General features: G+C 42.6%; 1 protein-coding gene across 1 annotated transcript; it reads left to right on the forward strand.

Annotated features, from left to right (window-relative positions):
• Positions 1 to 10,440: 10,440 nt before the first annotated feature.
• On the forward strand, positions 10,441 to 59,110 carry ivns1abpa (influenza virus NS1A binding protein a). Its single transcript, XM_084309283.1, has 15 exons — positions 10,441 to 10,691; positions 28,914 to 29,227; positions 29,886 to 30,021; positions 34,576 to 34,745; positions 34,860 to 34,935; positions 35,258 to 35,431; positions 39,659 to 39,784; positions 44,621 to 44,728; positions 47,021 to 47,162; positions 50,017 to 50,244; positions 51,648 to 51,769; positions 51,873 to 51,999; positions 52,847 to 52,978; positions 55,917 to 56,090; positions 58,717 to 59,110. Exons 3-15 carry the CDS (start codon positions 29,911 to 29,913, stop codon positions 58,995 to 58,997), a joined length of 1,971 nt encoding a protein of 656 aa, XP_084165409.1. The 5' UTR covers positions 10,441 to 10,691; positions 28,914 to 29,227; positions 29,886 to 29,910; the 3' UTR covers positions 58,998 to 59,110.
• The last annotated feature ends 12,979 nt before the right edge of the window (positions 59,111 to 72,089 follow it).

Here is a 72,089-nt window from a genome sequence, read left to right on the forward strand (position 1 = left end):
CCGTCTTCTCTTTAAGTTTAACATTACATAAGGTTCAGTAAAATACTCATTTTTAATTACAACATTTTTTCTAAGTTTAGGTTTTTTCCATATCTCCACCTTCCACTTATCCTGATGGATTGTTGATAATTTTGTTTTAATTATGTGAACCTTACACTGCAGATTGTTCATAAAAATCATACTTAAGTCAGTAGAAGAAAAAATCATGGACATCTCTCTTGACCAGGGATGACCGTGTGCTCTGTCCCAGTTAAAAATCTTTTTTGTCACCCTGTCATTTGGCAGCTGGACCAGGCGGTTCCATAACCTCACCATTTCACGTTTTTGCTTGACCAAGCAAGAGGCCCACCCCATGTCCCCTTCTATAGCCCCTTTTGGTGTGTATTTATGGACTCCTAAAAAGTATCTTATGGCCCGGTTCTGGATAGCATTACATTCAGGTGCATCATCAAAACCCCATACTCCAGCAGCATAAAATAAAACAGAACCCACCATTGAATCAAATAATTGTGTAAATGTTGAAAACCCAAGGTCAGTGCACACTTTCATTTTACTCAACACACCCCCTAGCGCCCTTCCTGCTGACTCAGACATTATTTTCCTTCCTTCTATGAAGCTCATGTACTCATTAAAGGTGAAACCAAGATATTTATAAGAATGTGTGTAAATCAGGGGCGTTGGTCCAAATTGAAACTTATGGCTACTTACTCTGCTGTTCATGTTTTTTCCTGAAGTGCATAATCTGTGTTTTTTCACTGTTAATCGCAAGTCTCCATTTATTTATCCTTTATTTATCCAGGAATGTCCCATTGAGATACAAGATCTCTTCTTCCAGGGAGTCCTGACCAACACAGCACACAACAAGTTTCAACATAAAACAGGGCATTAAACAAAAAACATACAATTCAAATATAAATACAGAGGGTCATTTGTGCAGTGGCAAGGAGCATAATCACATCAACAATAGCATCAGGTAAAACAGTTACATGTTTCATAAAGGGCTAATCGTAGCATACCTTTAAAAGCATTCACAGTAGGAAGTGCCTGTAGACAAAGTTTCACTTGCAGCGTATTCCATAAAAAGGGAGCATAGTGGGAGAATGCAGCTTTACCAAGCTCTGACTGCATCAAAGGAACATTTAACAGCATCCCATTTGCTGCTCGTCTGGTATTAAAAAAGCAAGTATAAAAGGACAGAAGTCTGGAGATATATAAGGGCAGCTTACCTAGCAATGACTTAAGGATAAAAATCAACATGTGTGATTGTCTTCTTTGGTACAGAGAGGACCATCCTAATGACTGATACAAAGTGCAGTGGTGGGTGCGAGAGCCTGCACCTGTTACAAAACGTATGGCAGTATGGTACGCAGAATCCAGCTTTTTAAGCAGGGAGGAAGGAGCATGCATATAGATTACATCGCCATAGTCTAATACAGGCAGAAAGGAACTCTGCACAATTCTCTTCCTGGCTTCAGACGGGAAACATTTCTTTAACCGGAAGAAAAAGCCCAGTTTAGGTCTAAGTTTTCTCAGTAGGTTCCCAATATGAACATCAAAGGCCATCTTTTCATCAATCCATATGCCCAGATATTTATAGGATGCTACTTTGTCAAGGCATGTCCCTTCCAGTGTCAGAATCGGGGGGACAGCTGTATTAGCTCGAGAGCGAGAGAAGGTCATGTACTTGGTCTTTTTTGCATTAAGGACCAGTCTTAGCCTTAGCAAGGAGTGTTGTAGTGTATTAAAATCATCCTGTAGAAGCTCTATGGCCTGAGTTAAAGAGGAAGCCACTGTGTAAACAACTGTATCATCGGCGTATAAATGAAAACGTGCTGGGTTTATCCCATTTCCTAGTTCATTTATAAAGATGGAAAATAAGACAGGGGCCAAAATAGAACCTTGTGGAACACCTTTGTTTACAGTAAGAGCAGCTGAGGTATAATCTTCTACTGAAACACACTGAGTTCTTTCAGATATAGTTTTTAAACCAGCTCAAAGCCATTTTACCAAGACCTATGCAGCCAAGCCTTTGCAGTAGCAATGCATGATCCACAGAATCAAAAGCTTTAGACAGATCAACAAACAATGCTGCACCAAGAACAATGCTGCACCAAGAACTCATAATATTCAACATGTTTTGTAAATTTGCTTCATTTTCTGCAAACAGAACAATATCATCAGCGTACAATAAAATACTTAGGATTATATTATCTATTGGAATACCAAGATTGGCTTGCTTCATTTCTTGCGCCAGGTCATTAACATAAAGGGCGAATAAAGTATGAGAAAGCACATCTCCCTGTTTTACACCGAATGGGGTGGGGAACCAGCCGGTCCTAACATCATTCAGCTGCAGACAGGCAAATGGGGCCTTATACAGGCTTTTGATAGCCTTATAAAATAGACCATCGATACCAGAACAAATTAATTTATAATCCAACAGCTCTCTATTAATCCAGTCAAAGGCTTTTTTAAAGTCAACAAAACAAACAAATGTATTCTTGCCCTCGTCCAATCTGGCTCTCACCACCGATGATAAAACAAAAACATGATCAATACAAGCTCTTAGCCCTAAACCCATTCTGCTCATCCACCAACATTTCATTATATTCTAAGTATATTTATTTAAATCTATTATTAAGAACACTTGAGTATAATTTATAAACTGTACTGATCAAACTAATACCTCTGTAATTTAGTGGGACTCTAGGGTCAGATTTAGCAGATTTGGGGATGGGCTTAATAATGGACTTGTTCCATATCGAGGGGATGGCGACGGTGTGAAAACAAGTTTGATATAAACAGTGTAATACATTCAGCAGATAGGGAGTTTTAAGGACCTCGTTAGACAACTCCTCAATACCCATGGCTTTCTTCAGTTTCGCTCTGTCCACTACACTCTGTACCTCGTCTAACGTAATGTCACTATTTAATAATTCACAACCTGTAGGGCTATTGCTCATCCCAAGTTCGGCCTCACATTTTAACTTACATATTTCTATCAGGAAACCATCATCAAATAAAGGGTGACTACTACAAGCATATAGGCTACTACAAGCATATAGGCTACTATAATCGGTTTTCCCACGTTTTCAGAATCTGCTCAGTTTCAAAACATGATTCACCGTTGTCCAATACAATCTCCATTGGGACTGTCTGGTTGTTTTTGGGGCCTAGTTTATTTCTTTCTTTCCAAAATTGCTGGGGATTACTGACCTGTAGTTGTTCTATATGGAGAGCTTGTCCTCTCTTGAAACGTCGTTTGAAAAATCTGAGTTTCTTATCAAATTTGGTTTGACAAGCTTTAAATTCATTCAGTAAGTCTCTTCTCACACTCTGTTCCTTGATGAGAGGTCAGTGGTGAGAGGTGAGAGGTCAGTGGTGACAGGTCAGTGATGAGGGGTCAGTGATGAAATGTGAGAGGTCAGTGATGAGGGGTCAGTGGTGAAAGGTCAGTGATGAGGGGTCAGTGGTGAAAGGTGAGCGGTCAGTGATGAGGGGTCAGTGGTGAAAGGTCAGTGATGAGGGGTCAGTGGTGAAATGTGACAGGTCAGTGATGAGGGGTCAGTGGTGAAAGGTGAGCGGTCAGTGATGAGGGGTCAGTGGTGAAAGGTCAGTGATGAGGGGTCAGTGGTGAAAGGTGAGCGGTCAGTGATGAGGGGTCAGTGGTGAAAGGTGAGCGGTCAGTGATGAGGGGTCAGTGGTGAAAGGTCAGTGGTGAAAGGTGAGCGGTCAGTGATGAGGGGTCAGTGGTGAAAGGTGAGCGGTCAGTGATGAGGTCAGTGGTGAAAGGTGAGCGGTCAGTGATGAGGTCAGTGGTGAAAGGTCAGTGGTGAAAGGTGAGCGGTCAGTGATGAGGTCAGTGGTGAAAGGTCAGTGGTGAAAGGTGAGCGGTCAGTGATGAGAGGTCAGTGATGAGGTCAGTGGTGAAAGGTCAGTGATGAGAGGTCAGTGATGAGGTCAGTGGTGAAAGGTCAGTGATGAGAGGTCAGTGATGAGGTCAGTGGTGAAAGGTCAGTGATGAGGTCAGTGGTGAGAGGTCAGTGGTGAGGTCAGTGATGAGAGGTCAGTGATGAGGTCAGTGGTGAGAGGTCAGTGGTGAAAGGTCAGTGATGAGGTCAGTGGTGAAAGGTCAGTGATGAGGGGTCAGTGATGAGGTCAGTGATGAGAGGTCAGTGGTGAAAGGTCAGTGATGAGGTCAGTGGTGAAAGGTCAGTGATGAGAGGTCAGTGGTGAAAGGTCAGTGATGAGGTCAGTGGTGAAAGGTCAGTGATGAGAGGTCAGTGGTGAAAGGTCAGTGGTGAAAGGTCAGTGATGAGAGGTCAGTGGTGAAAGGTGAGAGGTCAGTGTTGAGAGGTCAGTCATGAGGGGTGAGAGGTCAGTGGTGAGACCCAGAATTGTAAGCTAGGCTGGTGGTTCGTATCCGCTTCCATTAATTTATGCTGAGCTAGGCTAGCTCGCAGCAGGATAGCTTTGAACACACAGAGAGGAAATTGGTATCCATCTTCTTGTCTGACAGTTGCGCATTTCCCATAATGTTGGCATGTTCCTTTAAGCACTGGCGTTTCAGTCTAGCGCGTCACCATCATGTTAGCCAGAGAGTAGTGGAGTAGAAAGTGAAGTATAAATACCTTGATTTTTTTTTTACTTAGGTACAGTACTTGAGTACAAGTATTTAATTACTTCCCCCCCCCCCCCCCCCCCCCCCTCTCTGGCCTAGACCCATTAAGTTGGTAAGGTTACATCAGCACACAGACCGTTTTGTCTTTTGACCAAGCCGCTTTGCGCCGCCGGGAACAACACAGCACTGTGTCTGTGTAGTAGGATTGCATTTAAAGGGATATTTCGCTTTAGTAGAACTTAAAATCACTTAAAAATCTGCAGTCGTACCTCTCATCTGAAGTCATCTACAAGTAAGTTAGCTACCACTGGTGTCCCTGTTGTCTGCTGTCAACACCACCGTTCCTCCCAGGTGCCAGGCTCCTCGTTTACTTTCATTCTTTTTGAGGACCAAGTCTAAATATTTTTGCCACTAATGTTGCCGTTTCCAAATTCAAAGTAGGTATAGGAACTATTTCTCACTCGAGGTGTAGTTTGACCAACTCAACTTCTCACAGAATGTTCATAATCTTTCTTCCAGCAAGGCAGCGGGTAACCATGGTAACTACTCCCCAAATATTATGTGCAAGGCAAAGATACACACACTCAAACCTACAACAAATTGACCGGATCTGCTTTTATTTAAAAAAAAAAACACACATCAAATGCTAAAGCAAACATGTGCATTTGACTTCAGAATTGTCTGTTTTAAGGCGGCTGGGTGGCGCAGCGGACATTGCGCTTGTCACCAACGCAAGAGACACCGGGTTCGAATCCGGCTGTCGGTGTTGCCTCCGGCTTGGGCCGGCCGTCATACTAACTCAATTGGCAGAGTTAGCGGGTGGGAAGTCGAAGGGTGGTAGTCTGGTCATTGTGAACAGCGACTCCTACAGGTCGGTTGGGGCGCCTGCACAGCAAAGTCAGGAAAATGGCGGGGGCAGTGTGAGCCTCCTACACGTTACTCTTCGCCAAATGAGAGTCCGCGCTGGCAGGTGAAAAGATGTGACAGGCTGCCTCCACATGTATCGGAGGGGACATGTGATGCAAGGCTTCTATCCTCCCTACAACCGGCCAGTGGGGGGCATATGCGAGCAACGATCAGGACAGGGGAGGGAGAATTGGCACGAGAGGTAAATTGGGATGGGGAGGGGGAAAAAATCACAGAAAAAGGAGGAGAAAAAGTAGATAAAAAAAAGAATCGCCTGTTTTATTGAAGCCTGCACAGCTTTAGTTTGTTTGCAATTCACAAGTATGATTGATATTTAGACACAGGCCCCAAAATGAATGAAAGTGAATAGTGGAACCGCAGTGGTGGTCATAATAGAGGTAAGACTGCTGAAACTCGACAAGTGAAATTCCCCTTTAAAACCCTTTCACTGCCGCACTACCAAAACGGTTAACCCTTTCACTGTGACAATACACAGAAGGTTAACCCTTTCACTGCCACGCGACAGCCGGTTAACCCTTTCACTGCCACACTACAGAAGGTTAACCCTTTACTATCACACTACCGACGGTTACCCGGTACAGTAAATGTCCTAACCCAATAATACACGAGACCCTCTTCTTGGGACCAAGTAAGGTTTTGTCGATAATCCAATGTACAGTTACTCTTTTTGTATCACAAACAGTACTGTATTTGCACATCTGGTATGTCATAAATGTATAGATGTAGCAGTACTGTCTATCTGTATGTCGTGTATGTCATATGATGAATTGAAAATGGGGGACCCTTAAACAAGACAAACGTCTTTCTCTGGTCTGCATCCCCTTAACGATAGTAGAGTTGATTACATCCAGGCTCACATGCGCACTAGACAAGGTACAATGCTGGCTAAACAGCACCTGTCTCCTACTTAATGCGAAAAAGACTGTGTGCATGTTCTTTAGCAAGCGTCCAGAAACCATAAAGCGGTCCAATGTGTTCCTGAGGAAGGAGGGAAGGAAGGAAGAACTAGAACTTGTTTCCCACTTCAAATTCCTTGGGGTCATCTTGGACTCAAACCTGACACACATAAAGAAAGTGAGGAACACCATCAACTTCAACATTTCCAACTTCAAACAAATACGGCCCTCCCTAACACTTGAAGCCGCAAAGACATACCTACACTGTATGGTCTTCTCTCACATTGAATATTGCCTTCTAAACTGGTCATTTACTGGGGCCACAGCCATGAAACCCATAGAACAACTTTACAACAGAGCATTGAAGGTATATGACAGGAAACAGTACTCATACCACCACTGTAAAATCCTGGATAAGCATCAAATTTTAAATTTTGAAAACCTCAGACGTTATAAAAGTTCCTGCTTTGTATATAAATGCCTGCACAGATTAGCCCCTCCCCCTCTCAAGGAGTTTATCCACGAGAAAAGGAACACTGGATTAGCCACTAGATCAAACACCAGAGGGGATTGTGAGGTCCATTTTAGAAAGACCGCCTTCAGCAAAAATTGTCTATCGATAAAGGGAAGTGGAACATGGAACAGCCTTCCGGTCCCCTTAAGGGAATGTCCCACCCTGTCCACCTTTAAGGGCCAACTCAGGAAATGGCTGTTAGACAGCCAAATATGCACTCATTAGGGATGTTAGTGATGTTGTACTGACTGAATGTCATGTTAGTGTGGTCATGTCAGTGATGTCAGTTTTTATGAATGAACGTTGTATGGTCCGTTTTGTGTCCTTATCATGCTGTGATGTTATGCATACACATGTAAATGATGTTCATTAATTTGCATTGTCCTTAATAAACAAATCTTAAAAATCTTAATCTTAACAATTGTGTGTATTGAGCCGTACTGTATTGTACCCATTCTGCAATCTGTTAAATAAAGTTTTCATTCATTCATTCATTCATTCATTCATTCACCCTGATGTTTTGATTGATTGATTGAAAACTTTATTAACAGATTGCAGAATGGGTACAATACAGTACAGCTCAATACACACAATTGTTAAGGGGATGCAGACCAGAGAAAGACTTTCGTCTTGTTTACATCAGGGTCCCCCATTTTCAATTCATCAGGACATATATGACATACATGACATACAGATAGTCAGTACTGCTACATCTATACATTTATGACATACCAGATTTGCAAATACAGTACTGTTTGTGATACAGAAGGAGTCAAGAAAAGGGAGTATATACATTTGACGTAGAAACTGTACATTGGAGGAGGTTGGGTGGGGGGGGTTGGGTACATTGGGATATTGACAACCATACTGGGTAATTTACATTGGAGGTGGTTGGGGGGGGGGGGCACACTGTATAAACAAGTAAAACTGTACATTGAGGGGGGGGGGGGGGGAGACACTGTACAAACAAACAAAATTGTACATTGGACTATTGACAAAACCATACTAGGTAAATGACTGTACATTGGAGGGGGTTGGGTTAGGATATTTACAGGGGCCAGTGTTGAATTGCAGTCTCCCGTAGGTGTCCCTTGAGAGAGGTTTTGAAAGTGGGTAGTGATCCACATTCCTTTACAGCTTTGGGTAGGGCGTTCCACATTGATGTGGCATAATTGCGAAACGTGTTTAGTCCCTTATTTGAGCCGAATCTGGGTTTAACATGATTTGTGGAGCTCCCTCTGGTGTTGTGATCGTGGTATTCACTAACCTTTGGGAAGTATTTTGACATGTACATGGGTACCTTGGTCGTGTAGTGTATCTTGTAGACCAGGCCCATTGCAAGTTGCTGTACTCTGTCGTCTACTCTAAGCCATCCTAGGTTGTCAAAGTGGGCAGGGGTGAGGTGGGTTCTAGGAGTAAGGTCAAGCAGTAGTCTGACCAGTTTGTTTTGAGATGTTTGTAATTTTGTTTTTACCGCCTTTGAGGTGCTTTGGTACCATGAGGTGCAAGCATAGTCGTAGTACCCCTGAATGAGTGCTCCTGCCAGAGTCTTCAGGGTATTCTTGTTTACCAGAGAGGATATCCGGTACAAGAATCGAGTTCGTTGGTTGACTTTTTTTATTACATTGGATGCCATTTTGTCACAGGAGAGATTAGCCTCTAGGATGGAACCCAGGTAGGTAATTTCATCTTTCCTTGTGACAATATTGTCACCCACTGTAACTGAGAAGCCGTCGGTCTTGCTGAGTTTGTTATTTGAACCGAAGAGAATGGACTCTGTTTTGCCCATGTGTAATGATAGTTTGTTATCAGCGAGCCATATGCAGATTCTGCCTAGTTCCGAGCTGAGGATTTTTTCAACCTGTAACTTGTTCTTGTCAGAGACCAGCAGGGCTGAGTCGTCCGCAAACAGGAACGAGTTGCAGTCACAAGCTGACGACATGTCATTTGCATAAATTAGGAACAGTAGCGGTCCTAGTATGCTTCCTTGTGGAACACCACAGCTCACTGTGAGGGGGGGGATAGGGTACCGTTTACCTCCACCATCTGTTCCCTCCCCTCAAGGTAGGATTGCATCCAGCTCACTGATAGACTATCAAAACCAATTGCTTTTAGCTTGTCAATCAGAATGGAGTGATTGACCGTGTCAAAGGCCTTTTGTAGGTCCAGCATGACCATGCCGCAGTATTTGCCCGCGTCCACCTCTTGTTTGATGTGGTCATTCAAATAGAGAAGGCATGTGTCAGTGGAGTGGGATGTTCTGAAGCCAGATTGGAATTCGTAGATTAGATTTTTTTCCGCTAGGTACTTTTCGACCTGTTCGTAGACTATTTTTTCCATGACTTTCGAGATGGAGGTGAGAATAGAAACAGGGCGGTAGTTGCCTGGGTCTAATTTGCTGCCCTTTTTGTGCAGAGGGGTCACCCTCGCAATTTTGAAGTCCTTGGGGACGTGTCCCTGTTTTATGGAGAGGTTTATTATGTGTGTGATGATTGGGGTGATGGCGGCTGCTGAGTCTCTGAGGAATTTGGAGGGGATGTTGTCATGGCCAGTGGCCTTGTTAGGTTGGAGGGCGCTCAGTTTATTGAGTACCTCATCTGTTGTTACCATTTCCAGCTTGAAGTCGTCCTTGCGGACCCCTAGGTTTTTGTAAGCTACTATGTGTTCTACCCCATAAAGCCCTGAGTGGGAGGGTAGTTTGTTTACCAGTGTTGTGGCTATGTTTGTGAAGAAAATGTTTAAGTAATTGGCTACATCCAGCTTGTCTGTGATGAGCGTGTTGTCCGTTTTTATGTTTATGTTTGAGAATCTGGTTTTAAGTTTTTTACTGCATCCTAGTTGATTATTGAGTAATTTCCAAAGTTCACGTGGTTTGTTTTTGTTTTCCTCAGTTTTGTCATTGATGAAATTCTTTTTTGCAGTTTTGATCATGGAGTTTACGTCGTTTCTTAGTCTGTTTCTTTCTAGTTTGAGTTCAGTCACGTGGGCTTGGAGTTCACTGCTCGTGCTTTTAGTAAGCTTTGACTGACTTTTACGAAACTCAGAGCATTTTTTGTCTCTGGTTTTCATAGCGGCCAGTATTTCGGAGTGCATCCACGGCTCAGCGCGATTTTTTACCCTGGTGGTTCTTAGGGGGGCCATGTCGTTTAGTATTGTTGAGAATTTGGTTTTGAAACCAAGCCATGTTTCTTCAACCAGTGTAAACAAGACGAAAGTCTTTCTCTGGTCTGCATCCCCTTAACAATTGTGTGTATTGAGCCGTACTGTATTGTACCCATTCTGCAATCTGTTAATAAAGTTTTCAATCAATCAATCAATCAATCAATCAATCAGTGTGTGATAGTAAAGGGTTAACCTTCGGTAGTGTGGCAGTGAAAGGGTTAAGCGCGGCCCCCTCCCCCTCCACGACGTAACCGGTGACGCACCGCTCCAGCTCCTCATTGAAAGCTCTTCTCTCTCCTCCTCCTCCTGCCAGACAGTCAGTCACAGTCACTGCAAGCAAGTCCAGTCCGGAGTGGGGGAAAGCAAGAAAGAAAGACACGCGTTTCTCAGAGAAAGAAGAGAGAGGAAGAAGAAGAGAGGAAGAGGGACCCGTTAACCGTATCGATCCGTGCCAACAACAGTGTCGTCGTGTGTGTCCACTGCGTCGCATTTTTTGCCGTGCCCCGCCACCACCAAAAACCAACTGAATCGCATTAAAATGTCTAATATCGTCTGTTGTAAAACGCCTCAGGTACGTAAGATGCTTTTATAAAACATATAATATATATATTTATATATATATAAGGGGGAAAGTGATTGAGATGATGGTGGAGAAGAGGCGGTCATCATTATGTATTTCACAGCAGGCAACAACGGGCTGCCCAGGCTTGACCTTCGTGGTGTCTGACTGCATTGTTGTTTGGTATAATATATATTCGAGGCATGTTCCAGTGTAAACGCCTCTTGTGTTACTACATGCTATATACAGTCAGGAGGACATGGATGCGAAGAGAAGAGCTAGAAGAAAGGTCTAGATTCTAGAAGAAGTGCTGCTGGTGGCGCGCAATGTCACCCGCCGGATTAACCCTTTCACTGCCACCAGTGCCACACGAGTCACACGACAGAAGGTTAAAGGAAAGCTCCCAACATTTTGGGAAATTAGCTTATTTGCCATTTACCCTGGAGTTAGACAAGAAGATGCATACCTTTTTTTCTTCTTCTCTGTGCATGCAGTAGGAGTAGGAAGACACGCACCGTTAGCCTAGCTTAGCGTCAGTCACTGGAAGTAGGTTCCTCCATTAGCCTAGTTCCAAACGTCTTCCTACTCCTACTGCATGCACGGAGAAGAAAAAGGTATGCATCTTCTTGTCTAACTCCAGGGTAGATGGCAAATTTCCCAAAATGTTGGGAGTTTTCCTTTTAACATGGATGCTGATGGTGGACAAACTCCAACATTACAGTGACACTAACGCTAGCTAGGCTAGCTACTGATTATATCATTTGAATAACTCGACCAAGCTGCACTTGCGTGGTCTGTGTGGGTTTATAGCTTCTACTCCTTCTTTTCTCGCCAAATGCGCCGCAAGGTCATAATTGTTGGGCTTTTTTTGGATATAACGCGTGAAGTGCAGACAAGTCCCCGTGTTTTAGCTTAACAGGCTAACTCCCTGCTACTATGTCCTCCTGCGTATTCATACTGTTGCTTATTCCCTGCGTGGTTCTTCTTTGTTTCTCTGTTCATTTGTTTTGCTCATGTGTGTCACGGCGTCGTTGGGTTCTTCTTGAAAAGCGCTTTATACATAAACATTATTACTAGTAGCTTCCTGAATCCTGATGTAGCGCGCGCCCCCTCTTTCAGGACGCGGGCAGTTTGCGCCAACAGGCTACTAGCTCCATGTAGCGGCACCAGTTCTTTCCGTTTCAGCTCAGCGTGCTGCCGCGGCATGGCGGCGTACTAGTCGAGCCATTGTCTGGTGTAGAAGTCAGGTTTTAATCACAGGCGAAAGTATTCAGGCAGCCGGTTCTCGTCCCCGTGGCTTTAGTTTCTACCGCTAGAGACTGTACCGTCCGTCGGCTGGAGGCCGAGCTGCTTGTAACGACGGGGACCGTCTTCGTGGAGGCGCCTCCATTACTTAATTTACATTGAGTCATTTATTTTTAGATGGACGCTTTTATCCAAAGCGACTCTGTTCCACGTTCTGTACGTCGACAGGTGAATGAATGAATACAAATTTTATTTAACAGATTGCAGAATGGATACAATACAGTACGGCTCAATACATACAATTGTTAATGGGATGCAGACCTGAGAAAGACGTTTGTCTTGTTTCCATCAGGGTCCCCCATTTTCAATTCATATAGGTCGGCAGGATACAGGTCCAACTCTTGAGTGCATAGTAGTAGTAAAGACGGACGGGTTATTATTTAGGACTATTATTTATTAAGATAATAGAAGACGGTATTTTTTTTTTTTTTTTTTTGGGGGATATTGATTAAAGAAGTGTCAGGTTTTCGGCTGTCCTCCTCCTACTGGTGGGAAGTTGGTTCCACCCTCCTCTCCTCCACCAGGCGTGGTGCCCTCCTCAGTCTGGGTGGGTTGTTGGCACAGCCTGGCATTTAGGGACACGCTGTCCTTTTGCAGCTGTGTGTGTTTGGTACATTGAATCAACCGTGCGACAACAAATACGGCGTATTGAAATAATATGACTCTCCAATTATGCATTGTTTTGCACATCTGCGCAGTCCGCGGCATTATCGATCGTGCGTTGTATTGATTGTCTAGAGTTGGAGGAGGAGGATGGGGGGGAGCGTTTGGCCTAGATACAATGTTGACATGGCACGGTGGTGGTTTTTTTAGGCGAGGGTGTAAATTGTAATTGTATCTCACCGCAGACTTGCCGTTCAACGACACCCGGCTTAACTGTTAAACCACGGGCGGCATTTGACCCACTGTCGGGTTTACACGCTGGGAAATCCGGCTGCCAAGGACCATGCGTTATCCTCAAATGCCCCTTGTTCCCCGGATAATAAATACCTGGTTATTACTGAACCTGGAAAAGGACCCTGCTTGGTCAAAATGCGTCTCGGTTGTTGTCTAATATAAAAGTACAATGGCCGTATTGTATGTAGTGCCTTTACAAAACGGGGCCATCTTATCGCATTTCCAGTTAACTCATAGGAATGTAATATCCGCTTTTGTAGGCGCTTTTATTTCTTTGGTATTACTGTCTGACCATAACTGCTCATTGGTTGCATAGTGATGTTTTTTTCTTCTTTCAAAATGCCGCCAATTTATCAGTTCAACGGTCCCTTTTCACCATAAATAATAGACTAGTTAACATAATGCGGGAGTTCTAGACAAGACAAAGATGGATAAGTTCACATGCTGTAATACTAGGATCAGTTTTTTTGGGGGGGTCACGGTTTATGTGTTTAAGACACTCAACCCTGATTTTTATTTTATTATTTCTAGTGAATGTTGTTTGTCATCTCCCAGCTCTGTGACCACATCCCTGTTGGGGAAAAAAAAGAGCTTCACGTGTCCATACATCTTCCCACCACTAGGGGGGTCCTGGCTGCTCTTGATTGTCCAGCGTGTACCCAGCACCTTTTGTACTTGACCATTCAAATGGAAATGTACAGTTGGAGAACATTCAAAACTCCTCTGTGACAAAGTACTAGTGAACGGCCTCTCGCTCGTCCTTTCTCTCTTTTGTCCCTCCCCCCTCTTCTCCTCCTCCATTCCCCTCTTTCTATGTTGCCTGATTGGAGGTCCATCTGTCTGCGATCCACACACCTCGACATCTCTGACTTTCTGTCGAGGCTACATCTCGATACACATGTGTGGTCAGTTGTGTTTCATCACCGGCTCAATCTGGCTCCTCGTTCCTTCCTCATTCTCGTCGTGGCTTCCGCCGCTTGTCCCGTGACCACGCTACAGTGTGATTTGGCGGTGCTTAGTTAGTTATGCACCAAGTGTACTACTACCAAAGCAGGCTTAAGTCTGAGCCTCCCGCCTCCACTGCTGTTTGATGTACAACTCTGTGTTAAGGCCTCTGCATGCTACAGCAAATTCAAAGCAACTTCGACACAACATCGACAAAGCAACGGTGTTGCAGACACTCTACCTTTATGCTTCTGCAAAATCAACGCGCAGCCTATGTAACATTGTACCCCGTATGTAGCTAGGTTCCCTAGATAGATGACGCTTCCCTTCTCAACCAACCCATTGATAAAAGCAGAAAAATAAGTATAATTTTTACTTCCGGGCGGGGGGTTTCAAAATAAAAGAGCGAGTCTAAAAGCACCGTAAATACGTTTATTTTTTACAATATCTAACGTTACACGAACCTAAACTAATCTAAAGTTAGTTTAGGTTCGTGTTAACTTTGGATAATGTACAAAATAAACGTATTTCCGGTGATTTTAGACGTCGCTCTTTTATTTTGAAAACCCCCGACCGGAAGTGTTATAGTGTCTGTTGCTAGCAGCTTGACTTTCTGTGCTTTTCGAGCTAACGTTACCGTAACATCATTAGTTTCCAATGGAGAGGACCTCGGCTCACATGCAGCTCAAACTACCTATTGGAATAAATTACTTGATTGATGTTTAACTTGTCCCTGTGTGTGTCCAGTCATTTCGACTAGCAAACGTTGTATTTAACGTTACCTCATTGTATTTACTTGGTTAGCTAATGTAGCTAATGTGGATAGCATTTTGAATAGACCCAATGCTAGCTGGCTGGCTACATCTTTATTTACTAAATTATGGAGGCTTTTTAATCGTCAAGGTAAGAGGATTTGTCATGATCAACTGAAGGCGTATGCTATGGAACAATATGTGCTTTGGTTTTCAGAAAAAGGCGAGCTATGTGACGCTGATTATTTAGCGTCAACGCTGGCTTCAACAATGGAGGATATTATTCTCTGCGGGACTAATATTATTCTATGACAGCCCCGCCCCCATTCGCTAACCAACCAATCACTGCTACGCAATATCAACGCAACGGTTGTTCAGATTAGATTCTGGGGACATGTACGCAACGTCCAAGCAACACAGTCTACAAGACCCTCTAAAACAACCGCGCTGAAATCGCGCCGATGTTGTGTTGCAGTTGCTTTGAAGTTGCTGTAGCATGTAGAGGCCTTTAGACAGGAGTGTTGTTTCCACAGAGCTATTCTCTTTCCCGGCCGTGGGACTAATTCACAATCTGAAAAGGAAAGGAAACATCTGTTTTTTTTAATTGGTCAGCTATTTAAGAGCAGACAGACAAGGATTTGGATGTGCAATCATTGTGTGCACACTTTCTCCAGTTGCCATAGATACAACTCAATCTGTGTGTTTATTGAATGTGATTGTGCATTCTGATCCTGTTAAGCGATTGAGTTGTCTAAATAGGCTCTTTTTAAATGCAGACTTTACTCTCAACAACGCCCCTCTATCCTCAGGCTGTGATGGTATGTATCCACCATCTATTGGAGAATCCACTTCGGGATAGAGCTGTCCCCGAAGCCTGTTTTTGTGATTCTAACATTCGCCATTTTTTTTAACTAGTTCGAACCATGGTTTTTAATCGTGCGGAAATTTGCTCCTACATACTTTCTGGTTCAGTACAGTCTAGTCTTGACTTTAGGCACATAGTGCGCATATAAGGCAGCACATATTGCTGCGGTTATTAAGAGTAGTACCTTACTGGTCACGGGAGGCTTCAATAACTTAGATGGTAATCCATTTGTTGAAACAACATATTTTTGGCCGACGGCTCCTGCTATCTTAACGTTAGCCAGCTAAAGGGCTGCGCTCGGCATAGCTTAATTAACGTGCATAACATACCTGTGTAGGGCTGGGCGATATGGCCTAAATATGATATCACGATATTTTCTGACCTTTCGGCGATACACGATACGCATCACAATGTTTTTCTTTTTTTCCCCAAACAATTCATTATGAGGCTTACCAAGACAGTATTTGAGTTTGCAAGCTAACATTAAAGACAAAATAAAATACCCATGCATTTAGCATTTTTATATTATATATTAGATTTAGATTATTGGATTATTAGATTATATATTGCATATATTTAGCAATGAGATATTATATAATTTAGATATGAAATATGATGAATCGAAAATGGGGGACCCTGATGTAAACAAGACGAAAGTCTTTCGCTGGTCTGCATCCCCTTAACAATTGTATGTATTGAGCTGTACTGTACCCATTCTGCAATATGTTAATAAAGTTTTAAATCAATCAATCAATCAATCAATAAATAGGATTTTAGCATTTTTATGAAACTACTGTATATTTGTATGTCTCTAAATGTTTTGATGAATTGAAAATGGAGGACCCTTATGTAAAAAAGCCGAAAGTCTTTTTCTGGTCTTCATCCTCCAGTCAGTCCACTGTTGTTGTATTGAGCTGTACTGTATTGTACCCATTCTGCAATCGTTAATAACGTTCATTCGTTCAATCATTCAGCCGGCAAAAGAATAATTTTGATTGACAGTCGAGTCTGCCAATTACGTCACACTGCTTGTACCCGCCCTGCTGTTCTTAGCACCAATCGGCAAGCAGCGCTATTATTTTTTTACTTCCTGAATGCCCTCCTTGATTTTAACGAGAGCTCAGCTCAACGACAACAACAGCTCACCGCAGCCGACGAGTGATTACTAGCGCACCGCAGCATGACAACGAGGCATAATGATTTTACTGCAACAAATGTTATAATAAAAGCCTTTCCATACATCTGTCTGATTGAAAACTTTATTAACAGACCGCAGAATGGGCACGCACAACTCGGCACGGACTGAGATATGAACAGTAACGCTTGCTATCTATGTCGTCATTGGACGTTGCTATGTTTGGGTAAATACGCTGATGTGTAACTATATAACGTGTAACTATATAATGTTGATGCCACAAAACGAATGCCTTTGTTAATCATACGTACTAACTTTGATGCAGTAGTGTGTGTGTGGGAGCGGCGTTGTTCAAAAGTTTGAACGGGGTGGACCAGATTGACGCGACACAATCCTCTTGGGCAAAACATCACGATATCCACGATACGTTAAAAAAGTGTATCGTTAATGAACTGTACCCGATATTTATATAATATCGTCGCCCAGCCCTATACCTGTGTAACGTTAAGTAACTTGTGGTCCGCTGGGAAAGTTCAGCATCACTGCATACACTTGGTTTAATCCAAACGTGACGTCCAGTCGGAAAAGTTGTATTATGAAATGAGACGAGTGAGTCACTCAACTCGCTCTTTTTTGCATGCTTGATTCATTTCCTGATAATGTATGATGGTGAGGTGACTCCTCCTCATCGACTAGACTGTGTTGTTGTGTCTGTGTCCGCACGTGACTTTCGAATTATTGTAAACGCAACATGGTACTGTGATATTCTGATTCATTTTCGTGTCAAATAAATAAAAAATGAAATTTTTATAAAAAAAAGCGGAGGTTCGAACCCATTAATTAAAGGGACATGTACTATAAATGTCATTTTTCAGTCTCTAGCATTGTATTATAGTAATAGAGTTAGTATCAATGTGTTTTAGTCTCTAAATACCATATTGGCGGATTGCTCTGATTCAGCTCAGATAATTTCCTGCTCCAGTAAATTAGTCCATCCTGATTTGAAGGCCTGAGTCACGTCATTCAGGCTCTGGGTAGAAGACAGTGATGTGATTGGCTCTGTGGTTGTAGCTAATGCCCGCCCACTTCCTCATACTGCAAGGCAGATTGAAACCCGACACCTCTGCATACTCTGGAGGGAGAGAGAGAGAGGGAGGGAGCACTTGGGGAGGGAACAGGAATTGTGTAAAGTTGCCCAAATAGTGCTAGGAATAGCAGTACATGTCCCCTTTAAGATTTAAATGCCAACGCAACGAACGAAGGTCGGAACGTTCGGGCTCAGCCCTACTTCGAGATTATTTAATTTATTTTCCAACCCCTGTTTTCTGACGAATTAATGAATATATATATATACAGGCAGTCAGCCGGCGTGCCTCTCCCATCTATCCACACGTCCGCCACCATGCTGCTGATGCAGTTAAAAGTCAAACCTACAGGGTTATTGAATTTACGTTCAACTCCTGACCCTGTTCTCACAGTCACTGCTGTCTGAGGAGCAGCTGTCTGTTAAATGAACTGTCTTGCGTGCCGTTCTCTGCTCTAGACCCCATCTTCAAAGGTTAAGTGTGTTGGGAGAGGAGTGGGAGGGGAGGTTAGTAGTCTCAGGCTCTCAGCCACCTATAGGCACAGATAAATCTCCCAAATTAATAATTGTGCCCGTTTCCCCCCAAATGCATAATCATCTTGCCCGTTATCTTGGAAATTAGTTTTCAGTTCCCAATCTCCTCTTCTTGGAAATCTATCTTTATTTTTTTTACGAGATCTAACTTTGTTCTCGAATTCACCTTGAACGGGGCCAAGTGATTCCACGGAACGCCGATAACGGTGTCAAGAATGTCTTATCAGTTACGGAGGATTATTACTTAATCAGAACCGGAGATTAATTAGGCAACGTAAGAGTTGGGAAGGAATCGAGCTAGATGGGAGGAGGGAAGAAGGAGGTGCTCTGGTGGAGATCATTGGGGTCGGGGGGTAACTTGGCTGGAGAGGCAGGGGGGGAGGAGAGGGGGAGAGAGAGAGAGGGGGGGGGGGGGGGGGGGGTTGGAGTAGAGCAACGCAGACGCCCTGGAGGAGGGGTCTGTCAGCCGAGCGCTCGTTAGGAGCCCCCCCACGCCAGATGTTGCGTAACACGCTTAAAGAAACTGGGTCAATTTCCCCACATTTCCACGTGCGCAGGGTGGGTTGCAGCTCATCTCCGTGCCCGCTCTGACTGCCTGTACATCCTGTACCCTCCTGCCGTACAATGAGAGCCTTTCTTCTCCCAGTGGCGCACTCGTGCATGCCCATGTAGAACGCCCCCACACACACTTCTCCCGATCCACACTTGGCGCTCTGTCTGCTGTTCTCACACCTGTGGCCAAAACAACTACACGCCGCGTAGTCATTGAACATGCATGTACACACACGCGTGCAGCGCTTTGGAGGCGGGAGAGACGCTCCCAACTTTGAATGTTCTTTCTTTTCCCTCACTTGTACTTGGCGTCTCCCCCCGCCTCTCTCTCTCTCTCTCTCTCTCTCTCTGGAGTCATGTGGCAATGCTGTTCTTTTCCACAGCGAATGCAATGAATTTTTCATCGTTCCTCTTTTTATTCATTCTCCTCCTCCCCCTGGTATCCACCCCTTACTCTGAACATTTTGTCCTCTGTGGTGTTGTTGTTGTTGTGTAAAGAGTTTCATCTGATGAAAGGGTTTCATTCAGTGAAACGGAATCTCGGACAGAGGGATCTAATTTATGATCATCTACAGTTTAAAAAACAAATGGCACAGACAAAGTGGGTACTTTCAGTTTAGGAGAGGGTGCAAAGGCGTGTCTTGGTAGTTAGTGATCTGCTTTTTGCAGGTGTCCTGCGGGAGTGATTTATTGTATCAGGGTCGCCTGGCGTTCCCCCCCCCCCCCCCACGTCACTGTGCTTGACCGGAAGCGGGGGCAGTCGAGGTTAGGTGTCGGGTCGATGCGTGCCGCTCGCGGTATAAAGTTGTTCCTTTTTTCAGAAGAGTCTCCTGTAGGGTTTTAAATTAGAAATTCGAATGTTGTTGTTTTGAGCCGGCTGGCACACACGCTTTTCAGAACGTTTTTTTTTTAACGGCTGAAGGCAAGATGTCCCCGGGGGAATGCAGTACAGCGCGATCTTTCACATGTGGCCTTGTGGTTCAGAAGAATGTGTGTGTGCTCCTTTCCTCCCATGCCGTCCCACTTGTTGATTGTCGAGAGAGAGAGAGAGGACGTCTGTCATTATTTCCAACGGCAGACAAAAGGACCGACTGTCCGGCTTCTCTCCTCCTCTCTGGAGTCAGTCTACACTGTCTAGAGGATGACCGACAGCTCCCATTACCACACGCTTACTTACTATCACCTGTACAAGCTGTGACTGGGACCGAAACAAGCCCCAGATTAAGGTCACCCCCGCTGCTCTAGAGACCCTCCCACCATCGATCATGGTTCATTTCCTCTCTGTCCCTGCCTAGTGCTTACCTTATGTAACTGGGCCAGGGTTGTCAAGCCTGTTAAAAGCAGCTTTGTGTGTGTCTCCTTCCACCACCAGTCCACCTGCTGTAGTCCCAGCTACTTAGGATTAGCTAGTAGGCAGGGCTCACTGGTTCCAGCCGGCCATACCGGACCAGGCTCTGCATACTATGCAGTAGTTGGCATTATATATATATGCAGGCCCACCTTTTCCGCTTGGCATACTCTACCACAGACATATACTCTATATGAATATCTGTCTTCAAAGTTTGTTGGTTTGTTGATTTAATCAACAAATCTGACATGTTTTAGTTTCACTTTATATATTTCATTTTATTTTGTTATAATGCAGAAGGGCCTCATTTTAATTTATTTATATATTGGTGCTTACCAGATATGTGCTCATTAGCATTTTTTTATTCAGCATGTGAGGAGGAAAAAAACATGAAAATCAACTAAGGTCGCTTTCACATAGAGTTTTGGAGGACTCGGTGCGGTTCTGGGGGTGAAGTTGCAACATTGTTGCATTCTTCATTTGGTTCACCTGCTTTCACACAGGTTTCTGTGAGGCGGACCGAGACCTTCTGAACAATGTCACGCGGTCGAAAAGGGCGCTTGTCTATTGGACAGTGGAAATGTGTGTGTGGCTGCGATCCTGTGTGTGCGCGCGTGTGTGTCCGTGTGTGTACTGCGGAGCCCAGATCAGCGGAGCCGAGTTTTGACATGGCATTGATCCATTGTTCTATTGAAGCACATTACCACCATCCTCTCGCTAAACAACTTGTAGACCACGGTGTTTTTATGAGTGCCCACAAGTAGCTGTTTTAATAATATAATAAGACGCGCGCCTCGGTAATAATAATAAGCTGCGTTTTTTTCTTCCTTCTTCCCAAGATGCACAGACATAGATAGATAGATAGATAGAGAGATTAGATGCAGTGTGCTTGTTTTGCAGTGAGTGCTGCGAGCAGTGGTAATAATAATCACTTCCTATATTTGGTTCGCGTTTGGTCCGCTGAAGCCGAACCGAGACCTACGTTTTCAGGCGGACCAGAGTTCGCCTGCTTGGTCCGCGGACCGAGTTCGACGCGCATTCACACAGACCCGAAAAACCGGACTATCGAATTCTGGTCCGAAAGTCCGGACCAAACAGCCCCTGTGTGAAAGCGACCTAAGTCTTTGTCGACTAAGAACCAAAAGGGATACAGGCAGCCCTGGTGATGTCTGAGCATAGTCGGCAGCGGTGCCGTCGCTTCCTGCCCCGACCACATATTTTCCTGGGCCATATATTGTACATCGCTCGCCCTATTAACCAAATGGCCGCTTTGACGTATGGTATGAGAAATAATAAAACGCAAAAGCACTGTCGGCAGTTGGTATGTAACGCCGACTCCATCAGCCCTTATTGTCAGCAGTTGGTATGTAACGTTGTGTAAAGCCTACTCCATCAGCCCCTTATTGTCGGCAGTTAGTATGTAACGTTGTGTAAAGCCGACTCCATCAGCCCCTTATTGTCAGCAGTTGGTATGTAACGTTGTGTAAAGCCGACTCCATCAGCCCCTTATTGTCAGCAGTTGGTATGTAACGTTGTGTAAAGCCGACTCCATCAGCCCCTTATTGTCAGCAGTTGGTATGTAACGTTGTGTAAAGCCGACTCCATCAGCCCCTTATTGTCAGCAGTTAGTATGTAACGTTAGGGCTGGGCGATATGGCCTAAATATGATATCACGATATTTTCTGACCTTTCGGCGATACACGATACGCATCACGATGTTTTTCTTTTTTTCCCCAAAATTCATTATGAGGCTTACCAAGACAGTATTTGAGTTTGCAAGCTAACATTAAAGACAAAATAAAATACCCATGCATTTAGCATTTTTATATTATATATTAGATTTAGATTATTGGATTATTAGATTATATATTGCATATATTTAGCAATGAGATATTATATGATTTAGATATGAAATATGATGAATTGAAAATGGGGGACCCTGATGTAAACAAGACGAAAGTCTTTCTCTGGTCTGCATCCTCCAGTCCGCTGTTGACTGTTGTTGTATTGAGCTGTACTGTATTGTTTGTACCCCTGCTGCAATCTTTTAATAACGTTCTCATTCATTCAGTCGGCAAACAGAATCATTTTGATTGACAGTCGCGTCTGCCAATTACGTCACATCGCTTGCACCCGCCCTGCTGTTCTTAGCACCAATCGGAAAGCGCGTATTAATTTTTTACTTCCGCCGTTGGAGAGCTCAATGACAATAACAATGGCAGCTCGCCGCGGCCGACGTTTAGCTTTTAGCTCCGCAGAAGGACTAAACGACTGGAGGCATAATGATTTTATTGCAACGGATGTTATAATAAAAGCCTTTCCATACATCTGTCTGATTGAAAACTTTATTAACAGACCGCAGAATGGGCACAACTGAGTCAGCACGGGCTGAGATATGAACGAGCTTGCTATATCTAGGTCGACCTCGGTCGGCACTATGTAAATACGCTGATGTTATTGAAAGTGTAACTATATAGAGACCTCTGAACAGGTCCTGCATTATTATTATTATAACGTTAATGCCACAAAACGAATGCCTTTGTTATCATAAGTAGTCACTTTTGATGCAGTAGTGTGTGTGTGGGGCGGCGCTGTTCAAAAGTGTCAACGTGTGGACCAGATTGACGCGACACAAGCCTCTTGGGCAAAACATCACGATATCCACGATACGTTTAAAAAGTGTATCGTTAATGAACTGTACCCGATATTTATATAATATCGTCATATCGCCCAGCCCTATGTAACGTTGTGTAAAGCCGACTCCATCAGCCCCTTATTGTCAGTGACAGGCTGCTGCGGCGCTGAGTGATGTCTTTCAATAGTAACGACATGTTTCACCAGGCGTTTATAGAATATACTTCAAGTCAAAGTGTTCCTTTGTTAATCCTCTCGGGGAAATTCTGGTCAGTCGGTCTGCGCCGCGGTAATCTTAGTTGACACACTGTCGGGTGGTGAGGTCACTGAACACTAGGGGTGTAAAGGTACATGTATCCGTACCGAACCGTTTGTGTGTTAACCACTAACTACCGCCCACTGGGGGCTGTTTTTTTCACAATCTAATATAATTGTTATAATTGATTAATTCATTAAAGCATTGGGCGCCACCCTTCTCAACTGCCATGACACGGGTTCGCACAAGGTCCTTGAAAGTGCTTAAAGTGCTTGATTTTTGACAAAAGGCCTGGAATTCCTTAAACGGCCCATTTAACAAGGTGCTTAAAAAGTCCTTTGAAGTTTAAATCAACCATTGAAAGTTGTTCATCCATGATACAAATTTTCAAGAAATTACACTTTTCCATTAAAAAAAGAGTAACTAATTGTCGGAAATTGATTTTAAGCCATACCTTCACATTTGTACCTGTGAATCAATACCGGTACCCAACGGTACCTTTTTTGTACTTTAGTCTCTAAAAATTTAATCTACCTACCTCAGTTGTAAAAAAAAAAGAAAAAAAAAAATTAAAAAATCCAAACTTCAAATAACCACACTTTCTACCGTTTTCGGCTTGCCATTGCTTTGTTGAATAAAGTCAAATCCTAGGTAAGCGTATATTGTGAATGTTTTTTACAGTACCGAAATGTGGCACCGACGGATCTCACGTGAATCGATACTCTGTAGTACCGGCGTGATTCGGTAGGTACCTTAATACCTAATTCGGTACCCATCCCTAATAAATATTGGATCAGATTTCGGCATTTAAAAGAAAAATAGTGCTTGGAAAAGTACTTTAAGTCATTGGATTTCATTTAGCAATGTCTGTGGGAACCCTGCATTACACCACTCTCTCTGTACCTAGCGTTTTTAGGAGTGCTAATTTACGAAGACCCACTCTGTCTAGATAACCTTGTGTGCTCTTTTTTATATACACGTACACTTAGTTTGTAGTACCACCGAGATTGTATGCAAGATGTGTAGTCAAACGTGATCCATTGAGCAACGGGTGGCTTTATTATTGGCACGATACTCTGCTACAGGAAATACAGGCTTTGTCACTAATGAGCACTGGTGCCATAACCTCTGCTGGGTGTTGTCGTGCACACATGCATACTCTGCTGCTTAATTGTCTTTCTGTGTGTGACGGTATCTGGAGTGACATTGCGTACTGACTAGTGTAATAAAACTCATAGCTCTTAAACTTTGATTAATTCATATTTTTAATCCTATGTTAGATCACTGGTGCTGGCCATATATATCCCTAAATAAGAATTGTGTGTGTATACCTTGTAAAGAAAATCTTGTAGATTTGTATACATGTTTTTCATATGGGCATGGGTAGGCCTTCCCGCATGGTCTTTTGATGCAGTTCCAGGCTTCAGCAGGCAGCTGTTGTCTCGCTCTCTCTCCTCCCCTCTTTCCTTCCCTCACCATGTGGCCAGAGTGATAAAACTGTTGGAATTTCAGTGATTCATTAGCAGGGGGTCACCAGTCTGTGTGACCCCCCCCCATGGCCTAGCTTGCCTTGGGAAATTGTCAGCCTATTGAGAGGCTGGTTGACTTTGAGTGATCTGGCGTGCTAACACAGCGTTTAGCTGTGGCCTTGTTTCACTCTTTGTGTGAGAATGTCAAAGATCACCTGTAGTGTTTGAAATGTAGTGGGTGTAATTGTGTGTGCTAGCTTGTGTTGCTTGAGGCTAAGTGGGTATAGTTACCCGTTTAATTCCACCTATTGGGTATCAGGCAGGTCTGGGTCTCGAAATTCAATACAATACTATGCAATGGAACAAAACCGACATCAACACAATTTGCCACCGAGCGGAGAGTTTAGTCTCACAAAAAGATCGCTGATTTGTTAAACTTGTTAGCTTAGGTGCTAATGTGCTAGCGTTTTAGCATGGCTATCGTACATAGCGTGATCAATATAACTCGCTATTGATTGTTTCTACTAACGGTAATGCTAGTAGAATAGACACAACGTGAGGTAATCACCATCCATTTTAAACCGGTTATTACCTAATGCTAACGTTAGCAGAGAGACGTGAGAGGTAACGTTAAAGCTTGTTGTTAGCCTAATGCTAACGTTAACATTAGCTGATAGACACGAGAGCCTAGGTAACATTAAAGCTTGTAGAATAGACTCAATGAGAGGTAACGTTAGCGTTAGCAGAATAGACACGAGAGTTTGGTTAATGTTGTTATTGATTGAAAACTGTTTTACTCTGGCTTGCTCCAAGCCCCCACGGACATAGCTATGCTGGAGCTCTCATGCTGTACACCAGCGGCCCCGCCTCCCCACACGGAGACCAACTGAGTACTTAGTACCTGCAGTGGAAAAGGAACGAAGTACCAGGTACCTAAAGCGAGTAGGGTAGAGTCGAGTAGGTACCATGCAGTGGAAAAGAGGCATAATACAGCAATGGATTATGGGTAAATGCAACGTTAAAGCAGTGCCAATGTAAGACTGACTTTACATTAAACTAATGACAATAATATAGTATAAAGTAGGGTATTATTTGGACTAAAGAATGGTGTTGTCTCACCCTACTCGCATGTTGAGGGAGAGCACCATATATTATACACTGAGAAACCACGGCTGAGAGTGAGCTCTCCGGGAACAACCCCACTTTGCCCGACAGTTTTTCAGCAACAGTCTTCCGGTCTGACTTCCTGTGCTAATGTTCTAATCTACACTGATGCCACCTGTCGTCACGGAGGGGTATTGCAGCCATTTTGTATAAATAAATAAAAAACTGGAAAAATACGTGAAAATGGCGGGAGAGAAGGTTGAAATACATGAGAATCCCGGGAAAAACGGGAGGGTTAACACGACAGGTATGGAACCAATCCAAAATGTAACGAAGCCTCTGAGTGGCTCATACAGCTGCACATCAAATCCCAGATATCTGTATTGGTGGGCGATTCTTGCTCAAATGTGAATCACGATTTTTCTCTAAGAATTGAGATCACGATTCTCTCACGATTCTTATTTTTTTCAATAAAATCATTTAAAAAGTAAAAATATTTTTTTCATAACTTAGAAATGAGATTGCATAGGTCTATGACAGCGGTTCCCAAACTTTTTTGACCGTGCACCCCCTATCACCTCCCGACCTAGCTGACGCACCCCCCAATGGGTTTCTGTTAGACATTTTTTTTGCTGGTCTCCGTGCACAGATTACATTTTTTATTTTATCTCTTCCCACTGCGACTATGGATAGGGAATTTCTTTATTTAATTAAAATGTTCACGACAACATGGATGCATGTACTCTGCCAGCATGTTTAATATCCATAATACTAAAGGTTTCACTAAGATTTTTCTGAAATTTTATTGTAAAAAAAAAAAAAAATCATTTACCATTAGCCTTTTCATGTCACGCACCACCTAGAGGGCACTCGCGCACCACAGTTTGGGAACCACTAGTCTATGAGATCGTGATTTATTTTTTTCGATTAATTGCCCAGCCCTAATTGCCATTGATACCCAGCCCTAATCGGCACACAAGTTAATAGTTAATAATGGTGGGTGGGGCTTAGAGGAAATAATTGGGGGTACAAGAAAGTACAACCGTGTGTAATGCCACATTACCCTCAATGTGGAAAAAACATTCAAATCTCCTGTGACTTGTGGTGCACGATATATCCGTCAATATGGTCCTTTTTTTACACATCGGTATCAGGCTGATATCGTTTATTTTTTAATTTAGACATGTTTTGGTCTTGTTTAAAAAAAAATTATCCACTTTTTTCATTTTCTATTTTTCTCCCATCCCAATTTCATATCGCCAATTATTTTCCCTTCAATTCTCCCCTCCTATCTTGAACGTTGCTAGACTAAGCCTGTCGCATCTTTTCACCAGACAGCACGGTCTCTCAGTGGCGAGGAGTAACGCGTGGGAGGCTCACGCTGCCCCCGATACTTCCTGACTGCTGTACAGGCGTCACCCAACCGACCTGTAGGGGGCGCTGTCCACAACGTCCAATCCCCACCCATCAACTTTCCACCTGCTACCTCTGCCAATTGAGATAGTATGACGACTGGCCCAAGCCGCAGGCAATGCTGACTCCGGGAGTCGAGACCGCAGCCTCTTGCATTGGTGATGAGCGCAATCTCCGCTACGCCACCCAGCCGCCAAATATCAGTAATTTCTGAAAATAAATTACAAAAGTAAAAAAATTTAATGTGTTTTGGAAAATAGCTCTTTATTGGATTATCATTATGTTTTCTATACAGAGATATCGACATCGGTAAATATTGGTATCGGCCAGAACAGCAATATTAATATCGGTATCTGCCACAATTTTCACATCGGTGCATCACACAACCTGTGACAATTTGTTCTCCTCGTGCCTCGTCCTTTTAGAGGCGTTCCCTCAACCACTGCTGCTTAGTAAGCCACGCCCACCATGCACTCTCCCTCCCTCCCATCCAATGGCAATCGACCAATAAACCCGTCCGTCCGTCCGTCCGTCCGTCCTACCATGTTAGTTGGGAGATGCGAGCTGCAGATGGGGGTGGAGCCAGCATGCGAGTCATGTCCTAACAGTTTGAGATCCAGAGGGGCTCGTCCCGTGGGGGCGGAGCGGTGGGGGATTAGGCCATCCCGTCTGGGACTGCCGGGGCAGGTCTGGAGCCCTGGAGGACCAGAGGAGGGGCTCTGGGACACCTAGCCAGCCAGTGAGCTAGCAACAGTACAATTCACCATGAATAATACAGGGTCTTAAAGTCACAGTGAATACTTACTATATATTGTTCTAGATCCACTGCCTCCGCTCCTATAGTCGGGGAGGATGGTTGAACGTGACCACCAGGCCCAGGCTCTACACGCTGAAGAAGTTCCGTTTATTTGGATCCCCATTAGTCGATGCAAAGGGCACCTGCGGTCCGACTTAGAAACAAAACATACAAACAAACAACATATACAAAGTATAAGTTCAAGGAAAACCAAACAAGTCCAGATAAATAGAAACGAGTAATAATTCTATTCAGATGGAACTAGATGGATGTGAACATAAGCACACAAATAATGAAGTAATTGCAAATTCCCACAAAGCAAAACTAGGCACCTAATGAAAGAATAGTTTTCTCCTAATTGGTACTGTATCAAGTTTTTTTGTTAATTTAGCAAGTCTATGTTGGCAGTAGATATGTTATGGCAAGTTGTTCCAATGTGGCTCTGTACATTTGTTTTTAGAAGATTGGTTTACTTCTTGGTAGTGGAAATGATGTCTGCTAGATCTTATGTTTACGAATATCTTTTCCATGTACCAACTGGTTTGCTAAGGTGACTGAGTTAATTATGTTTCTGATTTTATATTCTATATATAATATACACACAAAATGGCTAATCCAAAGTATATACGTTTCTCCACATAAAACCATGAGAGGCTAGAGTTGCATTAACCCTTTCACTGCCACACTACCAAAACAGTTAACCCTTTCACGGAGACCATACAGAAGGTTAACCCTTTCACTGCTGCATGACAGCAGGTTACCCCTTTCACCACCACACTACAGACGGTTAACCCTTTACTATCACACTACAGACGGTTAACCCTTTACTTTCACACTACAGACGGTTAACCGTCTGTAGTGTGATAGTAAAGGGTTAACCTGTAGTGTGGCAGTGAAAGGGTTGAGGCATTTTTAGAATGTGTGGGAGGAGGAGAGGGAAGGAAGGATGGGCCAATACATAAGTGAGGCTATTTTGGTGCCTTGAGACCATGTGTCCAGGCTGCCGAGTGGGGTCCTTCTGACTCCGAGCACCACAGCAGGTGCCGAGAGAACTGTTCACACTCTCATGGACTCTACTTTTGTGCACGTCTTGACAAGAGACCCTAAACTAATGTGATCTCTCTCTCTCTGTGTCTCTCTTCCAGGTTATAATGTACGACCAACACAGAAAAAGTTCGACTCTATAGCCAACGGGATCCCGAGGACTTGATTACAGTCGCTTCAAGCCTGATAGTTTGTCGGTGCGGCTGCTCCCCTCCCCCCCTCTGCTCACGCCCGTCTGGTCGACTGGCATTGCTTCTGACGACACGCCCCCACCACCACCACCCTCGCCGACCAACCGACTCCTCTCCTGTGGTGAAGAAGACTCGTGTTGTGGTCTGTCTGCTTCCTCCCCTCTTCTCTTCTCTACTCCACCGTCACCGCTAGAGCTTCCTCAGGACTGACGTCATTCTCTTAGGTAAGGCCTCCTTTACTAATGCATGGGGACAGATTATACACTCACTCGTCATGCATATGTTACAAGGCAGCACCTAATCTTAATCCCCGGTGTGGTCATGAATTAGTAAAGCAGATCTGCTGGGAACAATGGTTTAGTGCTGAAAGCATGTCTCGATGAGCGGGGATGACTGGGAATACTGGATAATAATGTATTCCCATATATATACATACACTTAAAAAAATATTCTTTAGTGAGTGGATGGATTTGTTTGTTTGAGGATTCAGTCCCAGTTTTGGTTGGAGCATCATTAGTAATTCTTAAGTGTGTGTGTATGTATGTGTGTATATATATATTTATTTTTTTTCTTGCTGAAAAGTGTTAGTAGAACCCATGTAATAAAGTATCTTTATCTTTGAAATAAAGTGTGTGTATATATATATATATATTGGAGAGCGTGTATATTAGAGAGTATATATTAAGACGAGCCCATGATACATCTTATGTCCCAACTCGTAGTTTTAAGAAGTGTTCATTTCAAGCATTGACCCAATTCTTGTTTGTGGTTTTGAGGGAAAACTGATTTAAAAATCATAGTATCACTTAAAATTTTTGCTGCCGAATGAATATATAGGAGCGGCACCGGAGTCGTGTTGACGTGTTCTCTTCCCCTCTCCAGGCTTCGCATCCAAAATTCAACAAAGATGATTCCCAACGGCTATTTGATCTTCGAGGACGAGAGTTTCTTGGATTCCACCGTGGCGAAGATGAACGCCCTGAGAAAGAGCGGACAGTTCTGTGATGTTAGACTGCAGGTATGAGTCAATAATGATAATAATCAACTTCTATTTGTATAGCGTTCATACAAGAATTGCAGCTCAAAGTGCTTCACAGCAGTAAAACAAGCACAAAATTGTCGATCAAGAGTAATGCATACATTTCAGACACAAAATGTGTATAAACTGAGCATAAAATGGATGGCAGCAAAACGGACAACAGTAAGGCATAGAACATTAAATACGTTTTTCATATTAGGATCTAACATCTTAATAGGCCTCTTGGTTTGCGGTTTGGGCATTTAGATTTAGAGCTGTCAGAGCCATAGGTCTTTCTCATATACTCCACCTTTCCCCCGTTCCAAGGTACAGAACAACGGCAATAAGTGTCCCCTTAAAGTATACACACACACAAACGCATTGTGCCGTCTAACTTTGAAGGCAAATAAATATGTGAATATTCTATTAAAAAAAGATTTGGTGTATTAAATAAACAAGATGATGTAGCTTGAAGGGCTTCTGTGATCCTCAGCTTCTCACTAAACAAATAAGTGAATTTTTTTTCATTTTTATTAGTCAAATAAATCAGGCCAGTTTTTCGTGCCAGTAGCCATCAGGCTCCACAACCATGGGCACTGACTGCTGCCAATTGCTGGAGATCTAACGGCTGGTGAACTCTTAACTGTTTCGACTGTCTGACTAACTATAAACACGGCACAGACTCTGGTAGTGTGTTATGACAGTTTGGACCATGTATATCACTATTACTACTGTCATTCACTACTACTACTGTTATCACTATCATTACTACTTTGTTCTATGTTCTATTATCATTACCACCTATCTTAACTACCCATGCCGCTTTGACACTTCAATATCCCCAAGGGGATTAAATAAAGGAACACAAAAAGAAAATAACCTTGAATCATTCGGCTGAACTTGAGACAAACAATCGGTAAACTACCTACATCATTTTAGAATAGCTGAATATTCAAAGAACCGTGCCCATCCTTAACACTTTGAGTGCCACGTTACCAGTGGGGATCTTTCTGAACTCGAACAGGGAAAATACCGCCTCCTATCGTCTCCGGATGGTACTGCACCCCTTTGGATTGAATGAAACGCATGGAGAGAAAAAAGTCCTGCTTCCACATTTTACTTGTCAGACAAGTAACTGGAGACGATCCAAGTAATCGCCCACCACCAGAACAGCGGAGAATGTGTGTTTCCAGTACCCAGCGTTGGATCAATCAATGCGATCGATATTTGGAATGGCGATCAGGAATTGGAATAATCTTTTTGGAGAACATCTGATCTGAGGTAAGGAATCTATTTTACCAGTCTTGGGATAATCGGAGCTGTTTTCACCTATAAATCAGTGTGTGCCGTATGTGTGCGATCAGGAAATAAGAGAATCGATTTTTCAGCCCGCTTCTATAGCGTGCATATGTACACATATACTATCGATAATCTAGCGTTTATTTGAAAACGATTCATAAATAGGCAGAAAAATGACTGTTTTGTGTATTCCAGTAAAGGGCGTTTATCACAGCATCTATATATTTTTTGGAACTTTCAAAAAACGAGCGTTTTTCAAAATGGTATAAAACGGAAATGAACCGATTTTAAAAAAAAAATCCGTTTCAACAATGTTGACTGCAAACAAGTCATTGATAAGCTACGGCAATATTAGACACATAGCCATAATTTAAGATATAGTTTATGCGTTCGCAAATATGAGAGCTCTGTCATTGAAGTGGGTGGTGGCACGCAACAGGGTTCCGGGGAACCGGAGGCGTGGCACTCAAAGTGTTAATAAGCTTCCTCTTGTGTAATTCTGCCATCCACACATTCTATCCGCATGCATGCGTACTAGGGATGAGAATTTTTATATTTAGAGGCAGCCTAATTTTCATAGCCTAATTGATCTAAAAGATGCACATGTTTCTGTTTGTTTATTAAAACCGGTTGATTTGAACCACCACCATGCTGTAACATTTCACCATCCACTTGTCAATCACACTCCCACACCCCTCTTCTCACTGCCGGTCTCTACAGGCGCGGTGCTAATGCTTCAACTCTCTGAGTCACCGTGCAACCAGAGTACCTGTGAAACGCGATCGGAGGGACGACTGCACGTTTGTCTCGGAACACAAGAAAGTTTTTCAAAAGCCCTCGATGTGTCCCGTGAAACATGAGCGAGGTAGAGGGAGAACAAATTAAAAAAAAAACTTTCGAAAAGAGGGAAGACGCGTCACCCGAGACGAACCTGACTTGGGAAAAGGCTTGTTCTAAAGTTAAGCGCACAGCATGGTTCACCCAGGGTTCGCACAAGGTCCTTGAAGTGCTTAAAATGCTTGATTTTTTTGCCAAAAAAAAGTCGAGGCCAGTCAACAGCCAATTTAACGAGGTGCTTAAAAGGTCCTTGAAGGGGAGCTCCAGTAGCTCACCGCATATCTCTGCGCTATTTCTGCGTCGGGGAAAACCGTGCTCGTCACGGATCTGGTGGACACTAGTTCGATTCCCGGACCCGCCGTCATTTATCAGAATGTCTTCCCCTGCTCTACATCCCGTTTCAACCTGTTTCTGTCGGTCATGCTTGACCAGAAAAGCGATAAACGCTAAAGTTTAAAAAAAAAAAAAAGGGTCCTTGAAATTCAAATGAACCATTCACATTGGATGTTTTGTTCATCCATGATCAAATTGTTCTGAATCAAGAAATCTGTTTTTTTGTTCTGTTTTAATAAAATCATTTATTTTATTTATTAATGCAGCTTTTCCTCATTTCTTCGCGTGTGATGCTCTAGCTGGCAAGCAGGCCAAGAAGACGCTTAAAAAAACTGCATTTAAATGTGAAGTGTATCCTTCGAGTGACATCCTTGAAAATGAAAAATAGTGCTTGGAAAAGTACTTAAGTCCTTGAATTTCATTTGGCAATGTCTGTGGGGAACCCTGTGCACGGTTCACCGCAAGTGATTGATTTGCATAGAGCGCTGCAAGACTTGTTTGTCTAGTGTTGAGAGCCGTTCCAAACACGTTGTACAGCACGGGCTCGACCAGCGGCCCTCCATCTAACCCCGACTTCCTGGTTTGAAGAGTTAAACACAGAGTGCACTTAAAAGCAAGTCGGTGAGGTCATGCTTCTCTGTGTGGAATAAAAACTGAAGCTGGGGCCACCCTGCCAAACATGGACACGGGAGAAAAGGGATTTGAATATTTACTTTCCGGCTTCCTGTTTGTCGGCCTCATATCTGGTGTTGGAGGACGTGTTCCCGGTGTGGAGGCAGGTCTCTGAAGGGACTGGTTATGTAACCAGCCGGGAGCTATTGCATCAAGTGTTCTCTCACTCACTCACTCACTCACTCACTCACTCTCTCACACTCTCTCTCACACACACACACATATCTATATTTACTATCCTGCCAACTTGTACTTTGGCATCTTCCTTGATCTGAATGTGCTTCTGCTCAGAGCGGAGCCTTCTTTTGTACCGACGAGCTGCTCGCGGGCGCAACTTTCTTCAGACTTTCTTTTTTAGAGGGTGCTTTACTCTTTTTTTTTTTTAATCCCCTTTTTATCTTTTTTTCTAATCCACTTTTTATCATTTTTTCTATTCTCTCATCCCAATTTCGTATTTCCAATTCTTTCCTCCCCTGTCTTGAACGTTGCTAGACTATGCCTCCCACTGGTCGGCTGTAGTGAGGATAGAAGCCTTGCATCACGTGTCCCCTCCGGTACACGAGGAGGCAGCCTGTCTCATCTTTTCAGACAGCTCGAACTCTCAGTGGCGAGGAGTAACCCGTGGGAGGCTCACGCTGCCCCCGATACTTCCTGTTTCCGGCGTCACCCGAACCGACCTGTAAGAGTCGCTGTCCACAACGTCCAATCCCCACCCACCGGCTTTCCCACCCTCTAACACTGCCAATTGTGTTAGTATGACGGCCGGCCAAGCCGGTAGCAACGCCGAGAGCACTCGATACCAGCATATCTGCGTTAGTGGCGAGCGCCTTGCCTACTGTGCCACTCAGCCGCCTCAGGGTGCTTTACTCTTGAAGACGAAGCAATTAAACGTCAATTTAATGTTTTGAGTGTTCTGCTTTTTTTTTTTGCCGTTTCTACTCTAATAAAAGCCTCCTAGAAAATCCACCATATCCCTTCACAGTATAAGTTAAGTTGAACCTTTTATTAATCCCCTTGGGGAAATTTGTCCTCTGCATTTGACCCATCCTAACTAGGAGCTGTGGGCAGCCACAGTGTGGCGCCCGGGGACAGACTAGTTGTAATGTCTGTACCTTGGTCAAGGGCAAAAAAAACTCAACATGTAAAATAAACTGGAGCACCCGGAGGAAACCTACTCTAACACGGGAGAGAACATGCAAATTCCACACAGAAAGGCCCCCTGCTGGGGTTTGAACCCAGGACCTTCTTGCTGTGAGGCAACAGTGCTGACCACTGCCTCACCGTGCTGCCCAATATCTACACGCACACACCTTTTTTCACAAGTGTGATTAATCAACCTAGCTCTGAGCTCTGGCACTCTTCATCTTTTTATGTTTTCCACTCATGACAAATCTTTCTCTCTCGTCCTCCCAGGTGTGTGGTCACGAGCTGATGGCACATCGTGCGGTGCTGGCCTGCTGCAGTCCCTACCTGTTTGAGATCTTTAACAGCGACATCGAGCCCCACGGCGTCTCTCATGTCACGTTTGAGGACCTGGACCCGGAGGCTGTGGAGATCCTCCTCAACTACGCCTACACTGCCCAGTTAGTATACTACTGTCCTCCTAACTACACTGCCCAGTTGGTATACTACTGTCCTCCTAACTATATCCATCCGTCCAGCTAACTGAACTCTGTCTCGTCTCGTCTCGTCTCCAGGCTGAAGGCAGATAAGGAACTGGTTAAGGAGGTCTACTCAGCCGCCAAGCGGTTCAAGATGGAACGTGTCAAGCAGGTATGTTTTTTTGAAAACGCATCGGAGATGGTCGGAAGTAAACGCTTGAATCATAAATACGGGCGACCACATAACTATGTTTATGGAGGACGAATTCAGCTACTCTTGGGAGGCCGATGGATGTTCTCGCAACGTCCTTTATTGGTGCAATAACAACCAACGTGTTTAGAGCAACAGCCCCCCTTCAGGGTTCTATTAAAATGGCCACTACAGGTAAAAATAGCAGCCTAATAAATTTACCATGCATTAACGATGTTTACCAGGTGTCGGAGAACGTTCTTGCGCGCCGCTAATTAAACCCCCAACGCTCCCTCCTGTACAGATCTGTGGGGACTACCTGTTGTCTAAGATGGATTCCCAGAGCGCCATCTGCTTCCGTAACTTCGCCAGCTCCATGGGAGATGGCCGTGTGCTGGCGAAGGTGGACGCCTACATCCAGGACCACCTGCTGGACGTGTCCGAACAGGAGGCCTTCCTCAAACTCCCCCGCCTCAAGGTCTGTCGCCTGGCTGTCGAGGGGACGCCTTGTACTGCTTTATCACTGCTTTACAATACTAGGCCTGTCCCCGATCATTCCATTTGGGCTGTGGGGGGTGCTAAATGTCTGCAGGAGTCGACTGAAGGCTTCTTGTCCTCTGCGAAAGCATGCAATTGGTCCACTGATGGATACATCTTGATATTTGTCTAGTGGGTGAAATCCCTGTTTTCTTAGGCAGTTAGCCTCACTAGTATGCGTGCCATTAGTGTTAGCCACGCTTATAGGCCTCTTTGCTTTTGGAAAGAATGATTAAAATTTGTTTTTATATATTTTTGGTTGGCAGTCGACTATGGCTCCTTTCAATGGATTAGTCGACTAGTCGAGGTCAGCCCTATACAAATCTATTCAGGGATTAAGTCAACTGCCTTATCTTTAGGTGACATTATGTTAAGTTATGCAACAAGGTTTTAGGCAATAATACCGGTCTTAGCATTGCTTACATCCATTCTATTTCCATCTGGTTCCTATTTTCTCTCCCTCCCCAAAGTAGACGTTGAGGCGTTTAGAGCCTAGTGAGTTAGCTAGCCAATATAGCTAGCCGAAAATACTTGGGCAGTTCTGCTGTGCATAGAGGGATTCAGCAGACACTGTTCGTCTATTGGATTTAGCAAAGAGCAAGTATCGGCCCACTACGATGATCCACGCCAAACTAACGTTAGCATTACCCAACTAGTGCAGCGTGCCCAGCTGTAACATTTAATCAAATGATCAGTGATTTTTCTTTTTGACCATTTCAGTAGAGGCTAGTGTAATATATTCCTTGAGGACTCTTTTCTTATAGTCATTAGTGACTGTATTGCAACGCAGCCGTCCCATGTTCGACTCCCGGACCCGGCGACCTTTGCCGAATCTCTTCCCCCATATCTCTCTCCCCCATCCTTCCTCTGCCGGACAAATAAAAATCTACCAAAAACATAATAAAATAAAAAAAAATACATACTACTGTTGAGGGTTCTTACTGCAAACAATCTTGCTAAGCATGTTCGACCGGTCACCCGTTCTTTAGACTAGGTGTTTAATAGTTTACAATTATAATGATAACAGGGTTTGCACAAGGTCCTTGAAGTGCTTAATGTGCACCCAAAAAAAGGCCTGGAATTCCTTAAACGGCCCATTTGTTAACAATGTGCTTAAAAATACCTTGAAATTCAAATGAACCATTCGCATTGAACGTTTTGTTTATCCATGATCAAATTGTTCTTAATCGAGACATTTAAAAAAAATTATTTAAAGTGTAACCAATTGTCGGAAATTGATATATTTTTTTCTATAAAAAACGGCATTTAAAAGTTAATTGTATCCTTTTTAAAATGAAAAAATAGTGCTTAGGAAAGTACTTTAAAGTCCTTGAATTTCGTTTTGCAATGTCTGTGGGAACCCTGTAATAAAGTACTTAAGAAATGGGTGTTCAGAATAGCACAATGACTTGGGGGCTCGATGGGTCCGTGCAGCTTTGAACACGATGACCCAAACCTTATTAGCCACCTCCTGAGAGGAGTCATGACTCATGAGTATTATTAAGCCATAAGTAAAACTAGGCTAAGCTAATGACTTATGACTATACCTTAAATGGCTATTATTAGAAATGTTTGCAGTTGTACCTAATTTTAGAGACTCCTGATAAATCCTCCTGAAAATGTATTTACGGTTATAGATTAGGATCTGGCTTTAAAAGCCTGGATGCATTAGAACTATGCTGGTAAAGATAATAAGATATGCCTCCTAAAACATCTAAACGGAAGTACAGGCTTTCCGGTTTCGACAAAACAATTATATAAACGTGTGAAGTGCACTATTTCCTCGTTTAAGCCACTGCAACGGCTTTGCCTGAAGAATTTACTACATGACCGGGACGTTCTAGCTTGTTTGCCGACATGATTCGGGAGAAGTTTGGTCCGTTCTGAGGCAGCTTCCAGGGGAAGTACATACACCGGAAATTCTACCCCATAGACCCTTTCAGCAGTAGTTCTTTACCAGGCTTTATCTCACGGAGATAAAACTGGGAACGAGATTACATTAGAACAAACCCAGCCAGAATTGACCCCTGGAGACTTTGGCTGATTACTGTATTGATAATTGTTAGAAACGTATTTAATAACGAGGGCAGTCTGAGCTGTCAACGTTGCACCAGCTTTGTAGACAGCAGTTGATTACTCAAGAATCTATTAAGAAAGCCATGTGCGCCAGATCTAATATATTATATTCCATAATTCATATTCCTAGATTAATTCATTTCTCCCAGCTATTCCATGATTATTCCATGATTTATTTTTATTTTAACGCTTTTCTCAATCGATTAACATAATTAATGGGACGAGTACAAACGTCTCCGGCACAGCGACTTTATTAGCAAGGTTATCCCAGCCAAATCAATTAGCAAAAATTCTCATTTCTCCATACATAACTTGCACAAGACATTTGAGAATGCATATGTTCCAGGCCCAGCCAATCCCTAGATGGAAGAATTTATTTAAAAAATTGTCGAGAGGGCCAAATCAATTAACATCTCGTCTATATTTTCCACTTGGACACTTGAAAATGGATACGTCCCAGCTACTCCGTCCATTCAGTTACTGTGATCTGACTTGTTAATGAGGACACTCCCTGCTTGAAGGGGAAATCCACTGTAATATAGTATTTGGATTCTTCGTCTCCAGTTTAGGGAGACCTGTGTGTGTAGTTATTGACATAACAGTCTTAAGATCATTGGATCTTTTTCCTCCGATTTTCTCCCATCCCAATGTTAGTCGTTATGCCAATTCCCAATCCCCTTCCTGGTCGCTGCGCACTTACTCCCCACAGTTGGTCTGGGAGAGTGGAGGCTACCACGTGCTTCCTCCGACACACGTCCAGCCAATCAACCGCTTCTTTTCACCTGGCAGCGCGGATTCTCGCTGAGAGGGCGTAGCGTGTGGAAGGATCACACTATCCCACTTAGATCCTATCCGCGCTTAGCAGGCGCCCCGACCGAACTGTAGGAGTCGCTGTTTACAACGACCCGGACCCACCCCGCTAGCTTCTCCCACCCTCTAATACTGCCAATTGTATTAGTGTGAACGGCCAGCCAAGCTGGTGACAACCCCGGAGCTGTGAGCTGGATTCGAACAGGCGAATCCAGCCGCTCCGGGGTTGGTGACGAACGCAATCTCCGTTATGCCACCTGACCGCCCGGATTGTCCCTTTTTAATCCTTTCATCAAAGAGGTTGTGTTACTCCCAAGCAACCTCCTGCCAGTTATGAGTCGGTATTTACCGTGTGTGTACTATGAGATTCGCTCAATAATATCAAATAATTTCAACATGGAGTGATTTAATATGGTTTATGTATCTCACTCCTGTTTCACCCCCTACCTGTATGCGAGTTTTATTGAGGAAAGAATTTAACTGAACTAAACGCATACAGCAGCAGTGAAACAGGAGTTGGCTTCACAAAAGATATGAAATAACTTTATTAAATCACTTTATATTTTAGCTTTATTTAGTGTCAAAATTAGTCCTCTACCTCAATTAAATTACTTATTGAGCAGTTTTTGGTCATTATTATATTATTCATATTGGTATATTATTAGGGCTGACCTTCGATTTCTTTTTTTAATTCGAAGCTTCGGGGGGGGGCTGAGATTAGATTTTAATTCGACGCTTCGAGATTTTTATTTTTTTTTATGTTGTGGGACTTGTACAGCACTTCAACTTTGTCAGTGCTGTAAAGTTTAAATCTTAGACAAAACTAAACACTTTTGCTTTCATGAAATATTTAAGCAGTCATTTGAGGCTTTATAAAAGCAGCACAATGAACACAAATCTGTCAGTGCAGAGTCCGACCTCATCTTAAATAACAAACTGCATTGCTTGTTGTAATTAACAAAGAGAGGCAGAGTTGATTTAGCACAAAAAAATTAAAACATTTATTATTTCTTTTAATATATTCAAATTTTGTTTTCATATTCGAATCCCATGCACATCGAACAAAGCTACGAAGTATTTAAGACAGCCCTATATATTATATATATTTATACACCAATTGGTCATCTACCAACGGTGTACGCATTTCCAGTGGTGTAATCCCGCGGCCAGTGCCTCCTTCACCGCTGTATTGTTTAAATAATCAATCCAAGTCTCCTAATATCCCTGCTAGACGTGAACCTAACCTGCTGTTTCCCACGTGACCTCTGGTGTGTTTTTACAGTTAGAAGTGATGCTAGAAGACAACCTGAGCCTGCCCAGCAACGGGAAGCTCTACTCCAAGGTCCTGAACTGGGTCCAGCGCAGCATGTGGGAGAACGGAGACCAACTGGAGAGACTGATGGAGGAGGTCAGTAGTACTGGGAACCCTGCTGGAACCTCCACACGCCATCATCCACCACATAGCCCCCCCTCCTCCTCCCCCCGCCCTTCCTGCTAGGGGTGGTGGACCGATACCGGTGTCGGGAAGGCTTGTTTTATTTTTTAAGGCAGCCCTGTGAATTTTCCCCCAACACTACAGTCAAAACTAGGGATGTTCGATATTGGCTTTTTTACCGATAGCTGATATACCGATATTGTCCAACTCTTAATTTCCGATACCGATATCAACCGATACCGATATATGCAGGGTTTTCCCCCCCACACAACATTATGCATACTTTTAACAATAAATTAAATAAGAATTTGTTCTTACTTGCTTGCCCTGGTAAATAAAGGTTAAATAAATGTTAAAAAAGAAAAAATTTGAATACCGATATTACATTTTAATGCCAATATCGGCCGATAATATATGACATCCCTAGTCAAAACCATGTGTAACTCGTCGGGAACTAAACCTAAATTACTTTGATTTAGCGTGTTCTCCCGCCACAAGCATGGGAAGATGATGGTTCTTTCAAAATAAAAATAGTTTTTGTCCAAATTTGCTAGTTTGTATCATTCAGGTAGAGTTAACGTGTCGGTATACTTGGTATACACGGTGGAAGACATCGTATCGGTGCATCCCCCAGCCCCACCCCCCTCCGTCCCTTCTGCTCGTGACGCCAAGAAGTCGTCTATGGCGAGTCGCGACAGACTTGATTTTATTCTTTGGCATGTTGTTGCCGTGGCAACCGTTAGGATGTTTTTCTTTTTTCCCTTTTTTCCCCCCTTTTTTTTGTTCTTTCCAAAGACGTGTTAAAGAGTCTTGCAGTCTCAGACTTCTCTCTGTAAAGCCTGTGAACCAAACTACCGCAGAGGTGAGCAGAACTGGTTCCTCTGATCATGTGTCGGGTACGTGGTTTGGTTTCACACACAACCCCCAGTGACAGTATGGCTCGCTCTCCTCTCCTCTGAAAACACGCACCAAAAAAACAGGTATCTTGGTTTGTCACCCCTTCGATCTCAGTCTCAAACTCATGACCACCTTCTCTTCTCTCTAAACAGGAGAGTGTGTGTGTGCGTGTGCGTGTTGTGGGTGTTGCTCCAGTACTAACCGCCGCTCCTCCTGGTTGATTTCTATCTCCTCTAGGTTTATTAACAGCAGCAGGAGACCAGCCTGAGGATCCGCGACTGAGCCGCCAGGGTAATGAGTCAGAGAGAAAAGAGGGAGGGAGGAGAGAAGCGCTACCACCCTCTCTGCGGCCTCTCTCTGCGGCTACAGCACACTGTGCTTCCATCTGTCCAAGCAAACTTCCAGACACCCGCTCACACCGGGCTTGCCTTTTATTAGAAACGCATGGCGCGCACACACGCACAACGGGTAGCCATTTATACAAAAACATTTGCGCAGGTTTTAATTGTATTACAAAAACATAGAATACCCACACACCAGATGCACATTTATACATTTAAGAAAAACAAAACATTCGCAAGAGGCGAGCGTTTTTATATTTAGCAAAAACACAACACGTGCAAACTGCATTTTTACATTTGCAAAAAAACTCATTCCTTACAGCAATTTCTTCAATGCATACATTTAGTCCAATTTCCTTTCCCCTCAATAGCTCAATACAGGCCTATACGCATCTCGGCACATATATAATAACTACTTTCTTTATGCACGTTGACATAAAAGTGCTTTGCACATAATCCATTATTGAAAAGCTCTCGACTCGCTGGAAGATTTTTTTTTTTTTTTATTCATCTGCAAGATATTCCTCGACTCCCTCTGGGAAATATATCATGTACAGTAGCTCAGTGTTTTAAAGCCTCTGAAAAGGGGCCTAAAAATAGTCAAATGTATATATCATAAAAAAAGAAACTGTCATATTAAGCATCCACCAACATTTCAATAAAAAAAGATGTTTATAACTATTATAAAACCCAACTCAAAAACAGCTCATCTGGCTGCCCAGCCCTTCTCTCAGGATGGTCATGGGGTCGTGATCAGATCACGGTTGATTGACAGCTCCCTATGCTCAAAGTGCCATTTTATTTTTTATTTAAAAACATTTAGCTGCCATGGAATAAACAACCACATCTATGAGATGGACCCTTCTGGTTAGAAGGCCTGACTAATCTACTAACTAGCACACTAGGTTAGACCACTAACTAGGTTCCATTTAACTATACCTCCCAGGAGTAAGAAGCTTAGCATGTGTTCTTAGCATTTTTCACTTGCATGAAAAGGTTAGCATTAACTTTGCTATACTACACTTTTGAGCTACTTATCAACTCTGTGATCAACACAGATTTGAGTAGTGTACCCCAGTCTGCTAGTTAGCTTAACACTATGTTTCAAACTGTCAGGTTAATTTGAATTATCCAATCTAGCTCAAAGTGCAGTGCATGGTTTTCCCCTGGGGGAGATGATTGTTAGTGTTGTGAAGTCTGATTGGACAGATCCCAGGCAGCACCAAGTGGGCGGGGCCACAAGAGGCAGTGATTTCTATCATTGGTTCGCAGAATTAATTGCATAATTTTTGCAATAATGTCCGACCATAGCTACGCCCAATTCAAACCCATTATCACAAAAACTTAAATGACAATATTTTGAATTAGGATTGAAACTCATTTCTAATACTTTTTAAAATGCTTACTATTATGTACATAAGGCCCTAAATTACATAGTTGGAAGGCTATACTGGATTTCCAGTGGCTTTAATTCATATTTCAGTATCCAAATTCACTTTTCTGTTGCATTACTTTGTTTATTAATTAATTTGTATATGCAATTTGCCCTCAAAAGTAGCAAGTTACGGCCCTCATAAGCTATTCTTGCCTCGTGAAAATTTAAGCACAATTATTTTCTATACCTTTCTGGGCTTTTTGCTTATCCTAGAAATTTATTCTTTTTATTATTATTTTATTTGACATTTCTCCTGGTTTTTAATTAGATTTACTACCAGGTAAATGATAGCTGAGTTGCCTCCATGGTTTACTACTAGGTGAACGATATCTTTTATCAATTAGCTCCATGGTTTACTACTAGGTAAACAATATGTATACCAGTTAGCTCCATGGTTAGGTGCACCAGTTAGCTCTATGGTTTACTACCAGGTAAACAATAGGTATACCAGTTAGCTCCATGGTTTACTACTAGGTAAACAATAGGTGTACCAGTTAGCTCCATGATTTACTACCAGCCAGGTAAACAATAGGTGCATCAGTTAGCTCCATGGTTTACTACCAGGTAAACAATAGGTATACCAGTTAGCTCCATGGTTTACTACCAGGTAAACAATATGTATACCAGTTAGCTCCATGGTTTACTACCAGGTAAACAATAGGTATACCAGTTAGCTCCATGGTTTACTACCAGGTAAACAATGGGTATACCAGTTAGCTCCATGGTTTACTACCAGGTAAACAATAGGTATACCAGTTAGCTCCATGGTTTACTACCATGTAAACAATGGGTATACCAGTTAGCTCCATGGTTTACTACCAGTTAAACAATAGGTGTAGCAGTTAGCTCCATGGTTTACTACCAGTTAAACAATAGGTGTACCAGTTAGCTCCATGGTTTACTACTAGGTAAACAATAGGTATACCAGTTAGCTCCATGGTTTACTACCAGGTAAACGATAGGTGTACCAGTTAGCTCCATGGTTTACTACCAGGTAAACAATAGGTATACCAGTTAGCTCCATGGTTTACTACCAGGTAAACGATAGGTGTACCAGTTAGCTCCATGGTTTACTACCAGGTAAACAATATGTATACCAGTTAGCTCCATGGTTTACTACCAGGTAAACAATAGGTGTACCAGTTAGCTCCATGGTTTACTACCAGGTAAACAATAGGTATACCAGTTAGCTCCATGGTTTACTACCAGGTAAACGATAGGTGTACCAGTTAGCTCCATGGTTTACTACCAGGTAAACAATATGTATACCAGTTAGCTCCATGGTTTACTACCAGTTAAACAATAGGTGTAGCAGTTAGCTCCATGGTTTACTACCAGGTAAACAATATGTATACCAGTTAGCTCCATGGTTTACTACTAGGTAAACAATATGTATACCAGTTAGCTCCATGGTTTACTACTAGGTAAACAATATGTATACCAGTTAGCTCCATGGTTTACTACTAGGTAAACAATATGTATACCAGTTAGCTCCATGGTTTACTACCAGTTAAACAATAGGTGTAGCAGTTAGCTCTATGGTTTACTACTAGGTAAATTAAAGGTTTACCAGTTGGCTCCATGGTTTACTACCAGTTAAACGATCGGTGCACCAGTTGGCTCCACACCTACTGTCAACCTCTGGATTGAAAGGTTGCCTCCCTTTTTTTTTTTTTTTTTTTTCTTCGATCATCAGTGGCTCCTGCTCAACTCCACAGTGGTGCTAGACAGCAGAGGAGGTGGTGAAGGAGTCATCGCAATTTACCCCTCCTCCTTCTCTGTTCATCCCTCTATCCTGAAGACATTTCCAGACGCTGCTGCTTCTTAACCCCTCCCCCTCTCCACGCTGCGTCCTTTTCTAGACAATGAGGAGGGAGACCAACACAAGCAGACTACTCTCGTGTAACCTCCTTCATACAGCAGCTTTGTGTGTGTGCACGTGTTTGTTGATTGGATGTGTGCCGATTTCTACGAGAAGCTCTCCATCTAAGCGACGAAAGAATCGAGCCTTCCCACACTACCCCCCCCCGCCCCCCTCCCCTTCCAACGCTGTCCTTCCCCCCGTTGTCGGGGCTCTTGCCGTGTTGCCATGGAGACAGCCACATGGGTGTGTTGTTGTCGTTGTGTTTCTTGCAGGTGCAAACACTGTACTACTCGGCCGACCACAAGCTGCTGGATGGAGTGCTGGTGATGGAGGGGCAGACGGAGGTGTTCGGAGAGGAGGACCACCTCCAGTTCGTACAGGTACACATATAGCAGCTCACAGCCTTAACACATTCGTGGCCAACCACGTATATACGTGTTTCGGATCCAACGCTTGAGGGCCAACCACGTGTATATATACGTGGTAAGGTTGTTTTGGCTTTTATTCCATTGTAATATCCTACTCTATGTCACTGCAGATTTACCCTACTCTTGGAATTCGGGAAAAGTGCATTACTGGCCATATCCTTGTAGGGGCGCTGTCTCGATAATGCAGTGTTCCCTGTTACAGACCGTTTTTTTTTTTTTTGTATTTATCATGGTTGACTTTTTTGTTAGCCTAAAGCTATGCCTGTAGCCGATCGCCTGGAATAGTTTTTGGGACGCTGAATTCAGTATGCCGTAAAGGAATATAGCATCAGCCAATGGACAAATGGATTGGTCGGGCCTTGCTTTTGATAGCCATCCACCCGGTCAGCGTATGAGGCTAATGCCGTTATTGGTAATCAATAATCGGAAACTACGTCCTCTGCCCCCCCCCCTTTCATGCATTCATGGTGGACCATGATACAGATGATATGCATTTTGAGTTTTAGCTCTAGCTTGTGTATAACCGAAACGCCATTTCGATTTAATGTTATTAGCTTAGCGTCCTATATCTCTCCTTCCAGGAAATACCCCAGAACATTCCGATATAACGTTCATATTCACGACGCTATAAAATTTCATCCACTCCAATGTTAACGTTAATATCGCCTAATCTATGTTTTAAATTATGGCTATGTGTCTAATCTGCCCATCGCTTATCAAAGACTCATTTTCCAGTCAACATTGTCATGGCAGATTGTTTTTTTATCGCTTCATTTCCGTTTGATAGCATTTTGAAAATCACTCGTTTTTGCGGGAAAAAACAACCCATTCTATGATGATCGCCTTTTACTGGGATATTCTAGAACGTTGTCATTTGTCTGCCTATTTATGAATCGTTTTCAAATAAACGCTAGATAATCGATAGTATATCTGTGCGTGCGTGCGCACGCACGCGCGTGCCGCGCGCTGATAATCGCTGCTCTTATTTCCTGATGGCTTTTACAGTCAAAACAGCCATATCATAAGGGGAAACGCTTATATATCCGTGAAAACGAGTCTGATTATCCTAAGACTGATGACATAGATTCCTTACCTGAGATCAGATGGTATTCAAATGGATTATTCCAATTCCTGATCACTATTCGAAAAAATCGATCATTGTATTGATCAACCGTGTATACAGTAGAACACATAATCCCGCTGCTCTTCAGGCTCCGGAGTGATGCCGGTCGATGCCGGCTGCGTGAGTGAGATGTAAAATGTGGAGTCAGAAATCCTTTCTCCCAATCCAAAAGGGTGATTTACCATCTGGGAGACTATGGGGGGTGCTTTTTTCACATCTGAGCGCCTGGGGTGACTGGATCTCCAACGGTAGGCTTGCTTGATGCAATATGATTTCAGATAGCTAATTTAAAAAAAAAAATAATAAAACGAATATTCTCGTGAGTGGGCATTCAACCCGGGGGGTAATAACACGAGAAAACTCGTGGGTGGCATTCAAAGTGTTAAGAGCCATGATGCATCTGCATCGTCGTGAGGCAGTGTGGGGTGCCACTTCTGACACCAGTTATGCCGATATCAAAAGTATTTTGCCTCCATACCTCCAAATATTGCCTGTATGTCGTTGCCTTAGGTAGATTTTGTGCAGGTACTGAGCATGTGCCTGGGTTGGTTTTATATGTTGGCCGCACCAAACCCATTAAGCACAGTCTGGCCTTGATAGAAATACTATTGTCTGAGTCCAGTGGATTGAAGCAAACATAATCTTTAAGGCCTTCTTAGGCTGTTCTGCATTACTGCAAAGCTTCCATGCCGATTCTCAAGCATTTTATAACGATCTGGGCCAGTTGTAACGGTGGCTAGTTATGACGTCCTCAGCTTTTCAGCTTGGCTTGTATTGCGGACTGTGTGCGATCGCTTCAGGTGAGATCCTACGTCCGGCTTGTGTGTTTGGTTCACATGAGTTTATCGGGTTGTGGGTTTGGAATAGAGCCATTCATTTTACTAGTTTATAAGTCGGCATTAGAGAGCCCATGGCGGGCAGCTGGTTCTCCAGGCTTGGTGTGTAGCTGCCCTGTGCTGGCAGGCAGCTGGTTCTCCAGGCTTGGTTTTCAGTAGCTCTTGCCCTGTGCTGGCAGGCGGCTGGTTCTCCAGGCTTGGTTTTCAGTAGCTCTTGCCCTGTGCTGGCAGGCGGCTGGTTCTCCAGGCTTGGTTTTCAGTAGCTCTTGCCCTGTGCTCTTGCAGAAGAAGCCCCTTCGTGAGAGTGCCCAGAGACAGCTGAGCTCCAGCTCATCCGGAAGCCTGTCTCCTTCGAACCAGCCCAGCAACACCCCCAAACAGACTGCCAGGAGAGAGTGGAAGTACATCGCCTCCGAGAAGACCACCAGTAAGTGCCCACACACATGTCTCGAGTGTCTGAGAGGGAGGGAGGCAGGGAAGGAGAAGACTCGGGTTAAATAGTTTTATAACCGCAACCGACTATAGATGCCTTAAAAAGGAAGTCTGGGAGGCTTGAAGGTAGCTGTTTTGTTCCGTTAATCTTCAAAGGTTCCCAGTGACGTCTTTCTCTCCTCTTTGTGCTCTTGTCATATTTCATCTCCCAAATAGACTCATAATTTGCTATCTGCATCTATCATTCCCCTCCCTTTAGATAAATGCATCTTCTTCCCCCATTTCTCCCTCCTCCATTTCTCCCTCCTTGTCCTCAAGACAACAACTTACTTTGTACTTTTACATTTTAAATAAACGCTTACCAACAATAATTCATTTGACTGGCTTCTCGGAGACCAACTGATTCCTAAGCCATCACTTTTATTCCTTAACCTCTTAACAGTCGGGCACATTCATTTAGCATAAAACGCCTGTCGATTGTATACCCAAAGTAAGTCTGGTCTCTTTTGAAAGGTAACATTCTGAAGTTTCACTTTGAGTGCTAATGTCATAGAGAAACAGGTTTGATGACACTGAAATAAAATATTTGCTCCTTACTTTTGTGTTGACTTGTTGCCAGATGCCTGTTTTTGGGTCTTAGTCATACAGGCTCAAAGTTTATAAAAATCCCATGAGAAATTTGTGTTTTACAAAGGTTTTTGTAATGTGTGTACCACAATAATTCAGCGTGATTATCCAAAATGGCCGTCTGCTTGTTCAGACACTCGAGTCAAAACAAAGAACTTGTTGGTCTTCTACCCCTTTCACGTTGCAATCAGCGCTCGTCTGAGATCGCTTTTTCGGAGCAGACGCTCCTTGGCTACAACGGTGGTCAATCATTTTTGCCATCGGCAGTGGCTGGTCAGTTCACGACTGCTCACAACCGGACGTGGTCACTTGTCCGAACGGCTTGTCAAATGACGCTCGCCGGATATTTTGTAACTCGAGACCCGAAGCACGCAATAGGTTGAGTGAGGTGATGATCGATAGGCGGTAAATTCAACTTTCCAACAATGTATATTGAATGATCAGGAGAAGCGTAGCCCGGAGCCGGCAGATTTCACGAAGTGCCGCGACGTACACGCATGCATGCCGGCCCCCGAATGTTAACGGGTTAACCTCTTTATTTATTTTTTATCTACTTTCTCCCCATTTTCTATTTCTCCACATCCCAATTTAGTATATCCAATTCTTCCCTCCCCTGTCTTGAACGCCGCTAGACTATGCCTCCCACAGATCGGTTGTAGTGAGGACAAGCCTTGCATCACCTGTCCTCTCCGGTACACAAGGAGGCAGCCTATCTCATCGAACTCTCAGTGGCGAGGAGTAACACGTGGGAGGCTCACGCTGCCCCCGTCACTTCCTGCTTCCGTCGCACCGGCGTCACCAAACCGACCTGTAGGAGTCGCTGTCCACAAGGTCAAATCCCCACCCACCGGCTTTCCCACCCTCTAACACTGCCAATTGTGTTGGTATGAACGACCGGCCAGCCGGTAGCAATGCAGAGAGCTGGGCTCTAACCCAGCGCAGAGGCGAGCGCCTTGCCCACGGCGCCAATCAGCCACCCACAGGTTAACCTCTTAAACCCTAGCCCTATTTTCAGAAAATTCCACCTGTGAGATATGATTCCAAAAATAAAGAGAAAAAAAATTAAAAACTGTCTTGACGATTGACAGGGCATGAGCTGGGAAGTGTAGTTTATTTTTTTTATTCGAAAGCCCATCGAAAGCCCTGGGTCTCTTCTCAAAGGACTACATTCAAGTTAGGTTGCGCCAAATCCTTGCGTCAAGCCTCCTCTTTCCGACTTGATGGCCTGAGATTTCTATAAAATTATATTTCACTAACACTTAAAATCATTGGTAACCAAACATAGTGCTGAAAATATACACTTTGAATGTTGTTTTGACGGAGTTAGGGTCTTTACCTCTGGGGAAAAAACGCAACATTAATTCATACATTCTGTAGAGATGGATTTATGGCGTGATGTCATTCTCATACCTGACCGCTCTGGCTTAAGAGGTTAAAGGATCAATAAGCGGCTGCAGATTATTTTAGATTGATTTTATCTTTACTGTAATTGATAATACTCGAGGGGCAGATCCAGTCAAATGAGCGACCAAGTCAAATGATTGGAACGAGTGAGCTGTCTAGCAAAACCCTCTAGTGACAGTTGTGCATGTACACAAATGCCTGCTGCTAACTCATCGTTGCCTGCTAGCTAGCTACCTGGCGGGGCAGAGCTTTGGAGGCATCCTGATGCGTTCTGATTGGGAAAGTTGTTGTCGAATTCTGTTAAGGATTTAAAATGAAAAGTTCTGCCCAATATCAACGGCCACCTATTGCTCCTTTTTTAAATGTCAGTATATTCATTTTTCTAATTCTGAAGAGTTGAATATGAATGCATGCTTACCAACTGTCCGCCTGTTTTATTGAAACACTACTATCACCGACATCTAAGAAGGGAGATCCCCCCCCACCCTTGAATGGCCCTTCTAAGGTTTCTCTCCACATTGCCTGTGGTGCATTTTTTCCTATTGCTAGGTTTTAGTGAGTTTTTCCTTACCTTCGAGTGGGGTGTGTCTGGGAGTGTTGCATTTATTTTGGGACTTTATGGTGTTTTTTTTTTGTTCTTGATTTATTGTGATGTTTCTTCTTGACTTGTTTAAAGAAGACGTGTCCGTGGGGACATTAACATGTGTTGTTGGGCCTTACAAATACATTTTATTTGATTTTGAACGAGTCGAGGCTCTGTAGCTGCATTCCATTAATGTTTTCTTTCATCCCACCAACCGCTCCGTCTCTCCGTCTAGACAACAACTACCTGTGTCTGGCTGTGCTGGATGGTGTGCTGTGTGTGATCTTCCTGCACGGCCGCAGCAGCCCTCAGACCTCCCCCAACGCCACCCCCTGCCTGATGAAGAGCCTGAGTTTCGAGGCGCAGCAGCCCGAGGAGCTAGAGGAACACCCGCTCTCCCCCATGCACTACGCCCGCTCTGGCCTGGGCACCGCCGCCCTGCACGGCAGGCTCATCGCAGCAGGTACTCCTTGGGTGCTGCAGTGTTGGTGCATAGTAGTAGAGACACATTAGTATAGTAGGTAGTAATATAGACTAGGACGATTATTTAGTGGATGATGATCGAAGACCGAAAGAAGGTTAGGTTTTTTATTTATTATTTCTCCCTTCATTTCAGATGTTTTTAGACTACGGCGAAAGATTGGTCGTGTTGATTTGGTCGAGTTAAAAATTAAAAACAAAACCCGCTGTGGTGGAACCGGAGAGCTTAATTATGCACGTGGTCAGATCTTCATGGTGGATACAAATGTATTGTTACAGCGTTGATGGTCAAATACAAATTCAGGAGGATAAGGGGGGAGGAAGGGCAGGATACGGGGGGAGGAAGGGGATGATAAGGGGGGCTGAGGGGAGGAGGAGGTGTGAACAGTGGCCTCAAAGGAAAACCGCCAACGTCTACATTATAATCTGTTAACCGCTTTGCATTCTTGGCAATGAAGTATAATTAAATGTAATTAACCAATGGGGGCTTAGGGGATATATTAATGTTATGAAATGTACACCACCGTGTCTGCATTAATGTTACATATACGGCCGTCTGCCCAGTGGGAGGTTAGGCCTAACCAGTGTTCATCAGAATGAATGAGTGGAAAGGGAGCGACATGTAAACATACCAAGTGGAGGTCAAATGGACAAAGCATGGTGTCTGTGACCCTGCTCCAGGGGTGTTGTTTTGGCAAATTTATATTTATAAAAATGTTTTTTATAGAAAATCCAAATGTTGATTTAGAATTCTAATGTCAACATTATGAACGAAGCTTCGAACTATTTGGTACAGCCCTAGCATGTTTTGATATTGTCGATTATCTCACTTTTACTAGGTGACTTTTACTAGGTGACTAACTCAAATATGCCACCAAAAAATAAAGGAAAATGGACATAAGGATGTTTTTTTAATCAAAGGGCAGCAGAGACGAGTGATGCAGGTCTTACAATGGCTTAGTGATTATAACAGTGCAGTTCAGCATTCAGTAACTCATACTTTTTGTGAACGTTGTGAATGTTTTTGATACTACATTCTGTTGAACACACAGCGTAGGCTACCTAAGGAAAATTGGCTCAATTGCAAGAAAAATAATAGACAGTTATGATATTACATTCTGCTCAGCATAATTTGTATGCAAAATATTGTAGTCTGTTGACACATTTATATTATATTAATGCTTTTGTAGTCCTGTGTCGTACCTAAATGTCATAAGTGAATTGTATAGAAACAACTCACCAAAAGTGACTATTGCACAACTGATTTGACAAAAAAAATCCACCAAGGGGGGGAAACACCCCCCACCCTCCCTCCTTGCCATACCTGGCATGAAATGACGCCACTGCCCTGCTTACTCTGTGTGACCCTGCTCACTCTGTCTGCAGGAGGTTACAACAGGGAGGAGTGTCTGAGGACTGTCGAGTGTTACGACCCCAAAGAGGACCGCTGGACCTTCATCGCTCCCATGCGGACTCCCAGGGCTCGCTTCCAGATGGCTGTGCTCATGGTACGCAACGCTCCCTAACTTAATCCATGGCCTGTGTGTGTCACCTGACCTATCGGAAAAGTGTTCTAACCCTGAACCCCGCCCCCTTCTCTCAACCACACAGGGTCAGCTGTACGTGATGGGCGGCTCCAATGGCCACTCAGATGAGCTGAGCTGTGGGGAGACGTACGACCCGCACTCTGACGAGTGGGCTCAGGTGCCAGAGCTCCGGACCAACCGCTGCAACGCAGGTCAGTCACATGACTCCTGTGCCCTGCCGCTTGGAATAATAATCTGCACGATCCACTGATTTCACAATAGGGAGGCACCGATCCCACCTTTTCGGTCCCGATACCGATACCTGGGCTTTGGGTATTGGCCGATACCGAGTACCGATCCGATACCCATTGTTGAATTAATGAACTGTATGCCTCACTGTGTGGAAGAGCCTGGGATCATTATTTTGTGCAAGGCAACATCAGGCTTGACTTAAAACTAGGGATGTCCGATATTATCGTCCGACCGATATTATCGGCCGATATCGGCAGTAAAATGTGATATCGGAAAATATCGGTATCGGTTTAAAAAAAAATAAAAACAATAACAATATTTGTTATATATATATCCAGTGACATTATTAGTTACCTGAAATTATTCAGTTTTTTGGTGGGGGAAACCCTGCATATATCGGTATCGGTTGATATCGGTATCGGAAATTAAGAGTTGGACAATATCGGTATCGGTAAAAAAGCCAATATCGAGCATCCCTACTTAAAACATTACTTTCCTAACTAAAAATGTAAAAAATTCACACATAGATAATGTACTGAATTGTTATTTATAATTTAATAAAAAAATCATTTTTAATTGTCTCTATACCCGCTCTAGCTATTTTAGTCATATCGGGCCCGATATCCGATATCAATATCGGATCGAATCGATGCATCCCTATTTCGAAACTAATAACTCACCGAATGATTGTTAAATGTTTCAAAGATGTTATTTGTGTGATGAGTCGGAGTCGCCTCAAGAGACAGAATCCCTGTGAATTCTGGTTCTCGTAGCTTAACCTCCATCTTTCCTTCGTGTCCATTGCAGGTGTCTGCACCTTGAACAGCAAGCTGTATGTTGTTGGAGGATCCGACCCCTGCGGACAGAAGGGTCTGAAGAACTGTGACGCCTTTGACCCCGTGAGCAAAGCCTGGACCAACTGTGCCCCTCTGAACATCAGTAAGTGTTGACGTATTAAAGCCTGGCTGTCAGGAGATGAATGTTTTTCCTCGAACACCCAAAACCAACAATTATTTTGGGTTTAGCTACAAATTGCTGGCGTTTAATGTCTATTGACAAAGTATGGTCATATCTAGCAAACACAATTACCAGGAATGAATACCAGAAATCATAGATGGAACTGTGCAGAAATGTCTTTATTCTACTCCTCTGACTGATCCTGCGCTAGCGTTAAGGTGTTAATGGCAATAGGGAGGTGTAGTCTCACGTCACTAGTTTCCTATAGGGAGGTGTAGTCTGACGTCACTGTAGTTTCCTATAGGGAGGTGTAGCCTGACGTCACTGTAATTTCCTATAGGGAGGTGTAGTCTGACGTCACTGTAGTTTCCTGTATAGGGAGGTGTAGTCTGACGTCACTTTAGTTTCCTGTATAGGGAGGTGTAGTCTGACGTCACTTTAGTTTCCTGTATAGGGAGGTGTAGTCTGACCTCACTTTAGTTTCCTATAGGGAGGTGTAGTCTGACGTCACTTTAGTTTCCTGCGCGGTCCACCCGTATAGGGATTTATCTTTGGGAAAATGTATTATCGGCTATTATAATAATTCTGCCTCATAAACATTGGCAAGCTTTCCATTTTTGCACAAAATGAGTTCCCTTCTATCACTAACATTATTGTTTAAGCATTTGTGGTTGAAATAAAGTTAGTTATAAGGTTTTTAATTTGTAGTTAAAAAATAACTACACTTACCAGTAGTTCAGTGCTGTCGCCTAATACAACCAGGAGTCTATGCTGTGGTGACGTCAGTCAGCAGCGCCAAAGTGAACGAAAACATAAACGTTATTAGATGTTCCGATACCATTTTTTCCTTCCCGATCCGATTCCGATACCTAAGCTTTGGGTATCGGCCGATACCGATACTGATCCGATACCAGTGCATACAGTAAAAAATTATAATAATAAAAAATATATATATTTTTTTTTATACAGCTACTGTTTTATATATACTGTTTTTTAGTAATAACTATAAAGTAATGGTATTTATTCAACAGGTGAATGTATAGATTAGTATTAGTATCAGTAATTGAAAACTATCAATGAGTTCACCCACGGAAAGGTTGTTGGCACATTAGTTCCACACAGACATTATTCGTTGCTGCACTTGCTTCCACAAGGCTCCGTTTAAGTAGCAGAGGCTCTGTTGGGATTTTTGCACAATAAATATTCAACATTCTCTTTTGAGACTCTGCCTCAGACTCTTATCATTTGGCACTAAAAGCTAAACATTGTCACATGTCTGCAACATGTCATTAATTGTGTATGCGAGGTGGTCGATCAGTGACGACGTTAACGGGGGCTAAGTTAGCTAGCTTTCGGTTAGCTGTTCAATGCTAATAACACCACCAAGCGAACCCATCGGAGCTCCCCGTCAACAGCGCTCTGTCGGGACGATGGCATTTTAAGAAAGTATCTGCTGTTAAAAATAATGGCATTGACACTTTAATTCACGTCGGTTAAAAACACGTTTGTTTTATAATGCTCACTCAGCAGACCGCAGTGTTGTTGATAAATTACGTCATATGGTATCGGAGGGCAGAATTAGAGGGTACTCGCCGATACCAGCATTTTAGGCAGTATCGGCGGCATTTCCGATACTGGTATCGGTATCGGAACAACTCTAGTTGTTGTTTTGCTACTTTTACGATTAATTGCGAGATTTTTATGTTGAGCTATAGATTGTGGATGAATACACACAGAAAGCTACACCATGCCAATGTTCATGCTTTATTTTTTTTTAAACGAGACGATTTAGAAACGGGTCCATTGGAAATACATGGCAATTTCAAGGAGGGTGGACCACGCGGGAAACACCAATGATGTAACCACTACACCTCCCTATGGCCTCACTTGCACTCTTTTCACTCACAAACAGACGTTTGTTTTGTGAGGACATTCCACCGATTTAGATTCATAACTTAACCCTAACCAACCGACCCTAATTCCAACCCCCAAATTAGCTTTTACTCTTATGAGAGCTGGCAAAACAAGTCCCCACAATTCTTTATTCCGTCTTTGAACTTTTACCACTAAGGACTTTGTGGTTCCTCTCTAAAATGGAAACGTTGCAACACAGTCCATGGCCAGGACATGGTGTTATGTGGGTTTTTGTGAATAGTTAATTAGATTTGATTCAACTTTATTGTCATTGCACGCACAACTAAATTAAGTTGGCATTTAACTCTGAGAAGCGCAGATTTTCCTTGCACACAAAAACAACCGATTGGCAGAGAAATGTGCTGATAATGAGCTGGATTACGAAACTCCGTTAGTGACACTCCAGGTTAATCAGCGGAGATTTTGGGGTAATTCGTCTTTCGTGCGACGAGCTACTGAAAGTCAAATTCACTGGACAGGCCCTCGCAAAGTTCTGGATATCAGTCCGGAACGAGTACCCAGTGTTGAGAAAGCTCGTCATCAACATACCTCTGTGAGGCCGGATTTTCAGAGTAGAACCGGATCTCCGCCAAAGCGCACATGAACACATTTTCTTCATGTTCTGGCAACATATTTTGGCTAAATAGGCCTCGTTTTATAAATGTTTATACAGAAACAATTATGTTTTTGTTGATAATATTCATTAATTTCATTGATAACAGTGCTGCGATTGAATTTTCTAATAAATATGCATGATCAAGTTCAATAACGTGTGCTTTTATTTTGATATTCCTTATTTCCATGTTGAAATTACGCGATTAAGTGGGGTCGCCAAAAGAAATCCTAATTTAAAATGGGGTTGTGGTATAAAAAAGTTTGAGAACCCCTGACCTACAGATGTATTTAGTAACTGTGAATATGTAGAGTGTATATGTATATATATATAACAAAGCTACAGAGTAAATAAAGATTTATTTAGTAACTGTGCGCTTGTTTCGTGTCACAGGGAGGCACCAGGCGGCGGTGTGCGAGCTGGACGGCTTCATGTATGTGATCGGAGGGGCGGAGTCTTGGAACTGCCTGAACACGGTGGAGCGCTACAACCCGGAGAACGACACCTGGACCCTCGTCGCCCCCATGAACGTGGCGCGCAGGGGAGCCGGGGTGACCGTCCATGCCGGTAGGTGGAGAGAGAGCGAGAGAACCAGGGGCGGGAGGAGTCGAGTCTGGTGGGTGTTGATGGAAATGAGCGTTTCTGTGTGGATAAGTGCACAAGCGATTTTTCAACACACCTTTCCTCTAGAATGTTGCCGTGGTAACTCGTTGGCTTCAACGTACCGCTTGCGACTTTGTTGGGCATTCTGTGGCAGCCGTCTTAACACATTGACCGCTGGGAATTAGTCGGGCCCCGCTCTAGCACTGCCACGCTTTAAAATATAGAAGTGCATCACCTTGTTTGTAGAGCTATAACTATATTCTATATTATAGCTATGGATACAATACTATGGCCCATCTATCGTTCAATATGTGAAAAAGAATAAATGTTTCCATCCATACGTTCCTGTGTTATACTGTGGTGAATATAATTATGGTTTTAGAGCGGTCTAGGGTAATTTCCGAAATGCTGAGTTATAGCCGTATACGTCAATTCCACTATAGACGTTGCCGTTTCTTGCCTGTACACGCTATTATTCCGAATCAAATCTATATCATGGGTATTATGTTCCATCATGAATGCATGAAAAAGGAGCCGGGGGTCGTTTCTGATTATTTGATTGTCAGTAACGGCATTCGTATTGAACACTATAAATGCTTATCAGCCCGATCGGTATAAAAGCATTGCAGGATCAAGCTAAAATTTACGTCAGATCGTTCTTACCTGTGATCGGGAGTATTCCAAAAATTATATTCCAATTGTTTGATCGTCATCTGGTACATCCAATGTCCATTTTGTCCACGGCACAACCCACCACAACATATGGATCGGGGATATTTGACGCGCTTCAATGGAACCGGGAGAACCGCTCCCCTCGCCCGACAAGGAAAAATGAAACCGGAGCCATTTGGCCGTTACACAGGCCAAGATACAAGGTTACAAAGGGTGCTCGATACCGCCGTCTAGCTGGATGCGGCCGGTATTGCACTTTGGCGACCTCAGACTCATTCCCTATGGTAACACGAAGGTCCCTGGATGAATAATTAATAAAAATATCGAATAAAAGGAAAACTATGAAATATAATAAGTGAATTATAATGCGACTTCAAGGGTGACCATATTGTGATTTTTTTTTTTAAAGAGGACTGCCTTCAGCCTCAAGATACTTAATCAAAGTTTACTCAAAGATGCCTTATCATTATAATATATTTAAAGTATACCTCCTCTGTATGGATATAAAATTATTGTTTATATTATTTTATATAACAAAATAATATCTCTATAACCAAAGTTACTCAACATGCTGTATTATGCCTAAAGTAATCTATGACAAATCTCAAGAAAATAACTAAATCAACCTATGACAAAATAATATATATTTTCAAGTCTTACTGGACAAAATAAATAACAAGAAAAATATGATGTAATGTTCTAAATAATACCTCTTCTGTATTAGAAAATCCAGCTTTAAAAAATATATCTATCTTTTCAATGTAATGTAAATTATAAAACGGAAACCTCACAAAGATACTAATTTAAAAGTGCACTATGCAGTTTCAGATTTGTTGCAATTAGTGTACTAAACTAATTTATTACACACATAATCCTTAGAATGATTGTATCATAAGCATTTATCAAACCAAAACATCATTTTGAGGCATCAAAATAGTTTTCAATTATTTTCTTTCTCTCTGTATAGCTGCATTCTTATCAATTTGCCATCAAACTCTCTCCTCGCACTGCTTTGTTTGTAATGTTTTGCTGTGTCCATGTGAGCTTTGAGATCGCCAGCACCTTTATTAGACACATAAACATTATGGTCAAGCTTTGCACGCGTTGCACTCCGCTTCCAATTAGTCTCGACCGGGATGATAAATTGGACATTTTCTCTGCAGTTCATCTGTAGTGTACATTTTCGCGTTTGCATTGTGAGGAGCCAGCAATGCTGGTCGGATCTGTCCACTTCCTCATCTGTTGTGTGTGTCTGTGTGAGCGTGCAGTAGCGCTGCCCACAAAGCACTGAAAGCGGGGCTTCTCTTGGTAACGTCACACGCAACAGGTTACCGTTAGGGATGTCCCGATAATTTTTTTTTGCTCCCGATCTGATCCCGATCATGTGATTTTGAGTATCTACCGATACCAATCTTTCCCGATCCAATCAACAAAATATATATTTTTTTAATTTTTATTACATTTTTTATCCCAATTTCTCACATTACATTCACCCTGAATGTTGACGTTATCGAGGTGAAAAATTAACTTCATTCAAACGAGGCATTGCAATCCTTGACATAAATCATTTGATGTATAATTAAATCAAAGGAAATGCGTTTGAGTGTGGCTGGTCTGCCATTCTGCAGCTGGATACTATTGGTTTGTTTTGGCAAAATTCTTCTGCTCTGTGTGACAATAAATAAATGAGTGATGATATGCAATTTAAAACCTAAACTTAGGCCTCAGTATGAGTTTAAGACGTGAACATGGTCATGTTTGTTGAATTATTATTTTTTTTTTTTTGCGCGACAGATTTCAGATGTGCGCGGGAGCGTTTTGCCACGGGCGCACCTTAGGGGGAAGGTTGAATTTGTAATTTATATCACCAGTTTATGTACATAAACTCCCCCCCCCCCCCCCCTCTCTCTCTCTGCAGGCAGGCTGGTGGTGGTGGGTGGGTTCGATGGCTCCCGGGCCCTGCGCTGCGTGGAGGCCTACGACCCGGCCCGCAGCGAGTGGAGGATGCTGGGCAGCATGACGTCGGCGCGCAGCAACGCGGGCGTGGCCGTGCTGGGAGACGCCATCTGCGCCGTGGGCGGCTTCGACGGGAACGAGTTCCTCAACACCCTGGAGGTCTACGACACCGAGACCGACGAGTGGAGCGACTGCGTCGAGGCCCTCACCCCTCCCTCCATCTCTCCCTCCATCTCCGCCTGAAGGAAGGAGGGAGAGCGGGAGGAGGAGAGGAAGGGAGCTTCAACGTGGGGCACATTTCCCAAACTAACGGGCTTAGTGACGTAATCGTGTTTCGTGATGTTCCGTGAGCAGGGTCGGGGGGGGGGGGGGGGGGGTTCAGGGTTCGAGGGGTCTTCAGTGAAGACCGGCTTATATTTCGAGGGGGGGGGGGGAGGGGGGGCGGTTGCCCAAAGCAACATGAAGCCTTTGCATATTGCATATGATATTTTCCGTGCTGTATATATTTTGATTCTTTTTCCTCATTTTTGTCGAAGAATGCCAACATTTAATACGCAATTAGTGCTTTTTTTTTTTTTTTTTTGAGTTGAAATGTTTATTTAATTTTTTTTTCATTTTGAAGGTTTTCTGAAAAGAAGCTAAGCTACTGTTTAAAAAATAAAAGTAATCTGAAAGGCTATATATATATATATTCCAAGGATCCGGAGCGATGTCATACACGAAAACATTGGGTTGAATTGATTTTGTAGAGAGAAAAAAAGTTTATTCAGAATATCCCCTTTACCTTGTCGATCGTTTTTCTTTTTTTCTTATTTTTACTCACTTCATATTTAAACATCTGTGGTGTGACGCCTTACTTGAGCGTGCAGGGGGGGGGGTGAACGCCCATCAATGGCTTATCTGTCATTTTAAAGCTGAAGCTGGATTGCTTTAAAGTTCTTTAATGATGGCCTTTTTTCTATTTTTATACACTGCTGATTTACAAACGGGAGGACCGCGTGACGGCAGAGTCATCGAGGGTAACCAGTGCCACTTTTTAGCAAACACGTCTTTCTGTGCGTGCGCACACGCACGCCACCACACACACATACGCACAACAATCACGCTTCTAAGCTTCTCGCTAACCAAAATCTTTTGTTACGGCAGTTTTGACTAATTCACTTCTGTAGTGATATGCTGTTGTATAGATTTTTTTTCTTTTAATTTCTTGTGATGAGTGTTTAAAATAAAAAATAAATAAATGAAAATAAAAAAAAAAGGAGAAAAACAAAGTGTCAGACGTTGGCCTAGATTCTCTCGCGGTGGAGAACGTAGAATGAAAACATTGTATCACATTTGTAACAAGGTATTTCTTAACTAATAAACCATTTCAACCTGAGTTTTCATGCAGTCGTCGGTTTTTAAATTTTCTATTTGAATCATGGGGGGGGGGGGGGGGGGGGGGGCAGGTGGGTTGAAGTCGGATTAACAAACTGTTCAGAATTATTGCAGTTTGTGATGTCATAAGAGGATGAATCTGATCGATTTGGCTGCGCCTTCTGGAGCCAGGAACACTGCCTACCTAATGCACTATTAGAGAAGGTTGGTTACTCTTGGGGGGGGTAGCAGGGAAGGAAATAAATCATTTATTGCACCCACCAGAAACAAACCTGTCCAATACAGGAGAAGAACGCTGCTGGGAATTTAGATGTAGACTAGTTGGATTCAGATGAGTTTAGATGTAGACTAGTTAGATTCAGACGAGTTTAGATGTAGACTAGTTAGATTCAGACTACTTTAGTCGACTAATTTGATTCAGACTGGTTTAGATGTAGGCTAGTTGGATTCAGATGAGTTTAGATTAAGTTTCTTTGCAAAACACTTAACAAACATGTTCTATATATTCAAGGCTGCCATATAGAATTGTTGAAAAGATGAATATTACGTTGGTACACCAGAATAATATTAAGTTGGTACACCAGCCTTGCAGGGTTATTTATTTGCCTACAATCTCGACCTAATTTCCATGATCCATTTGGGCTGTGGGGGGTGCTTAATGTCTGAAGGAGTCGACTGAAGGCTTCTTGTCGTCTGCAAAAGCATGCAATTGGTCCACTGATGGATACATCTTGATATTTGTCTAGTCTAGTGTGTTCATTAGATGGGTGAAATCCTCTGTGCCTGTTTTCGTAGGCAGTTAGCCTCTGGTATGCGTGCCATTAGCGTTAGCCACGCTTCTAGGGCGTCTACTTTCCGTAGCCGCATTTCTGCAGGACGCTCTCTGATTGGCCGACGTCAGTTTCTACACTGGTTAGGCTTAGGCACTCTTTCGAAGTAGGTTAAGGTTAGTTTGTCTTAGAGCATGGCGATAGAACGCCAGGTAGTTTGCTGTTCGACGCGGAAATGGGCAAAGACAGCTCGTCACGCGATTGGGCAAACATGTCGGAGAGCTTCAGTCAGTGGCCAATCAGAGAGCGTCCTGCAGAAATGCAGCTACGGAAAGTATAGACGCGCTTCTAGGCCTCTTTTCTTTTGGAAAGAATGATACTTTTTTTTTTTTTTTATTATTATTATATTCGACTAAGAGGTTGGCCAGTCGACTACGGCTCCTCTTCGACCGATTAGTCGACGAATCGACTAATAGGGGTCAGCCCTAGTAAATACACAGGTCACAACATGTTTACAGGAACGTTTGGGAGTTGTATTTTGATTGTATTTAGAGTATTTCCTGACTAGTGAACTAGGCTAGATGTCTGCCCCACTTCCAGTGATTAAGCTAAGCTAGGCTAACGGTCCAGGCGTTTCCTAAGCCCAATGCATGCAGAGAGATGAAAAAGGTATGCATCTTCTCTAACTCCAGGGAAGATGTTAAATGAGCTAATTTCCCAAAATGTTGGAGTTTTCCTTTAACAAGGCGGGTTAGACTGTGCCAAGTCACAAATGACCTGCTTATAGTGGCGATATACTCTGGATATTTTCCATCCAGGCCGGAAGTAGGCTACACACTTCTGACCTGATGTACACTCTTCCCAGGACGCTGGCCTCGACTAAATCCTTATGGTATCAATTACTGAGACTCCAAATTTAGCAACCCCCCCTCTTATCTCCTGCTCTGCACAAGAGCGGCCGTCTCCTGCTCCTCTCCACTGTGGGCGCCTCGCTAAGCCACGGCATCTCCTGCTCCCCGAAGTGGTTGGTTACAAGAGATTACACTAAGCTCACCGGGCCGCGTTGCACATGACATTTTTAACGTGTAGCGCAGATGAGGACGTCCCGTGTGCGTGAAGATTCTCAGAATAGGTGTAGGCTACTGATCTAGTGTCAACGGTCGGGTCACTTGAACGTAGAACATCACCGGATTAACCGGGTCTCAGGTCAGCCCTCCGTCCTATTCTAATTATATCTTCTACACGTGGACCCTGGTCTCATCGCTAACCTCGTTCCCGGGTAGAATTTCCGGTGTATGTACTTCCCCTGGAAGCTGCCGCCGAACGGACCAAACTTTTCCCCAATCCTGTCGGCAAACAAGTTAGAACGTCCCGGTCATGTAGTAAATTCTTCAGGCAAAGCCGTTGCAGTGGCTTAAACGAGGAAATAGTGTGCACTTCACACGTTTTTATAATTGTTTTTTCGAAACCGGAAAGCCTGTAGCCTGTACTACATTTTAGGTTCGCCGTCTAGTGTGATAGTAAAGGGTTAACCTGCTGTCGTGACTCGTGGGGCAGTGAAATGGTTAACCTTCTGTATTGTCGCAGTGAAAGGGTTAACCGTTTGGTAGTGTGGCAGTGAAAGGGTCAATGTGGTAACATTATGTAAATGTTTTCAAATTTCATTCGGATTTGCCTCATTTCAGCTCATTCACAGTCAAATGGTATTCTTAGGGACGACTGACAGCCCTAGTGTCTGACAGTGTCCCCCCCCCCTCAATGTACAGTTTTGCTTGTATATACAGTGTGCCCCCCCCCCCCCAACCACCTCCAATGTAGATTACCCAGTATGGTTGTCAATATCCCAGTGTACCCAACCCCCCCCCACCCAACCTCCTCCAATGTACAGTTTCTACGTCAAATGTATATACTCCCTTTTCCTGACTCCTTCTGTATCACAAACAGTACTGTATTTGCAAATCTGGTATGTCATAAATGTATAGATGTAGCAGTACTGACTATCTGTATGTCATGTATGTCATATATGTCCTGATGAATTGAAAATGGGGGACCCTGATGTAAACAAGACGAAAGTCTTTCTCTGGTCTGCATCCCCTTAACAATTGTGTGTATTGAGCTGTACTGTATTGTACCCATTCTGCAATCTGTTAATAAAGTTATCAATCAATCAATCATAAAATAAGATATTCCTTCATAAATTGGGGAACAGTACAGTCATTGAGCCGTACTGTATTGTACCCATTCTGCAATCTGTTAAATAAAGTTTTCATTCAATCATTCATTCATTCATTCATTCATTCAGTCAGTCACTAAGGGGTCGCTTGAGACCTGAGCAGCGGCTCAGCAAAGCTTGTTAAACCCTTCCTTCCTCGTATTCTGCCTCTTTCCACTCCAGCCTCCGGTAGGTAATCCCAGACAACAGAGCTGTCCATCACAGCAGAGCCTCAAGGAAGGAACTGTGCCGCAGGGTAAAGCAGGGACTCGGTGAGAGTAGACGCAGGTTTGGCGTTTTGCCCGGTCGGTCGGTCAGCTAACATCGATATAGGGCTCAGGAAGTGGGTGAGAAACTCGCTGAACACCGGTCGCCATCTTGACCCAGGATCGCCGACATCAATTTGCATTGAGAAATTGCTAAAAAGGGGATTGTGTCAGAGAGATATGATGACCCTAGGCTGGTAAAGATATGCCTTCTAAAGTGTGTAAACAGAAGTACAGGCTTTCCGGTTTCGACAAAACAATTATAGAAACGTGTGAAGTGCACAATATTTCCTCGTTTAAGGTACTGCAACGGCTTTGCCTGAAGAATTTACTACATGACCGGGACGTTCTAGCTTGTTTGCCAAAACTATTTATTCCGCTGTTTTAAAATTCTTCACTTTGTGCGAAACAGTTCCCCAATCATCCCCCTTCATACATCCTTGATGACTTCCTCAAACTAAATCCAACTAAAAGGAGGGCTGTGTCGGAGATATGACAGAATGATCAACATTAACATCTCATCTTTGGCTACTCTGGGACAATATCTGGAAGAGGACCTTTCATATGAGCAGTGGGAGGCAATATTAGACCTTGTTCATTCCCCATCAATAGCCTTTTCATTTCATTTATTCGTTTATTTTCAGAGTCAGATTTTATTTGCCATGTATGGACGAATCCACATTGGAATACTGTACAGAGCAAACACTGTCTACAACTAATCCAAAACAGGAGCAGAGTAGAAACCGTACAGAAAAAAAATATGTAAAAACACACAGTATAAAAGGACAAATGCTAAAGTTGATATCAACATCCCCTAAAAGTGCATATCATAGTAAAGTGCATAATGCATAGGCACAATTTACAGTAAAAATATAATCAAAGTGCATGATGCACAGACACAAAAACAGCACTTCCACAACCTGACTAATAACACACCAAAACAAAATAGGATAATATACAAATCTAGCCTTTGGAGTTATTCAGGCTGCGCACAGCACTGGGGAAGAAACTCTTAGTAAACCGAGAGGTAGAGCATGTGATAGAGCGGTAGCGTCTGCCCGAGGGGAAGAGGACAACATGTATTAATGGACAATACATATTGTAGCGACCCTGGGATTTGGGTCGGTTGGTCAGCCGAGCTGTCACTCTGCCAACCTGGGGCTGGCGGCGGCGACGACGCTATTGGTCGCGCAAGCCGGGGGTTAGTAGAGGGGAGGGGGCAGGTGCTGACCTGGAAAGGATATAAGAGGGTGTGGCACCTAGGGTGCGGTCTCTTGAGGCATGGGAAATGGTAGCGGTGAGTCACGTGATACTGCAACCTATGCACCTGTGTTGTAATAAACAAGTAAAGTGAGAACTAGCAACCTGCCTCAAGAGTCGTCAATAACGGTTGAAACGGTAAAACGTTACAATATAATGCACTGTAAATACACAGGATTTAGCAAGATATGCTCATTTTCATCCTCAGTCCCCAAACATAAAACAAATAAAATACAAAAACATGTTAAAACAAAAGAACAATAATTTACAAAAACATGGCTACAAAGCTAAAAGGACCAAGACCATAAAGGTCCTAACCTTAACCCCTGTCCCTGTCTCTCCGAGTGAATATCGATATAGACATTCCAGTGACCTTCTACCTCAGGGGTAGGCAACCCTAGGCACGCGTGCCTGCATAGGCATGCAGAGGCATTTTCATAGGCACAGGGGGCAGCATTAAAAAAATATATATATAATTTTTTTTTTTTTGCTTTGAAATATTATAGTGAAATATTTTGCACTGTTGTCACATTTATCTTGTTGAAATCCTCCCACAGGTTCTTTTTACTAGCACTTATTTAATTGAGACCCTTTATTTGTTTATTATTTCAATTTAGCTGGATATACATTGCTACATCATTCAGTAACATTTGCAGAGCCTTATAACAAAAACATTATTACGGTCACCATTGTGACCAGTGGGATTAATCAACTAATTGTATTATTTATTTTTCTATTTCATTGAACATTGCACATGTTAAAAGCCATTTTTTTACTCAAAATGTGAGTATTACCAAGTCAACTTGTGTTCTTAAAACAATGACAATAAACATAGTTTTATTAGGTTGAAATAATGTGGTTGTGTACTTATTTTTCTTATTATGGATTGAAAACTGAAAACCTTAATGCACAGTAACTGAACTCAGTATTTTTAAGTTCTGGTAACTTATTATTATTATTTTTTTTACAGTGTAGTCTTGCGATCAATCAAAACTTATTTACACGATATACCTCACATTCACCCTCCATTCACATCCTGGTGTTCTCCTGGTGTTCTCCATTAGGCCTGTAGGTGGAGCTATGACAGCACACGTACAGTACACACAGATAGTGTGTGATGTGTCCAAAAATGAATGGGCAAATGTGAGTGAAATGGTCGCACTGTATGCAGCTGTTTGTCTGCATTGCATTCCCCCCCCCCCAACTCAGATTTAGGGTTGATACAACCATCATAATAATATTGTTAATAATAACAATAACAATAATGATGTAATAATGTAAAAATTATCATTAAAAATACCTGATGAGAAAAAAAAATTACGATGCATGGAATATTGTCGAGGCACACTAGTTACAACTATATTTCAAACAGGCACTCCATGTCAAAAAGGTTGCTGACCCCTAGGGGAGAGTGGGGTAAGTAGTGCCAATTTTTACTTAAAGTGCCTTTAAAGCAAGGGGATTACAGTAATGCCCCCAACTAAAATTATGTACATATAGTTTATAGAAAAAAAAGTGGTTTTGTGGCACAACTTGCCCCCGGTGCGGGGTAAGTTGTGACATTAGAGATAATACACTGGGGTAAATTGTGCCATTGGTAATTTTAAGTAAAACAGATTATTTTAATCTCAAAAGCTGTAAAAGCATCCTGCAGATCTTCATCTCCTTTCCAACCTGACGTATAGTCTTTCCCTGTTGCACCTCTTTCACTGCTCTTTCCAACTTCTCAAGAGGAGTTGAAACCCTGCCTGTCTTCCGTTTGTATCTGCGTGGCATGATGGATTTTGGTCTAAGATTAAGAATATCACATATAGTTTTAGTGATCAAATGTAAGAATACAATAACAATAAAATACAATAAAATAATATATATAGTTAATAATTATAAGTTGGGGCAACTTAACAAACCAGAACATCTGGCACAACTTAACCCAGGCCCTTTGGCACAAATCACCCCAAGCCTACCATTTTGAAAAAAAATGCATCCCCCAGCTGTTTTGAGCTAGCATCATGCTAACTGTATAGACTCATGGTGTAGCTTACTAAAGCACGAAAACATGATGTGTGAACTGTTTTCATTTTTTTTTTATATAACTTTCTTTATTGGAAGACTTTTCAAAATGATGCAGACAGTTATACACATTATACATCTTCCATTTCCCCCCCCCCCCCCCATTTCCCTTTCCTATCCCCTAACCCCACCCCATCCCCCCCCACGAAGAGCGACAACAAACATACATAAAATACACGAAAACTATGATACTAATATAGCTGAGATGAAAAGACAAAACATTTTAAGAAATAAATAAAAATAGGGAAAAAACTGAGGGGGGGGGGGACTCAGTCGTCACAACCAGGCAGGGATGTCAAGGATCCTATGTGCTTTAAAATGGGTCTCCAAGTCTTCTCAAAGGTATTCAGGGAGCCAGTAGGGCCTTTGAGGGAGAATCTGAGCTTTTCAAGATTAATCGATAATAGTAGTTCCTTAACCCACCTATTGTGAGATGGAGGTTGAGTATGTTTCCACTTAAAAAGAATAAGTCGCCTGGCCAATAAAGTGGAGAAGGCAAGAACAGGATGTGATATTTTGGAGGGTAGAGGCTGCAGAGGAACACCGAACAAGGCCACGAGAGGATCAGGGGTGATAGTAAGGTTGTAGGCTGTGCCGATAGTTTCTAAAATTTCAGACCAGAATGTGGCAAGACTGAGGCAGGACCAGAACATGTGGGTGTGATCGGCAGGGGATTGTTTGCATCTATTACATGCGTCAGAGATGTTGGGATACATTCGAGAGTCTCGAGTTTGTATAGTGGACTTTGTGTATAACCTTGCACTGTGTGAGGCCATGTCTCGCACAGATGGAAGATGAGTGGACAGAGTCCAATGCCCAACTCAAATACTCATCAGACAATTCAATTCCCAGCTCCCGCTCCCACTTAGGGCCGGTTCCTGGGGTATCCGTAGTGGAGCTAATCAGGTTGTAGATGTTGGAGATTAGCAGTTTTTTTCCCGGGTTGAGAACAATTAGTGAATCTATAATGGTTTCAGGGGGCCGACTAGGGAATTTGGGGTTCTGTGTGAAGTGCCTAATGTGGAAGAAACAAAACAGGTGGGATTTGGGAAGGTTGAATTTCTTTACGAGGTCTGGAAAAGACATGAAAGTCCCTTGGTCGTAGAGATCATTAAAAGTGGTTATCCCTTTGTCAAACCAGACTTGAAAGGAAGAATCAGTGCAAGAGTGCAGGAATAAATGATTGTTAAAAGTGGGGGAAAGGTCAGAGGCCCTATGGAGGCCGAGGCTTTTCCTGATTTGAATCCAAATTTTAGTGGAGTCGACCACCATTGGGTTTGCAGAGAGTCCAGTAACCGACATAGGGAGTTGGGAGCACAGCAGAGAGCGAAGAGAGTATCTAGAGGAAGAGAGTTCCATGTCGACCCACACCGGGCCTAAGTTGTGTGTCGTGCCCCTCATCCAATATAAAAGTTTATGTATGTTACACGCCCAGTAGTAGTGCTGGAAGTTAGGCAGTGCCAGTCCCCCTAGCTCTTTGGGGAGTTGTAGTATTGATCTCCTCATCCGCGGGATCTTATTGCCCCAAGGAGCTTATTAATCGATCAAGTGTCTTAAAGAACGACTTCTTAATGATGACTGGGATATGGGTGAAGAGATATAAAAACTTTGGTAGCACTACCATTTTAATTAAATTGACTCTGCCCACTAGAGACAGTGGAAGACATGTCCACCTGTTGAAGTCTAGTTTGCACTTTTCAAGAAGAGGTGAGAAGTTTTTAGAGAACATTGTTTGGATTGAGTTGGTGATGTTAACCCCTAGATATCTGAATCCATCTGTTGTATACTTAACACTTTCAGTGCCCAGCAGGGGGCGCACATTTAGTGCTTGAATGCCCTAATCTATGTTTTAAATTATGGCTATGTGTCTAATCTGCCCGTCGCTTATCAATGACTCATTTCCAGTCAACATTGTCGAAGTGGATTGTTTTCTTATCGGTTCATTTCTGTTTTATAGCATTTTGAAAAGCCCTTGTTTTCAAGGGGGAAAAAAAGATTCCATGATAATCGCCCTGTACTGTAATATTCTAGAACGTTGTCATTTTTCGGCCTATTTATGAATCGTTTTCAAATAAACGCTAGATTATCGATAGTATATGATATGCACGCTGGTGCCGCGAGCTGAAAATCGATTCTCTTAGTTCCTGATCGCTCTTACAGTTGAAGTAGATTCTTTGAGAGTGGGCGCTGGTTTCAAGAAGAATTCAGACTGGAGATGGTTTTCAGAGGCAATGGCTCAGTTGGTGAAGAAGATGATTTAATTCAGCATACCACAAGCATAAGTTACACAGCAACAGTAGTCCATCCTGACAGATAGTTTGGTTCTACCGAGTGTGTGTCTCAGTTCAAAATGACTGCCTTATATATTATGTGCTCAACCCAAATCTAATACTGTTCTGTAATTTGCTACCACTACTGGCCAACTGGATGGGTGGGTATCTGATGGCTGAAAGTGTGTGGGTCGTCAATCAATTGGTCATGGGGTGTGTTTGATCAGATTGCTCTAAAAACCTTTGTCCTGTGTTGGTTCAAACATTGGTCTCTTGGGAGGACGCATGGAACAGAGTGTGTGTGTGTGTGTGTGTCTAGTAACAAAAGGTCATTCAGTCACACCCTAATCAACTGTTTCTTTGGCCTCCAACTCTCTCTGGGGAACCTGTTTGATGATTAAGCTTTGGTTTCAGCCGTTGGGGCAGATTGGCTAAATCCACATTATTGTCTGGTTTCAGACTAGCCAGTATGATTATGCTATAATGTCTAATAACCAATCAAAAATATACTACACAGTCAAACAGCCATATCACATATAGGGGAAAAGCTTATATCTCCGTGAAAACAGGTCTGATTATCCTAAGACTGGTAAAATAGATTCCTTACCTGAGATCAGATGGTATCCAAATGGATTATTCCAATTCCTGATCGCCATTCCAAAAATCGATCCTTTTATTGATCCAACGCGTATACTGTAAAATACATATTACACGCTGTGCTGAGGGTCCAGAATGAATCTGATCGGCTCCGGTTACATGCGTGAGAAGTAAAATGTGGATTCCGGAGTTTTTTTTCTCTCATCCATTTTCATTGAGTCCAATCCAAAAGGGTGCATTACCATCTGGGAGATGATAGGGGGCGCTTTTTTCACATGTGAGCGCCTGGCGGGGCAGGTTTACCAACGGTAGACTCGGTTGATGAAATATGAATTCAGATCGCTAATAAAAAAAAATAAACGAGAATTCTCGTGATGGGCATTCAGGGGGTGATAATAGTTACAGAACGTGTTATAAAGCAATTTAGACTGGGATGGATGGATGGTTTGTTTGATAGATTGTTTTATTGTTTGATTGAATGTTTGATTGATTGAATGTTTGATTGATTGAATGTTTGATGGTTTGTTTGATAGATTGTTTGATGGTTTGTTTGATAGATTGTTTTATTGTTTGATTGAATGTTTGATTGATTGAATGTTTGATGGTTTGTTTGATTGAATGTTTGATGGTTTGTTTGATAGATTGTTTTATTGTTTTATTGATTGAATGTTTGATGGTTTGTTTGATTGATTGAATGTTTGATGGTTTGTTTGATAGATTGTTTTATTGATTGAATGTTTGATGGTTTGTTTGATTGATTGAATGTTTGATGGTTTGTTTGATTGATTGAATGTTTGATGGTTTGATTGATTGAATGTTTGATGGTTTGTTTTATTGTTTGAATCTTTGGTTTGTTTGATTGATTGAATGTTTGATGGTTTGTTTGATTGATTGAATGTTTGATGGTTTGTTTGATTGATTGAATGTTTGATGGTTTGTTTGATTGATTGAATGTTTGATGGTTTGTTTGATTGATTGTTTTATTGTTTGATTGATTGAATGTTTGATGGTTTGTTTGATAGATTGTTTTATTGTTTGATTGATTGAATGTTTGATGGTTTGTTTGATTGATTGAATGTTTGATGGTTTGTTTGATTGATTGAATGTTTTATTGTTTGATTGATTGAATGTTTGATGGTTTGTTTGATTGATTGAATGTTTGATGGTTTGTTTGATTGATTTATTGTTTGATTGATTGAATGTTTGATGGTTTGTTTGATTGATTGAATGTTTGATGGTTTGTTTGATTGAATGTTTGATGGTTTGTTTGATTGATTGAATGTTTGATGGTTTGTTTGATATTGTTTTATTGTTTGATTGAATGTTTGATGGTTTGTTTGATTGATTGAATGTTTGATGGTTTGTTTGATAGATTGTTTTGTTTGATTGATTGAATGTTTGATGGTTTGTTTGATTGAATCTTTGATGGTTTGTTTGATAGATTGTTTTATTGTTTGAATGTTTGATGGTTTGTTTGATTGAATGTTTGATGGTTTGTTTGATGGTTTGTTTGATTGATTGAATGTTTGATGGTTTGTTTGATAGATTGTTTTATTGTTTGATTGATTGAATGTTTGATGGTTTGTTTGATTGATTGACTGTTTGATGGTTTGTTTGATAGATTGTTTTATTGAATGTTTGATGGTTTGTTTGATTGAATGTTTGATGGTTTGTTTGATGGTTTGTTTGATTGATTGAATGTTTGATGGTTTGTTTGATAGATTGTTTTATTGTTTGATTGATTGAATGTTTGATGGTTTGTTTGATTGATTGACTGTTTGATGGTTTGTTTGATAGATTGTTTTATTGTTTGATTGAATGTTTGATGGTTTGTTTGATTGAATGTTTGATGGTTTGTTTGATAGATTGTTTTATTGTTTGATTGATTGAATGTTTGATGGTTTGTTTGATTGAATGTTTGATGGTTTGTTTGATAGATTGTTTTATTGTTTGATTGATTGATTTATTGTTTGATTGACAGTCCGACTGACTGAAATTGAAATGCAGTAATACTATTATATCGATCAGGTGGGAATATATTGTATTGATCAGGTTAGTAGATATTGTACCAATCAGGTATTATAGATCATGTGCATGCAATAAACTAAAAAAAAAAACATTTTGACTGTTTCTCATTCATGTACTGTGCATAATCTGCTCCTGTGTTGTAGACACTGTGTTGCTCTGTACCTACCTGTTTTCCAATTTATTCGTCCATACATGATAAACACATTCATAAAGTAATAATATCTTGTATTGATAATATATCAATTAGTTTCACTTGGAAATACTACTACCTTATCAACCACCATGCCTGGCGCTAACGAACAAGTAAGTTATAACTACTGGTGTAGGTCCAGAAAACATTATTATAAAATACAGAATACTTTACAATGCAGAAAACTTGAAACTTTGATGAAATGAAGACATTTCTATTTCAGTCATCAGTACCAACCATTGTTGCTGTGCATTAGACATGCTGGTAACATTCACAGTATAAAATTATGGTAATT

Source organism: Notolepis coatsorum (genome assembly GCF_963971535.1).
Source record: "Notolepis coatsorum genome assembly, chromosome: 2".
NCBI classification, from domain to species: Eukaryota; Metazoa; Chordata; class Actinopteri; order Aulopiformes; family Paralepididae; genus Notolepis; species Notolepis coatsorum.

Bases quoted from the DNA above. Each gene is read 5' to 3' on its own strand.
- ivns1abpa (XM_084309283.1), top strand. From the start codon at position 29,911: ATGATTCCCAACGGCTATTTGATCTTCGAGGACGAGAGTTTCTTGGAT. The intron at 44,729-47,020 runs GTACACATATAG...GTGCTCTTGCAG, and splicing joins ACCACCTCCAGTTCGTACAG to AAGAAGCCCCTTCGTGAGAG. The intron at 52,000-52,846 runs GTCAGTCACATG...TGTCCATTGCAG, and splicing joins GACCAACCGCTGCAACGCAG to GTGTCTGCACCTTGAACAGC.